At 41.3% G+C, this 53,712-nt stretch overlaps 1 long non-coding RNA gene across 1 annotated transcript; it reads right to left on the bottom strand.

Moving 5' to 3' along the window:
- Positions 1–2,205: 2,205 nt before the first annotated feature.
- Positions 2,206–51,302, bottom strand: LOC124230397 (uncharacterized). The gene is made up of 3 exons (XR_006886162.1): positions 51,158–51,302; positions 7,452–7,768; positions 2,206–4,893 (listed from the first exon to the last, which is right to left on the bottom strand). It is a non-coding gene; the product is annotated as an uncharacterized LOC124230397 (long non-coding RNA).
- Between the last annotated feature and the right edge of the window lie 2,410 nt (positions 51,303–53,712).

Below are 53,712 nucleotides of genomic sequence, written 5' to 3'. Positions count from 1 at the left end.
ATTCTGAGAGATCACCAGTCCATTGCTTCTCAACAAACCATCCAGGGGAGCTTTTAAAAAACATTGATTAGGAGCAAGGGGAATTAGAGGACGGTGATCAAAAGGCACAAACTTCCAGTTATAAGATAAATAAGTACGAGAGATGCAACGTACGTGTTGACTATAGCGAACTCTGCTGTGTGGTATGTAGGAAAGCTGTTAAGAGAGTAAATCCTGAGTTATCACAAGGAGAAAATTTGTTTCCTTTTTTCTTTTCTTCTTACTTTCCTTTGTATCTATACGAGAGGATGGATGTTAGCTGAACCTATTGTGGTAATCGTTTCACGATATATGTAAATCCAACCATCATGCTGTACACCTTAAACTTATACAGTGATGTATGTCAATTATTTCTCAAAAAAAACTGAAAAAAAATTGATATCCCAAATAATGAGACAGAAGAATGCTTATTGTATGAATCCTTTAGATGAAATTCTAGAAAAGGCAAACCTCATCTATAGTGAGAGAAAGCAGGTCAGTGATTGCCCTGGGGTGAAGTCGAAAGGACCAAGAGCTCAAGGGCTGAAGGAAACTTTTTGGGGAGACAGCAATGTTTCCTGTCTTGATTGGGGAGGTGGTTGCGTGAGAATATACATGTCTCAAAAGTCACCGGAACTGTACATTTACAGCAAGTGCATTGTATTGAATATAAAATACGTCATAACGAAGTTGACGTAAAGAGAATACTGATGCTGAGTCTCACCCAGAGAAATTCTGATTTAGTTGTTCTGGGGTGGGGCCCAGAAATCATTGTGTCTTGCATCTACGGCATCAGCGGACCTAGTCCAGTCCTCTCCGCTTCCAGATGAGATGAACCCGCACAGAGACAGCTGTGTCTCGCGGAAGGTGCAGGACTGAAAACCAGGTCTCCAGGCCCCTGTGCCCTAAGTCTCTACCTTCACTAATACTGCTCCTTCTCCCTGGAGCTTCTTTCTCCTTCTTCTTCCTACCTCTTTGTATAAAAGATCCCACCCACCTTTAGGCTCACATATCGCTTCTCAGGAAGCCTCAGACTGCAGCTCTCCCTACCGGACTAGGAGCTCCTTGGTGGGAGGGACTGTGGCTTTTTCTTTTTTTTTTTTATCCTTAGCACCCAATACTATGCTTCGCATAGAGCAGGCATTCAATACGCATGAACTGAACTGAAAAATCAGTGGAAGGGAATTAACATTTATTAAGTGCCCACAATGTGCCAGGAATTGAAATAAGCACTTTATGTACATTATCTCGCTACATTTTTACAATTTTATGAGTTGGCCTTCATTTTCCCCTTTTGTAAGGAAGGAAACGGGCTCAGAGAGCCTTGGTAATTTGCCAAAGGTCACACAGCAAGTAGTTGAATCAAGGTTTGGACTCAGGTCTGTCTGTTTTCAAAGTTCACGCTTTCTCTACCCTCCTAAGCTGTCTCACTTACGAAAGTTGTTCTGTCTGCTCTTAAATTATGGGTATTATGTGTCTTATCTCCTCAATTAGGTTATAAGCTTCTTAAATGTGAGAGTTAAATTTTAGTATTTATCATCCCATATCAACTCATGAGGTGGATGATTTGGCCACTTCAGTGTTAACAGAGCATCCAATTCTTAAGTTCACTAGAGTGACCGTGAGAATAATCCCACAGTTATAAGATCTGCAGTTATAACCTGCAGTTCTAAGGAGACCTGCAGTCAAGGAGGTACCACAGAAGTTTGTGACTGGAGCTGATCCGTTTCCGTACTCCCTCTATCCTTCCCTGCGCTCTAGGAGTGATCTCTAAGCCATGCAAGCATCAGACACAACAGTTGGTTAAGAGTCATGTATCTCAAGGCATGTGACAAAAAATTCCTGGAATGGCATTGTGCCTTTGCACCAGATGTGGACAGTTGCCACCCGCAAATTTAGATGCAGAGGTGACATTGTATTTGAGCAATCAAAAGTAATCTGGGGGCCGGCCCGGTGGTGCAGCGGTTAAGTGCGCGTGTTCTGCTTCTCTGCAGCCCAGGGTTTGCCGATTCGGATCCTGGGTGTGGACATGGCACCGCGCATCAAGCCATGCTGTGGCAGGCGTCCCACATATAAAGTAGAGGAAGATGGGCACGGATGTTAGCTCAGGGCCAGGCTTTCTCAGCAAAAAGAGGAGGATTGGCAGCAGTTAGCTCAGGGCTAATCTTCCTCAAAAAACAGAAAAACAAAAAGTCAAACAAAAAAAGTAATCTAAACGATGCTAAAAAGAAGAAAAAGTTGTAAAGACATTAAATCCCAGGTAACAAATCTTTTCCTCCATTCAGCAGTATTTCTATCTTTGAACGAAAAATTCTAGGCTCTGTCTTCACCACTCCCTTAGAAACGCCTTCGTAAGCTCGCCAAAGCTCTGTATTGTCAAGGCCAGTGGATGTTCTCCTGTTTGTAAGAAGGTTTCTTGACCTCTTTGTGGCATGTGAGATTATTGAACAGCTCCTCCTTCTCACACTCTCTCCTGAGCTTCTGTGGCCCCACTCTTGTCTGTTTCCTTCCTATTTCTTTATGTCTTCATCCTAGTCTTTGTCACGCACAACTTTTTCTCTACTTGACCACTAAATGTCTAAAATCTCCAATCTTGCCTCCTGCCAGTCACTCTCTTCACATACCCCAGGGGAACCCGTAATTTTAAGTACTATTTCCATCTACCAAATGTCTTCCAAAGCTAGTGCTCTCCTCTGAGCCCTAGACATGGAGGTTGAATTGCCTCCTTCTTGATGTCTCCGTTTAATGTCACTCAGGTACCTCCAACTTGACGTGCCCAATCTGAATTTTTCATCTTTTTCTTCGGACACTTTAATGTTGGATTAAAGATGTCTGTAAATTCTTTGCCACTCCACCCATCAAGAGATGGGAGTCTATTTCCACTCCCCTTGATCTGGGCTGGCCCTGTGACAGGCTTTGACCAACGGCTTACTGCATAACTTCTGCGGCCAGGCCTTAAGGGATCTCCAGCTTCCATCTTCACCTCTCGGAACATTCCTTCTCAAAACACAGATACCATGTTGTGAGGAAACCTGAACAGCTGTGTGGAAAGGCCCTCAGGAGGAGAACAGAGACCCCCTGGACAACAGCCAAAACTGACTTCCCAAATGGCAGCAGTGCCACCTGCCAGTCGTGGGAATGAGGTTATTCTGGAAGCCTGCAGCTGTACGCAAACTGCCCCAGCCAGTGTTACGTGAAGCATAGTCAAGCCATAGCTTCTAAGTCCTGAGCAGGGTCATGAGCAAATATGTGATTTTTGTTTCAAGATTTTAAGTTTTGGAGTGGTTTGTTGTGTAGAAATAGATAAGAGACATTTCCTATCCTCCTCCTTCTGATTTCCCGATCTCAAAAAATGGTACTGCTGTTCTTCTCATTGTCCAAATGAGAAGTTGGGAGGCTTAAACCCTTCCTTCACTCAACATATCAAATCTTATAGAGTCTTACTTCTAACTCTCGCTCATACTCAGCATCCTTTTCCATTCCCACTGTCACTGCCTGATCTTTTCTCACCTAGTTAAATGCAATAACAGGGCTCTCTGTTACTCTGACCTCTTCTGGGTCATTCTGTCAAAATGATCCTTCTAAATTACAAAATCTCTTCATGTCACTCCTCTCCTTCAAATCTTTTAATGAATCCTCTTACTTTTCATGGAGAGTTTGAATTCCTTACCAAACCTCATGATCAGGCTTCCATGAAAACTTCTCTAGCTGCTAGCTCCCTCAACATGCACCCCCCCAATACTGATTTACTGCCCACCTCCCAGATTCATCCCACCATTCCCTATCCTGTTGGCGTCCAAAATGCCTTCCACATTGCAGTTCGCAGGAAATATTCACCCGGTTAATTCTTACTGGTCCTATAAGATGCTTCTTGCCCAAAGGCTCTCTTCTTCCTTCTGACCTAGGACTCATTTCACCACGTCTTGACTGTGTGTTCTCTGGATTGTCTTTTGCTGTGAGAACAAGAGCAGAGTCTAATGCATTTTTCTCTCTGAAGTTCCCATCACACTCCCCAGCGTGTTGTAGGAGCTCAGTAAATGTTTGTTATCAAATTTGTGAATACATAGAGCTGTGCCATCAAAAACGCTTCTTGGACTGAGCATCCTCAAAGAGATATTACTAGTATTTTGGGCTTCTTTCCTCATTGTTAAAAGGTTCAGCCAAGCATGGCTCCTTTTATCAGCTGCGCTGGCCTCCACAACTCCTACTGAGCATACGTACGAAGCCCCTTCCATGCCTCCTGCCTCCATGTGCCCAAGCGCACCTTCCTGAAGTGCTGGATATGAGCCATCCCTCCCAATCCATTCACCTCATTCGATTCCAGTCTTGTGCCTCTTAGCCCTTGATTTCCCTCCTCCACATTGCTACATGGCAGAGAGTGGTGGTTAAGAGCGTAGATCCTGGAATAAGACTTCCTGGTCTGAACCTCAGCCCCACCACTTCCTAACTGAGTAACCTTGGACGAGTGGCCTGACTACCCTGTGTCTCAGTTATTGACCTGCTCAATGGACTCATATACAGAGAGCCGGCCATTTAGGGTTCTTTTGAGAATTAAATGATATTCCAGGTAAACAGTGTTTGCAACACAGTAAGCACTCAATAAATATTTCCTCTCTTGATCTTCTTCTGACTCTGCCATTTCTGATCCGTTCAGCAAACTTTTACTGCGTGTCTGTTAGATGCCAGGCATGGGGCGGGGGGCCGGGAGTGTCTGCATGCAGCATATCAGAGCTCCTGGGACTTGATGCACATTCTTCTCGTTCCCCTGAGGAGTTGAATTCTTCCTGACTGCGGTCCCACTCTCTCATCCACTCAGCTGGTCTGTCTCTTCAGGGGAGACGTAGCTCAGTTCACAAGCCTGTGGTCCCAGAGCACCTGCCATGAGACCAACAAAGAATTATCAGTGACCATACACTCCCATATCTGGCCCTCAGGCCAAAGTATCATTCACTCATTCATTGGTTCATTTATTCATTTGACAAATATGTTTTCAATGTTAACCACATACTAGGCCCAATGATAGGCAGTGGGGCTCTAGTGGTGAACAAGACATGGTCCTGCCATCAAGAAGCTTCCAGTCTGTGGGCAGAGGAATCCAGCTTCAGGGCAGGGTGGGAGGGTGGGCGGGTGGGGCTGCCACCTCCAGAACCTGAGTTCCCTGTGCTCCCAGAACCACCACACACCCGCTGTGACTCAGGCCATGCTTTCAGGAGCTTCGTCTACATCCTTGATGCTTCCACCAGAGTACCCTGTCCATTCCCACTGCTGTCCAGCTTCCAAGTACAGCTATACACTTTCAGCATCACACAGGCCTCACGGTTTCCCGGCTCGATGGAATGAAAGAGTGTGGCCAGGCAACCCTTTGGAAGGAGACTGGAGTTTTGGGGTAGTTTTCTGTGTTTTATAACCTTCCCCATTCTTACTTGTATTCCCTTTAGGGTCTCTGGTATGGGATCATTCTCTTCCTTTTTATGATCTAAAAAAGAATCTACTTTCTGGAAGCCTAAGGTATCTAGCTAATTATGCCCAGATTTCTCTTTCTTCACCATTCAGATTTACAAAAGGACATGTCACTTCCTTGAAAGGTCGCTATCAACTCTGCTGGATAAAATAATATTTCTTTAGTCAAAATTTACATTTTAAATTTGTTTGGTTGTTTATACTCTGCCTTTTTTATCAAAGGACATGAGGTGGTTTATAGGAAGTAAGTATAATGTAAGAGAAAATTATAAATTAAAAAAATTATGATGAGAAAATTTAAAAAAAAAAGAAGCTCTAGATTTTAAAGAAGAAATGGATTTCGGATAAGTGGTCCATAAGTTCTTAGCCTATTTATAATTCAGTCTTAAACTTTGCTCTGTACTTTCAGGCAAAGTGAAAAGAGATACCCAGTTGGGCACCAAAAATCTCATTGCCAGGAAAGAGGAAACATATCAGGTCCTCAAGGGAAGTCAAACTTTTCTAGTTCTCATTCAGAAGGACAATTTTCACATTGGGCTTTGTATAGAGGACACCAGGCCTGTAGCAAATAATGTAACATCCCTCAAAAGAAGCTCAGGGCGTATTTAGAGGAACATTCTAAAAGGCAACTCACTGAAGGTGGATCTGCCCTCAGCTTTCACAAGTGTCAACCTGATGCAGAACAAGACCTGGGCTCTGCAAGCATTCTTTGAATTATCCCCTGAGGCCATCACTGGGGTTGGCGCAGGGAACTGAACCGGCAGCGTGGGAAGAGCCCCAGAGAAGTGGGCCCTCAATGTCGTGCTAAGGAACTTGGACTTGGCCCCAAAGGAAGTCCTTAGAGAGTTTTAAGCAAAAAAGTGATGCAGTCATGTCCACATATTAAAAAGAACACCCTGCAATATGTAGGAAATAGCAGAGGGACCAAGACTAGAGGCGGGAAAACTAGTCAGAGAGAGCATTGGAGAACATCAGGTGGGAGGCGATGAAGGCCTGCAATAAGCAGAAGCAGTGGGATTGAACAGAAGGGACAAATAGGAAAAAATGTTACTCTGATAGAACTGATAACACTTGGAGACATTAAATGTGTTGAGGGTAAAGGCTATCAGGTAGACGAGGTTTCATGAGTGCCTACTCAGATCAACTGGTAGTGGCTGCTTAGAGTACAACCAGAAAAGAGTTTAGGGCCCAGTCTAGGCTCAGCTGAAAAGAACAATGGATTAGTAACATCTGTCATGGATGCAGAATGGGAGGAGGGGGCATGACTGGTATTCACTGTTCCTATTCTCTGGCAGAAGAAGCATAACAGTGTACTGTGTGTTTTGGGGCTGGCCTGGTGATGTAGTGGTTAAGTTTGCACACTCTGTTTTGGTGAACTGTGGTTCGTGGGTTCAGATCCCGGGCACAGACCTAGCATCACTTGTCAAGCCACGCTGTGGCGGCATCCCACATAAAATAGAGGAAGATTGGCACAGATGTTAGCTCTGTGACAATCTTCCTCAAGCAAAAAGAAGAAGATTAGTAACAGATGTTAGCTCAGGGCCAATCTTCTTCACACACACAAAAAAGGACTGTGTGTTTTGAAATGTGCACACTGTGTGAGTCCGTGTATATGAAGATCTAGAACAGACAAAACTAGTTTATGGTGGTAGAAGTCAGAATAGTGGTTACCTGGGTGTGAGTAGGTAGGTAGATTATTGACTGAGAAGGGGCGAGAAGGAACTTTTTCAGGCCTGGAAATATTTTATGTCTTGATGTGGGTACTGTTTATGCAGACTTATACATGTGTAAAATTTCATTAAGCTATATATCCTTAAGATCTGAGACCTTTGTTATATGAAAGTCTTACCTCAATAAAAGAAGTGGGGGAAAAATTCCTTCCACGAGCCTTTGCGTGGTCGAGGAAATGTGTTAAGATGTAACATGCAAGTAAACATTATTTCACAATTTGTCTTTATACACATGACACTCACCTGAATGGAAGGCATGCTTCTAGATCTTTCAGTTCCCTATACACTTTGGCCTCTTCTTTTATAGTCTCGTCCCTTTCCTTAGTTGAGAACACGTAGACTATAATGGTCTGATCCCTGGAGGACAGCTGCTTGCTTGTAAGGTGGTCATCCTCCAGGTCTGACACGTCAGGGTTGCTATGAGCCCTTCATAAGCATGTGCCCCTTCCTTCCCACACAATGTCTTCCTTAGGACCACACGACAAGCCAGCTGGGAAGCAAATCATGCACCCTTGCTCTCAACAGAAGAGGAAGCCTAGACACGTAATGGTAGAAATCACCTTTAAAGAATTAAAAGCACAGAAAAACATCACTTTAAAAAGTACCAAAGTGGCTACTTTGGTAAAGCATTGAAATTTAATTCTACACAGAATTTTATTTGCCAACACGCTGAAACATGTGAAATACGCTAATAGAGTCAAATGTAAGCCTTTCACCTATGTAGGCACCCGTGGATCTGAGACAAACATAAGCTATGTGTTCAGAAGACTAAGTAATCCAACGGATTGCAAATAATTGACTGGTAAGAATGATACTAGAGTGTTAATTGCAGTTTAACAAAGGCAAGAAGAATAAATCAAGGCTGATCTGTAAGATACTTACTTTATTCTTTCTTACAGATGGAAAAAATACTGAGGCTCGAGAAGTTCAATAGTTTGACCAAAAACACACAGGTAGTAAATGACAGAGCTGGAATTTGAACCCACGTGTGTTTTTTCCTGTTGTGGCACTGCTGTCTCACTGACTCCTGAAGATGAAATGCCTATAGCGCACTTCTGAGTTGGTTTATGTCTATTAATAGAAGGGATAAGAGAGTAATGCAAGAGCCAGAATGGAAATCAGGACGCTAAATTCAGATCCGTCATCAGTCACTTACTCTCAGCCTGACTGTAAATCTTCTGACTTCTTCGTGCCTCAGTATTAACATCTGTAATGTAGGGATAACATCAAATTTCCGCGAAAATTCTAGGGAGGTTATGAGGCTTATAAAACTAAATTTCATGAGTTTTAATTATGCTTAAAGAATTTTTGAGATGTTAAATTTGTTAAAAAATAAAACCTTTTAATTAAGTTACTTAAAACTGGCATTCCTGGGTAGCTAGAACACAATATTTTGTTATCTTTAAATGATTCAATGTTGGCTTCATTTTCTTTGCCCTGAACCTGAGGAACCTGTGATAAATACCCTATTATGTTTGTTAAAGTCATACTTTTCGAAATGTCTTAATGCCTCCCCTCAGTAGAAACACATTTCTACAAAATAATGGTTATATATTTACTAGTCGTGAGAAACCCCATGTGCAAATATGGTACATTATATCAGTACCTGCCTTAATGCCCCATCAGACCTATTTTCAATGCTTTTGTTCTTCCCTTTCTCGGGATATTGTTTAGTAGTGAATTTAGATACTACAGACCAAATGATCTTCTCTGGCCAGCCCCGGTGGCCCAGTGGTTAAGTTTAGCATGCTCTGCTTCAGTGGCCTGGGTTTAGTTCCTGGGTGCAGACCTACACCACTCATCTGTTAGCAGCCATACTGTGGTGGTGTCTCACATAAAAAAAAGAAGAAGGAAAAAAAGAGGAAGATTGGCAATTGATGTTAGCTCAGGGTGAATCTTCTTCAGCAAAAAGAAAGAAAATGGATCTTCTTTTATGGAAAGAGAGGCAAATAATTCCAATAGAATATTGGTGCTCTAAAGTGTTCAGAATCTGATTAGTTATGTATTCATTATAGCAAAAGTTTATATATTTGTGTGTTAGTATGTGCATGTAGTGGAAAATTTCATATATTCATAAAAATATGAAACATAAAACAAACACCCTTGTACACACCACCCAGCTTTATCAAATTTTAATATGTTACTACATTTGCTATATAAATAGTTTTTTTCATCATTATAAATTCAGATGCAACTGAAAGCCCCAAGGACGACTCCTTATTTGTTTACTCTGATTTTGATGTATTCCATTCTCATGTATGTTATATAAATGAATTATAATCCATAATCTATCAGGGTTAGGTTTTTTGTTGAAAGCCACAGACACAAATTCTGCTAATTTAAGGAAACAAACACAAACAAAGAAATTTACTAAGGAACTCAGAAAACCTTTGGGAAAATGGAAGAATCAGGCTTGCAGGCTTCACTGGCGGGGAAAATGTCCACTGGGGACACCACAGCCACGGCTGCCACGCAGACTCTGCAGCTTGTGCTACTGGCCCTGCAGCCCCAGGACATTGCTGCGAGAACCGCTGCAGCTGCTGCCTCCGGAAGCCACGAGGAGCTGGTGCGCCCCCCTGCCCAGGGCTCTGGGCAGCCCCACAGCTGCATGAAAGTCTGGGGCAGGCTCGTGGGATTGGTGGAGCCTGGGTCACATGCCTGGGCCCTAGCTGCAGAGGAGCCTGGGAACGCAAGAATCGGCATTTTTGTCATCTTTAGTGGAAGTGCATTCTGTCTCCGCAGGTAGGGGAGTCCCCAGACATAGAATGTAGGTTCAGATGCTGGATGGTCACACAAATAGCAGTTGTCCGCAACAATTTATATTCCCTGGTTAGTGGTCATTTAGGTTGTTTCCAATTGTTCACTATTGCAAACTGCTGCAATGAAATTTTTGTACATAAGACTTTTATTTCACTGCAGTTGAACTTTTCAACCCTCTCCTTTATGTTTGTGGGGGTTTTAGGTTATGTTTGGTTTAAGAATTTATTTTCTACCTTTAGCTGATAAAAAATTCTCCTTCTGTTTTCTTCTAAATGTTTCATTATGTGTCTTTTCACATTTAGATCTTTAATCTACCTGGAGTTTATGATGGAAAGTAGGAATCTAATATAGATAGTTGATAGATAGATCGATGATAGATAGATCAATGATAGATAGATAGACAGATAGATAGATATGGGGATGATAGATGACCAGCTGTCCCACCACCACTGACTGCATCACCCATTCTTTCCCCAGCAGTCTGTAATGCTATCTCCATTGTACATCAAGTTTCCACACGTATGTGAGTCTTGTTCTGGCTCTCTATTCTGTTCCATTAGTCTAACTAGCCTGGTGCCAATTCCACAATATCTTAGTTACTATCACTGCATAAAAGTTCTTGAAGTCTGGTCAGGCAAGTCCTCCCACTTTGTTTTTTTCTATTAATGCCATTTCCAGAGTCAGCTATCTTACACCCCAAAGAGCACAATGATCAAAAACAGAACTTTTGGCATGTGTGGTTTGGTATACACTATGAGCCACAGAGAGTGGCAAGAGAGTTAACAACACTGCCTTTGCCTTGGGCTGCATGGTAGCAGAGAGCCCTGAGAGCACGAGGCAGGGGGTTAGCATCAAAGAAATTGGGGGTGTTTGGAATTAGGGCACTGATTGCCACACTGTAAAGAGGAGGAGCTCCCGCCTCAGGTGGCACCCTCTTGTTTTCCCATGACCACTTACTCCTCTGTCCCCACCTTTGGCTTCCCAGGAGCCTATCACAAGTGAGCACAGAGTGTGCCAACATCAGGCCACCTGGAGAGGCATTCGAAGCATCCCTGAGTAATTCCAGTGTGTCAGGTAGTGCGCTGTGAACTCACCAAAAGTCAGGTTTCAGGCTACAACCCTCTATATACATTTCCGCTCAAGAAGGCAATTTAAGTTCCTGCCTTGAGCATCCCCTCCAACCTCCTGCCTCAGATAAACTGCGATGAGGTAAAATAGAAAGTGAAGCAATTAAAGGACAAAACTGCACTCCAAACTGGGGTGAACACCTCTGAGGATAGAAACTCAATATCTTAGTGGAGCTAAAGCCATCGGCTTGCTTGCCTCCAGGGCTAGATGCCGCAAAAGTAGATAAGAATTTGGCTCTTGTGGGAAAACAGAATAAAATAAAGTGCTCCTCTCAAGGCAGGGTGGTGTGGTGTTGGGGAGTGTTGCCTGGCTCACTTCTTGAAACCAAGGACCACCACTCTTTCCATCAGGCTAGAACAGCTGCTGTCTGCTCCTGCTTGGCACCACGGCTCATAGGATGCTTCATGCTCAGACAGGTGGGAAAACACAGACACAGCCTCCCAACCAGGTCTAAGCCAAACTGCTTGCTGACCTGGAGACCAGATCTACAACATTCCTAATAGTCACCGGGCAGGACATCCACCTCACCATTGTTGGACCTCGTTCTGAATGTGAAGCCTCAGGGTTCTGGGTGGTGGCAACTGAAAAACCACTTAGGGAGGGACAAGCAGACACAGACAGACAGACACACACACACACACATACACACACCACACAGGAAGAGGGAAAACATTCCACTCGAGATGAGCCTAGAATCCAAAATTCCAGAACACATCAAGAAAGCTAATTCTTAGACAATCCATAAAATCAATAGTCAGAAGATGAATTCAATCTAGACAAAATAAAAATAATAGAGAAAATCTTAAAAGTACCTAAAAACAAGTATGTTTAGAATCCTCAAGGTTAACAATGATGAAATAAATAACTTTGAAAGAAAGGAGAATTAAAAGACTTTTAGTTAAACTATGGTGAATTGAGCACTTCAATTCTGCTAAAACTTTACTAAAATGGCTATAAAAGGATAATAAAGGTAAAAACCTACAAGGCCTATTTTAGCACATGTTATATAAACTAGAATGCTTTCCTTTCACCATATGTAACAGAAAATGTAATTCAAACTGGCTTAATAAGGACACTCATTGGCTCCCGCAGTTGGAAGTCTGGAGGTAGGGGTTCAGGAGCGGCATCATCCAGTGGCCCCATCTCTGTCTCTCTCACTCTTTATGTGTCAGCTTCATCTGTGGGCAGATAACAGATGCTGGATTAGCTCCAGGCCTCACAACTACTCAGAACAGCCACCAAGGAACAGAGGGAGCTTTTGTCCCCAGCATTCCAAATAAAAAGCCCGGGATGAACTATGTCTGGTGTCATCTCCCTCCCCGAACCCGACACAATACAAGTGGCTACGACCGGATGGATTAAAAACTCCAATTGTCTTGCACCACCTGCGGCTCATCCCTGGAGTCTGGAGTGGGGTCAGCTGCCCTTGAGGCACCTGGGCTGTGGAAGGGACAGGTGGATACTAACTAAACTTGAGGTCCTGTTGGGAAGAGTGAAGATAGAAATGACTCCTGGTATTCAGCTAAAAAAATGTTCACAATGTCCGCCGTCAATGTTATTATTTAAAATGCACATTGTGCAAAAATTAGAAACAAAGCATAAAAAGTTAGGGAAAGGACATACTAAAACCAGCATGCCTGTGAATTGTCATTCATATAGACCACTACAGTAGGTAAAACTCTGTAGGACACTGCTTATGTGTTGCCTAGCACACTAGTTGATTTCACTTCTTTTGTCAAACAGCACTTTTGTAGACAGTGCTCAAAGTAAGTTCTGGAACTGAATACCCATTTTAATTTATAGCCTTAGCAGTGTTCTGTACAAAATACTGCACTGTGTTGCACAAACACTATTTGTTTTTCTCTATTCACGTTGTACGAGCCAAATGTGGGCTTTTAGAATTCTGTTCTCACTCTTTGAAGCATTTCCGTACTTCTCTGATAAAATGCACGGTTCTGTCGGGGCCGGCCGGGTGGTGCAGCGGTTAAGTTTGCACGTTCCGCTTCTGGGTGGCCCGGTTCCGCCGGTTCGGATCTTGGGTGTGGACATGGCACCGCTTGGCAAAAGCCATGCTGTGGTAGGCATCCCAGGGATAAAATAGAGGAAGATGGGCATGGATGTTAGCTCAGGGCCAGTCTTCCTCAGCAAAAAGAGGAAAATTGGCAGCAGCTAGCTCAGGGCTGATCTTCCTCAAAAAAGAAAAAGCACGGTTCTGTAGAAGAGGGGATGTTTAAACTTGCTCCTGTAGTTCAACTCCATCAATGGTGACTGTGAACCATTACAAATGATGTGGCAACTTGCTTATGCCTAAAAGAAAAAACTGGACCTAGAATGTGTACTATGTGGGGACTTCATAGGTTTGCTAATTGACTTATAGCTAAACCTCAGTGTGTTTGTGCCTCTGTTCATTTCTTTCAGCATTTCAAGACACCCAAACACTACTATATTACCAAAATTTTCCTGTGCATTAACCTCTGCATGGGAAAACTTAACAGTTACTGAATTTTCTAAATATATGATCTTTACAAATTTAGGTGGCTACATTGTTTTTGTCTGTTTACTTACTCTTCTCAGCTTTATTCAATAAACTTGCATTTCGAGGCTTGCAATGGCAATTTTAACTTCAAATGGGCATCATGATAGAAGGTGCTGATTATTGGAGGGGATTTGAAAGACGAAGTTACCATGAGGAGGGTCCATAGACTGTGTGCTAGAAAGAAATCAATTCAGCTCTCCAAGAATTGGATCTGTGGGCTAGTTAAAACAGAAATAACTTTTTAAAAAGTTAGGGAAATTACCAAGTCTCTCAATATACCCACGGTATAGAGAGCCAATCCGAATTTCTTAAGCACACGATAAAACAGCATGCATCTTTCGTGAACAGGCTGACTGTAACATTAACTGCCTTGCCTTGGGGAGTCATAGGGCGGTAGACACGGTGCTAAAAACTTGACTTGCCTTGTCCCGTTTAATTCTTTCACGGTCTCGTGAAGTAGGTATTATCATACCCATTCTCCAGGTAAAGAAACAGAAGCTGAGAGAGGAACGTGATTGCTGAAGTTCTCGTAGCCACCATGATCTGCAGTGTGTTATCAGGACGTTGTACCATTGCCCCTCTACCAGGTGTCAGCCTGTCCTCCACGCACAGGGTTTGGCTGGAAATTGAACTAGGGCGTGAACCATATGGAGGAACGATTGCACGTAAGATGGGTTTTCTCATGTATGGTGCTTATTTTTAATTCATGGGCTAGATGAATACTGGATTAGGTGAATGCTGGGTTAGGTGAAGCCTTTATGCTTTTTTATTTCAAGATTTGGAGTGCAATTGTGGATTTAAAAGTTTCAGTTAGGTTTTTGCAGAAATAAAGGAAGCCCTTATTGACTTGATATTAATCTCTCCAAATGTCACTGGAACTTGTGTAGGTGAGCCATAAAAATAATTCAACATTTCAAAGTGAAATGATTGGGTTTTGACTTCTTAGAGAAAATAAGAAACTCGAAATAAACGTTTCAGAGCTGCCTTGCACAGCGCCTGCTTGCTTCATCATCACAGATTTTAAAGGATTTGGTTAATTTTGTTATTTGTACCCGGTTCTGGCCTGGGGTCAAGGCCCTCCAGGATGTGACCCCAACCCTGCCTATCCTATCTTCCACACGTTAAGCATCAGCAAAACCAAACTGCTCAGCATTCCTCTGATTGGCCTGCACCTCCTCCAGGCCTTTGCTCAAATCCCTGCTCTATTGCTCACTAGCCGTGTCTTTTCCAGTGGGGAGGGCCGCATGGGATTAATTATAGTTGCCCCTTAGGGTGTCGTGAACATGAAATGAAATCCTGCAAGTATAGTGGTTAGCACGGGGACTAATGTTTGGTAAGTGCCCAGTAAATGTTAACTGTCCCTGACATTATTACTATTATCACTGTTCTTACTACACATCTCTCCACCCTCAGTGCCCATCTTTTCCAACCTGCATATCCAAATTCTCCCCATCACTCAAGATCCTACTCAAAGGCTCCTGAAAAGAAAATCCTTTCTAAAAAAATCTTTCCCTCCATCTGTACTGCTCCGATAGCACTTTCTTCCTTATTGTCGTTGATTAATGGCAGGCATTCTTATCTCTCTTTGCAGACTCGAAGCCCTTGGAGGACAGAGACAGTCTTTGTACTGTTGCTGTGCCTGCGTGCCTGTAGGTGGCAGATGACAGTTATTGGTTGAATGAATTCACTCCATGGCCAGGGGTCTGGTAGCATTACTTGTTTAGTGGCATTAGTGAAGTCTGCTGATAATGCTTCAGATAGAGGAAATGTTTCCCTCATGGCATTTACTACTTTTCTTTAAATTTATTGTCTTCACCAAACGTTATTGAAGCAATATTAGGATTGGGAGCTCTAGGGATCCTTAGCTTCTGGGGGTCTTGGCAGATGTCTGCCCAGTTGGTTTGCAGTATGTGTGGTGAGAGGGGGCAAGGCTTCTCCTGTGGCTTCTGAACCTGCCACCCAGTGTGGATTCCAGGGTAGAGACCAACCCACTCCTCCAATGACCACTCCCCTTCCCCAGGCCTCATAGACCTGGACGAAGATAACACCAAAGGCTTTTCTGCCTGAGGTAGAAAGTATCCTTGTTTGGCAGCTAGTCCCAGAGATACAAATGCAAAAAGAGCTTGGCTTTTCATGCTGTTGAAGAAAACAAGGTCACAATTCTTTCAGGAGAATTGCATGAGAAGGCAGGGGGATCAGTAACTGCTGGCCCTCTTTTACCATCACCAAACACAGAGTCAGGAATTTTAGGCGTAGGGTCAGGTTATAAATATATGTTCACTGAGGAGGTGATAAAAACTGAGTCTTGATTCCTGATTGATTTGAATTTCTCTGCTAAATGGGGCGGTGTCTTAGGAAGCAGAGTGGAGAGAGCACAAATGCTTGAATCTAGGCATGTAGATTTGCCCCAGTTTTAGGAACGTTTTTTCACTAATAGCATGTAAGTGGCCACACATTAACCCAGCCTGTTTACAAGGAATTCTGGTGTGAAGAAACTCAACAGCAGGCCTTGCTTAGCATTTGTAGGTGGACTGAATGAGACATCCATCCAAAGCTCCTTCAAACATAAGCTGGTTTATTAAGATAAACCAGGCTGGTTAACTGAAGGACTGATTGCTGGCTGGGGTCTTCTGGATGTGACAAGAGGCAAAGGCTTGAAGACACCCTTCAATTTTAGGAAGGCATTTTGGTACTAAAGATACTCTGTACTCTCATCTTTTCCCTTTGCACTTTGTTTCAGAGGGAATTTTGCTGATGAGACTTTTTATTTCCTGGCCACTTTTTTGTGGAAATCTGGGTATTTTGCAAATGTACAGGGATTCTATTCCTGAAATGTAAACAGGATATACTTCACTGCAAACCCTTAGTGGACCAAAATCTCTGCAGGCTGAGCTGTATGGGTTAAGTTGGCTGCAGTAATCTGGACCCACCTTCACCCATTTACAGAAGTGACTTTCTGTTGGTTCTTTTATCTTAAATGCACTTCTTGGCCTGCTCAGAGAACACATAGCATCTATGTAATGAACAAGGAAAACTTCCAGGCTATCAACAAATATAATCCATAGGAGTTTGACTGTGTGTGCCTACCTTGTACCAGGTAATGCATCAGGTACTTTGAATACATTATCCCTTTGAATTAAGTACCTTCATGAGGTGAGTACTCTTATTGTTATGATATCACAGATAAGTTTACCCAGCTAGAAAGAGGCAGAATCAGGCTTTCAAAATATCTATTTGATTCTGAAGATTGTGCTTTTACAGCATATTATGGATCAGTGCTTCCAGTTTTTTTTCATCAAATAGAAAACTGTAGACTGTAAAAATCAATAAATACAGGTTTTCTATATATGATGCAAGAAAACAAAATATACAGTGACATCAGCAACATGGCAGAGTGAACGTTCCCTTTTTCTTGCCCCCTTTGAACTGCAACTAAACGGACATTCATTGACCAAGAGAGGATATCCACACAGTGCAACAGGACACCTGAGAGACCCATGCAGCTATACATCTGAAGGTGGATGGACTGGCTCCCAAGGAAGTGGTGAAGGTAGGTGAGCACTCCCCTGGCAGCCCTGTGCACATGCCCAAACACTTTCCCGGCCAGTGTGAGGGCCCATAGTACTGCTGTGGACCTGAAAGTGGGAACGTGCCTTGACGCAACCAAGGGAAGGGGAGGCAGCAGCCCTGAGGCAGTGCATAAATGCTTTCCTGGCCAGTGGAAGAGCCCACCCTGCTGCTGCAGTCCCAACGAGTGGCCCAGGCTCAGACCCCACAAAGAAGCACTGCCCACCAAGCCCAGCAGCTGGCATGACCATGAGAAGAGGTGTTGGAAGATATGCGTGCATACATGAATGCTTTTCCAGTTGGCAAGAGTGCCCATATACTGCTGCAGCCTCACAACTGGGAACACACATGGGGAAAGTGGCAGACCCAAGCCCACGTGTGAATGCTTTCCCAGCTGGTGGGAGCACCCACTGTACCCACAAACTTCCAGCAGACGGAGTGAGGTCGGAATCACAGCTCCTGCTCCTCTCAGCAGTAGCAGGTGGAATCTGCAACCTGAGAGTACCACAAATGTACCAGCAAAAGATTAGTTCTTCACACACCATGAAAAATTACAGCAACATTTTGGAGCAGAAGGAAAATGACAAATCTCTGGAAACCAACCCTGAAGTCACAGAAATTTATAATGTAAATGACAGAGAATTCAAAATAGCTGTCATAAAGAAACTTAACAAGTTATAAGAAAACTCAGAAAGATAGTTCAATGAGCTCAGGAATAAAATTATTGAGAAGAAGGAATACTCCACTAAAGAGATTAAGATTATTAAAAAAACTCAAGCAGAAATTCTGGAGGTGAAGAACACAATTCATGAGACAAAAAATAGTCTAGAATTGGGGCTGGCCCCGTGGCCAAGTAGTTGAGTTCGCGCGCTCCGCTGCAGGCGGCCCAGTGTTTTGTTGGTTCGAATCCTGGGCGCGGACGTGGCACTGCTCATCAAACCACGCTGAGGCAGCATCCCACATACCACAACTAGAAGGACCCACAACGAAGAATATACAGCTATGTACCGGGGGGCTTTGGGGAGAAAAAGGAAAAAATAAAAAAATCTTTAAAAAAAAAAATAGTCTAGAATCCTTAAAAAATAGAACTGATGATATGGAGAAAAGAATCAGTGATTTAGAGGATAGAAATTTAGAAATGTTTCAGGTGGAGGAGGAGAGAGAACTAAGATTTTTAAAACATGAAGGAATTCTTCAAGAAATATCTGACTCAATTAGGAAAAGCAACATAAGGATTATAGGCATTCCAGAGGGAGAAAAGAAGGAGAAAGGAGCAGAGAGATTGTTCAAAGAAATAATAGCTGAGAACCTCCTAAACCCAGGGAGGAAAACTGGACTTACAGATACATGAAGCCAATAGAACTTCTAATTACATCAATGCTAAAAGACCTTCTTCAAGGCATATAATAGTAAAACTGACAAAGAAAAAATATTAAGAAGGGCTTCAAGGCAGAAGAAAATAACCTACATAGGAACACCTATCAGGCTTTCAGCGGATTTCTTTGCAGAAACTTTACAGGCTAGGAGAAAGTGGAGTGATATATTCAAAATACTGAAAGACAAAAACTGTCAGCCAAGAATACTCTATCCAGTGAAACTATCCTTCAAATACAACAGAGAAATAAAAGCTTTCCCAGATAAACAAAAGCTGATGGAGTTCATCACCACTAGACCTCCTCTACAAGAAATGATTAAGGATGCCACCGTATTTGAAATAAAAAGGCAAAGGTCTACAAAAATTTGAACAAGGAGGCAAGTAAACAGACAAAATCAGAAAAATGCAGCTCTCTTTCAGAACAGGGTAACAAATATTATAACTTAAAAGATAAAGAGAAGAAAAGCATCAAAAGTTACTATAACCACTTCAACTTAATCACAAACTCACAAAACAAAACAGAATAATTTGTGACAACAACAACTCAGAAGGGGAAGTGGAAAAGGGATGGAACCTGTTTAGGCCAATGGAGATAAGAGAACTATCTCACCTATGCGATCTTTTATACAAACCTCACGGTAACCACTAAACAAAAAAATCAGAGCAGAGCCACATTTCATAAAAAAGAGAAAACTGAGAAACACTCCACAGAAAACCACCAAAATGAAATGGCAGTCAGACATACAAAGGAAGAGAAACAATAGAAATACAGAACAACTGGAAAACAAGAGATGAAATGGCAGTATTAAGCCCTCATATATCAATAATCACTCTAAATGTAAATGGACTGAATTCTCTAGTCAAAAGACACAGAGTACAAATGGATGGATTAGAAAACAAGACCTGGGGCCTGCCTGGTGGTTAAGTTTGCACATTCCGCTTCGGTGGCCTGGGGTTCACCAGTTCAGATCCCAGGTGCAGACATGGCACCGCTTGGCATGCCATGCTGTGGTAGGCATCCCACATGTAAAGTGGAAGAAGATGGGCATGGATGTTAGCTCAGGGCCAGTCTTCCTCAGCATAAAGAGGAGGATTGGCAGCAGTTAGCCCAGGGCTAATCTTCCTCAAAAAAAAAAAAAAAGAAAACAAGACCCAATAATAAGCTGCCTCCAGGAAATACATCTTATCTCTAAAGACAAACACAGGCTCAGAGTGAAGGGATGGAAGACAATACTCCAAGAAAATGGCAAACAAAAGAAAGCAGGTATTGCCATACTTATATCAGACAAAGTAGACTTCAAGATAAAAACACAATGAGAGACAAAGAGGTGCAGTATATAATGATAAAAGGGACTTTCCAAGAGAACATAACACTTATGAATATGTATGCACCTAACACAGGAGCACCAAAGTATATAACACAACTATTAACAGACATAAAGGGAGAAATGAACAGCAACACAATAATAGTAGGGGACCTCAATACCCCACTTACATCAATGGATAGATCATCTAGACAGAAAGTCAACAAGAAATGGTGGATTTAAATGAAACACTTGATCAGATGGACTTAATAGATGTATATACAGTACTCCATCAAAAACAGCAGAACACACATTCTCCTCAAGTGCACATGGAACATTCTCAAAGATAGACCATGTGTTTGGAAACAAGGCAAGCCTCAATAAATTTAAGAAGATTGAAATCATATCCAGGGGCCGACCCAGTGGCACAGTGGTTAAGTTTGCACGTTCTGCTTCGGCAGCCTGGGGTTCACCAGTTCAGATCCCGGGTGCTGACATGGCACTGCTTGGCAAGCCATGCTGTGGTAGGCGTCCCACATATAAAGTAGAGGAAGATGGGCATGGATGTTAGCTCAGGGCCAGTCTTCCTCAGCAAAAAGAGGAGGATTGGCATCAGATATTAGCTCAGGGCTAATCTTCCTCAAAAAGCAAACAAACAAAAAGTCATATCCAGCATCTTTTCTGACCACAATGCTATGAAACTAGAAATCAACTACAGGAAAAAAGCTGAGAAAGTCACAAATGTGTGAAGATCAAACAACATGCTACTGAACAACCATTGGATCAATGAAGAAATAAAGTGAGAAATTAAAAAATACCTGGAGACATATGAAAATGAAAATACAACATACCAACTTTTGAGGGATGCAGCAAATGTGGTTTGAAGAGGGAAATTCATAGCAATACAGGCCCACCTCAACAAACAGGAAAAATGTCAAATTAGTCATCTTAAATTACACCAATAGAACTAGAAAAAGAAGAACCAATGAAGCCTAAAGTCAGCAGAAGGAGGGAAATAATAAAAATTAGAGCAAAAATAAATGAAATAGAGACTGAAAAAACAGTAGAAAGGATCAATAAAACCAAGAGCTGGTTCTTTAAGAAGACAAACAAAAATTGACAAATAGCCAGACTCACTAAGAAAAAAAGAAAGAAGCCTCAAACAAACAAAATTAGAAATGAAAGAGGAGAAATTACAATGGATACTACGGAAATACAAAGGATTATAAGAGAATACTATGAAAAACTATGCCCACAAATTGGATAACCTACAAGAAATGGATAAATTCTTAGACTCATACAACCTCCCAAAACTGAATTAAGGAGAAATAGAGAATCTGAATAGAACAATCACAAGTAAAGAGGTTGAAGCAGTAATCAAAACCTCCCAAAAGCAAAAATCCAGGACCAGATGTCTTCTCTGGAGAATTCTACCAAACATTCAAAGAAGATTTAATGCCCATCCTTCTCGAACTGTTAAAAAAAATTAAAGATGACAGAATGCTTCCTAACTCATTCTATGAGCTCAAAATTACCCTGATACCAAAACCAGACAAGGACAGCACAAAGAAGGAAAATTACAGGCCAATATTGCTGATGAACATAGATGCAAGAATCCTCAACAAAATATTGGCAAGCTGAATACAGCAATATATTAAAAGGATCATACACTGTGATCAAGTGGGATTTACACCAGGGACACAGGGTGGTTCAACACCTGCAAATCAATCAATGTGATACACCATATTAACAAATTGAGGAATAAAAATCACATGATCATCTCAATAGATGCAGAGAAAGCATTTGACAAGATCCAACATCCACTTATGATAAAAGCTCTCAATAAAATGTGTATGGAAGGAAAGTACCTCAACATAATAAAGGCCATATATGACAAATCCACAGCCAAAATCATACTTCATGGCAAAAAGCTAAAAGCCATCACTCTGAGAACAGCAACAAGACAAGGGTGCCCACTCTCCTCACTTCTGTTCAACATGGTACTGGAGGTTTTGGCCAGTGCAATTAGGCAAGAAAAAGAAATAAAAGGAATCCAAATTGGAAAGGAAGACATGAAACTCTTGCTGTTTGCAGATGACATGACTGTAAATATAAAAAACCCTAAAGAATCCATCAGAAAACTATTAGAAATAATAACTACAGCAAAGTTGCGGCGTACAAAATCAACTACAAAAATCAATTGCATTTCTACATACTAAAAATTAACTAGCAGAAAGAGAAATTAAGAATATAACTCCATTTACAGTCACAAGAAAAAGAAAAAAGTTTCTAGGAATAAATTTAACCAAGGAGGTGAAATACCTAATCACCGAAAACTATAAGACATTAATCACAGAAATTGAAGATGACGTAAAGAAATGGAAAGATATTCCATGCTCATGGAATGAAAGAATAAATGTAGTTAAAATGTCCATATTACTGAAAGCAATCTGCAGATTCAATGCAATCCCAATCAGAATCCCAATGATATTCTTCATGAAAAAAGAACAAATAATCCTAAAATTTATATGTAACAACAGAAGACCCCAAATAGCTAAAGCAATCCTGAGAAAAAAGAATAAAGCTGGAGGCATCACAATTCCTGACTTCAAAATATACTACAAAGTGATAGTAATCAAAACAGCATGGTACAGGCACAAAAACAGACACACAGATCAATGGAACAGAGTTGAAAGGCCAAAAATAAAACCATGCATCTATGGACAGCTAATCTTCAACAAAGGAGCCAAGAACATACCACAAAGAAAGGAAAGTCTCTTCAATAAATGGTGTTGGGAAAACTGGATATATGTAATTGTATATATATAGAGAGAGAGGAACTGTTTACCATATTATTATCAAACATCAATTCAGGGGTTGGCCCCCTGGCTGAGTAGTTAAGTTCATAAGCTCCACATTGGAGGCCCAGAGTTTTCCTGGTTTGGATCCTGGGCACAGACGTGGCACCACTCATGAGGCCATGCTGAGGCGGCGTCCCTCATAGCACAACTAGAAGGATCTACAATTAGAATATACAACTGTGTACTAGGGTACTTCGGGGAGAAGAAGAAGAAAAAAAAACCTTTTAAAAAACCCATCAATTCATTCATTTACTCATTCAGTCTTTCAGTAGATCATCCAATAAATGTTTATCGAGTGTCATTTATGGGCCAGGCACTGTGCTAGAAACTAAGCCTAAAGATAGGTATAAAAGTCATGTTCCCTTGTGAATGTACTTAATACCACTGAATTATCCATTTAAAAATGGTTAAAATGGTAAATTTTATGTTATGAATATTCTACCACAACAAAAAATGGGGGAAGAAAAAGCTATGTTCCCTATGCTCAAGGAGCTCACAGTCGGTGGAGGAACCAGATGGGTAAACATTAGGATACAGCACAAGGCCTATGTTATTTATAAGCACAGAGTGTTACAAGAGCATAGATAGAAAATTCCACATTTGTGATACTGAGTTTCTATTTAACAGAAGAAAGTTTCAAAGAAGTATATTATAAGGACATTAGACTTTTAAAAAGATAGTCATATGAGCAGTACGTGTGATCTTTTCACTGTACATTGGGTATAGAGAGCAGTTATTTAGGGTAGGTTGAGCTTATGTGAATAATAAAATTGTTGCTAATTCAGTTTTACATATATTCATTAAGTATACATAATTATATGGACATTTCCATATAAAACATATGCACAGGGCTGGCCTGGTGGCGTAATGGTTAAGTTCGCACACTCTGTTTTGGAGGCCCAGGGTTCATGGGTTAGGATCCTGGGCATGGACCCACACACCACTCATCAAGCTGTGCTGAGACGACGTCCCACAAACAAAATAGAGGAAGATTGGTGTAGATATTAGCTCACCAACAGTCTTCCTCAAGCAAAAAGAGGAAGATTGGCAACAGATGTTAGCTCAGGGCCAATCTTCCTCACCAAAAAAAAAGCATAAATGTATACTTAACTCATTATGCAAGTGTTATTTGCATAATTTGTGTCTTATGAGAGAGCCTGATGAAGATATGAGAGATGTGCAGAAGCCAGGAAGAATGTGAAGAAAGCACAGAATTCAATGACCCGTGAAGAGATTAATGAACTAGATGACAAGAGGTTTTGAGGAATTTGGTCTATAGAAATCAGGCAATAAAAGTTGTTATTTTAACTTGAACCTCGGAAAAGTCAACTCTATCCGAAGGGCATGAACACCCTTGTCATAATGACTCTAAAAAGAACTCAACCCATCTGAGACGTTGATAAAAATCATCTGAAAACGTATGTCTTAGGTCTTGAGTCTTGGTCTCAAAAATCTGGTGGATAAATAACCCCTAAAAAATTTAGAATTTAAATAGCGAGATGAAGTAAATTAATCCAAGTTTAATTAAATTACAGTTTAAAGTATTAAAACTTCAATGTTTATGAATAAATTTTGAATCATTGGAATAATCCCATGTATTTCTTATATTTGAAATATTTAAGAGATTTTGGTAAATTAGAGAATCTGAGAGATTATCCTTGGACTTTCGATTTAAATTGAGTCAACATTTTATTTTATTTTACAGATTGGCAGCTGAGCTAACATCAGTTGCCAGTCTTTTCTTCTTCTTCTTCTCCCCCCAAGCCCCCAGTACATAGTTGTGTATTTTTAGTTGTGGGTCCTTCTGGTTGTGGCACGTGGGATGCTCCCTCAGAATGGCTTGATGAGTGGTGCCATGTCTGCGCCCAAGATCCGAACCGGTGAAACCCTGGACCGAAGTGGAGCACGCGAACTTAACCACTCTGCCATGGGGCTGGCCCCTGAGTCAACTTATTTTAGAATTGTGATTACTAAGTTTAAAAGTTCAAGATAATTTGACTAAGTTCAAAAATATAATTGGAATATTTAAGAGAACTTCAGATTCCCCCATTTGTTTATCCATCCATTTATTTGCTTTTCAAAAGCTAAGAATTTGAGAATAACATTTTGCTTGTCAGGGTTATAAATATGCATTTGAGGTAATTTAAGGGGAGTAAAATATATTAAAATATATTTTTAAAATGCACTTAAAAATAAATAAGGAATTGTTATTTATGAAGTTATACGTGAGCCTAATTGTTAAACGAAGTTTAGTCAGCTCAGTTTGAGTTAATCAAACATTAATCAAGGAAGAAGTAAAATTATTATCTTAGTAGTTTATAGATATAATAAGTAGATTTTTTTTTTCCTTTTTCTCCCCAAAGCCCCCCAGTACATAGTTGTATATTCTTCATTGTGGGTCCTTCTAGTTGTGGCATGTGGGACACTGCCTCAGCGTGGTTTGATGAGCAGTGCCACGTCCGCGCCCAGGATTCGAACCAACGAAACACTGGGCCGCCTGCAGCGGAGCGCGTGAACTTAACCACTCAGCCACGGGGCCAACCCCCAAGAATAATTAGATTTTTAATGACCTTAAAACTCAATGAAAACTAAGTTTTTAAACGGGTCACTCCAATAAAATGAATTTTAATTTTAAAACTAAAATAATTGTATTTTTCTATTCACAAAAATCTCTTGGACATCAAGCCCCCCAACACTGGGTCCTCAATTTTTAAAGCCTCTTCTCATCACACATTTACTGAATTGGTTAATCCCAACCAAAGTGAAGTTCTTTAGAGGTGTTCTTTTAATAGAATGAAATTGACAAAAAATTCTGAATTGTTAAAAAACACAATTTGCTCGCAAAGAGAGACAACAAATAGAGTTGATGAGAGAGTTCACAGGCGTGACCAACATCTGTGAGAAATAAATTTTTGAAAATATAAAAACAGAAGGAGAAAGAAGAATCTTTTTCAAATGACTTGCAAATGCATGTATAAGCTGATGTGTGCTTGTTGGTCATTCATATCTTATTTTGTGAAATGTCTGTTCAAATCTATTGCACATTTTTTATTGGGTTGCTTATCTTATTATTGAGTTCTGTGAGTTCTTTATATACTCTGGATACAAGTCCTGTGTCAGGTATGTATATCATGAATGTTTTTTTCTGCCTTTCTGTGGCTTGCCTTTTTATTTTCTTACGGGTATCTTTCAAAGTTTGTACTTTTGACAAAGTCAGATTTCTCAGTTCCCTGAAGTTTTTTTGGAAATAAAGTGTAGCTGCTGCTTTGGGTCAAGTACCGATGTGCTCCATAGTTCTACAGAGCAATTTAAATGGACTGAAACCCACACATGGGTGTTTCACCGACTTTTTGTTAAAGTCACTCTACATTTTTACCTCTGATTGTCTCGTGCATGGGAACATCATGTTTTCCAAGGCATATGTGTATCTTTAAAACGAAATTTAGAGAATAAAGTATAAAGAATAGTGAAAGGAACAGTCAGGTACTCACTACTCAGCTAAATAAATAGAACGTTGTCAACGCCATTAAAGTTTAGCTTTCTGTGCCTTCCTCCCCGCGTGGGTCCCCTCTTCCCCACAAGTGAAAGTATTTGTACTATTTTGATTTTAATGCTTTTTATTCTGTTGCCTTTCACTGTAATTTTATTTCATATGTGTAAATTATTAAATAAAGACAATATCCCTTATTTTCTTGCGAACTCAATAATACATTTAATATTTTATTAGGTATAATATATTCAGTTTTGGGTGTTTTGCAATAGAAAAGGTTCTCAGAATATCTCCTCTGCTATACAAATGGAAGCAAAGGTGTCCAGCCAGATTTTTTAAAAATAGTTTTATTGAGCTATAACTCACCAGACCATTCATCCATGTAGAGCATAGAATTCAATGGTTTTTATTCTTTTATTTTAAGCACAGAATTGTGCAATCACCACCAGAATCTTAATTTTAGAACATTTTTGTCACCCTCCCCCAAAAATACCCTGTATCAATTAGCATTCACCTCCATTTCTCCCCAACCCTCCCACCCCAGGCACCTACTAGCCTACTTTCTGCCTCTAGAAATTTGTCTATTCTGGACATTTCATATAAATAAAATCATATAATCCATCAGCTTTTGTGACTGGCTTCTTTCATTTAGTATAATGTTTGCAAAGCTCATCCGTGTTGTAGCAGGTGTCAGTACTTCATTCCTTTTTATGACTGAATAATATTCCATTGTATGCATATGCCACATTTTGTTTATTCATTCATTGGTTGATGGATCTTTTCATGTTTCCACTTTTTGGTTATTATGAATAATGCTATTATAAACATTCATGTACAAGTTTTATGTGGACATAGGTTTTCATTTCCTTTGGGTATATACATAGCAGTGTAAACGGTCAGTCATATAGTAACTCCATGTTTAACTTTTTGAGTAACTGCCGGATTGTTTTCTAAAGTGGCTGCACCATTTTACATTCCCATCAGCAGTAAGGAATGAGAGTTCCAATTTCGCCACATCCTCACTAACACTTGTTATTATCTGTGTTTTTAATTATAGCCATCCTAGTGGATGTGAAGTGGTATTTCATTGTGGTTTCGATATGCACTTCCCTGATGGTTAATGATGTTGAGTATCTTTTCATGGGCTGGTTGACCATTGATATATCTGCTGTGGAGAAATGTCTATTCAGGTCTCCTCCCCATTGAAAAACATTGGGTTATTTATCTTTTTATTCTTTATTTATTCTGGATATAAGTCCCTTATCAGATATGACAAATAAAAATGGCAAGCAATAGGATATATTGGAGTATATGAGGAAGCCATTTGGTATAAACCTAATTTGGCCTGACTTCTTTTTTTCCTCCAAAAGGGCCTGACTGGCTATTGAGCACGCATTGCATATCTGCTTAGACATTTCCTATGGCCAGAACAAAGGCCCTTGAGATAAAGATGCAACTTCCCCCCGACATTAGCATTTTTCCTTAGGCTAGGAACTGATTGCTGCACTCACCTCCCAGCTCACCTGTGACCACCCAGCTGGAGACAACAGACTGCCACCCTGCTGTGTTCACCGAGACAGAAGACCTACCTGCTGTTTCCATCAATCGCTGTGCCAACAGAGTAGTCTCGCGACTATTGTAAAAGGGACATTCCAATCATATGTGAAACATCCTCTTTGAGGGTATATAACGACCCTGTACACCCCCCAACCTCTTTGGAGTGCTCTGTTCCTTTGTGGAAAGACTCTCCTGGGTTGTAATCCTCACATTTAAGCTCAGAATAAACTCACCCAAATTTTCATTTATAGATTGGATATGGATTATTTTCATCGACAGATACATGATTTATAAATATTTTCTCCCATTGTTTGAGTTGTCGTTTCACTTTCTTGATGGTACTGTTGGCAGCACAAATGTTTTTAATTTTGATCAAATTCAATCGATCTATCTTTTCTTTTTTCACTTGGATTTTTGGTGCTCTATCTAAGAAATCATTGCCTAATTCAAGATCATAAAGAGTTACCCCTATTTTTCTTCTAAGAGTTTTATAGTTTGGGGGCTCTAACATTTGGGTCTATGGTGTCAGGATGAGTTCCAACTCCATTCTTTTGCGTATGGATACCCAATTTTCCCAGCACCATTTGTTGAAAAGACTATTCTTTAGTTGTCTTGGAAGCTCAGCCAGTTGTTTATTAAGAGAAAACCTCACCTCCATCTCCTCACATTTCCATAGAAGGAAGATCCTTCACCCCTTTTCTTTAAGAAGTCTTATGAGGGCGGACATATTTGGTTTCTTCTTCCATCCCCTCATTTCTCCTCACATGGGAAGATAGAGTTCGGTTAATGGAAGAGCAGACAGGGTTACTTAAGCTGACCACATTCTCCAAAGCAGCACCTTTTCAACAGTTTCTAAGGTAATATGTTGTTCAGGCAATCGTTATGACTAAAATGAAAAAGATTTTGTCAAAGCAGTGGGAGAGAAAGACCCTGAAACACATAGGGAAGTCGTCTGAAGGTGGTGCCTTTTTTTCTGTGTGCCTCTCCCACAGCCAAGGAGGGGCAGGTGAAACCCTGACACACTGGGCCAGCTTTCCTGACACACAATGGTCACATTGGGCCACGCTGCTTGCTCTCGCTGACCACTTGCTATCATATAGCATGAGTTTGCCTCGCATATCCAATCCCCGTCTGATAAAATCACCAGCAGGTGTGTCTACCTTCCTTGTTCTGGTTTCCCAGCATTCCCTTTGATGGGCAAGGTAGCTGATTTTCTTCAATTTAGGGGAAGAGTTTAGGAAGCGTCATTTTGCCCTCAGGTCCAAATTACCTTTTCCAATCCAGTTCTACCAGGAAGGCCTGTCTTTCTGTAAAAAAGCCCTGATTTCTATGTGGCTCCTTATCTCTGCCATAAGACTGTAAAGGGAGGAAGAAGGAGCAATAAGTACTCCCAGATTACCAATATTTTTGTTTCATTAGTTACACATTCTCTGGATAGGTTGTGTGTCACATAAGGTTGCATTTCTATTTCACTTTTCAACGGACTTTTCTGATTGAGTTGGATTCATATCACTCATTTTACCTTAAATTTTCCTGACTTCTTTCTTGTCTTCACAATTAGCTTAATTTGCAAATGTATTGGTTGGGGGCGGGGACAGAGGAAGGGTAAGGATCTCGGAAAGCAGGTTGCCTTTCCTGTCAGGCCACAAAGAAAGCAGGTTGTGAAAAGTGCTCGATAGGAAAAATAATTTCCCAAAGTGTCAGTCCCCTGTCCATGAATTACATATACAGCTTCAAAAGTAGAAATCGCAGCAGTACACTAACAGTTGCTGATGTTTGGTATGCTAGTGTTAGCTCGTCAACTATTCATGTGAAAACTCAGATTATTGGGAAGAAATTAAACAACAACAACAAAAATCTTCTTTGAAATGACATGCCTTAACATCCTCATTTGGAAATATTGTACAAAGAAAATATGAAATATCCACAAAACAAAAGAACTCATCTTTTAAAAAGATTTGAAAAGGGATAAATTGTCACAGTTGAGAAGATGATTCATTATTCTTGCTGGCACAACCTTGAACATTTATTTTTGAGGGGAGAGGATGTCTGGGAAAGTTGCTGATTATAGGAGTTATTTACAGAAGTTACAAAAAGGGACTCTGATGATTATTTTGTGCTATTTGTGAACGCAAGAGATAAATATATCAATCTCTACTAAGCAAATAGTGCAAGAAGGCTTTTCATGCCCTGTGGAGAAAGTGTCCTCATTCTGAGTCTTTGGAAAGTGCTAGGTTCTATGACAGAAATGAGCATAAATTATGGCACTCAAGCCTTCAGAACAGCAGCCCTTTAAAAATAACAATGTCTTCCTGATTTGGTCCTCCATGATGTCTCCACCTTTGTGAGTACTTTACACATTTCAAAAATATACTTTTTTCTTATTTCAAAAGTAGTGTATTCAACACACAAAAAATTAGGCATACATCCTTCCAGTCTTTTAAAACACATGTATAAGAAAATATTTTTCTTTGATCAAAAGTGGAATCAAACAGTACATGCTGCTTTGTCATCTACTTTTTTCCCCACGCTTAACGACATTCTATAAACATCAAAGGGCTTTTGTGATATTACTTTCCTTAGAAACTAAACACTGTGCATAAAATAAGCAAACTCTTCATGTCGGAAAACTATGACTGTAAACATATTTCAGTCAATTCATAAACGTTACAAAGCGTGTCATTTCTACATATTGTTTTATATAAAATAATTTAAAAATGATCACCAGTTTAACAGTGCCGTGTTCCCTTGACAACTTAAGAGTTGAAGATTATCTGAGGTGAGAGGGGCTGTAGAGGCCTGGTCCAGAGAGCATGGATTTGCCTTCTTCCACCTGAGACAGAAATCAGCAGGGGACTTCTCATGTGGGAATTATAGGGAGGGAAAGGCACTCCAGAAAGATCTAGCAAAGCAAATAAGGGGAAATAAGACTTGGGGTCCACATACAAGAAATCATGTCATCTCAGTGCAAGCTTGCCAGATTATTTTCTCCCAGAGCAGCCGCAGAACCAAACCACGGGCGTGCTGCTAAGTCAGCCTCGGGGGGAAGAAGGGGAATCCGGGGACCATTGGCAATGCAATCTCGGGGTCAGGAAGCTGCCCCAGTGCAGACGGAGGAGCTAGGTGGTCTAGGAAGCCTTGAGAGCTGGGGTCTAAAACACAGGTTTGGGACACCCACCCCTCTTCTCTCACACTATACAAATCCGAAACATGGACAAACGCCAACAGTAGCACAAAAATGTCTACATTTTCAGATATCTGTTCCTGAATTCATTGTAATCAGGCTTCCACTTCAACTTGTCCCCTGATACGGCTCTTGCTGAAGTCACTGTTGATCCCCATAGACGCAAACCCAATGGATGCTTTTTATTTCTCATTTGCTTGGTTTCTCTGACAGGCTCACCTTGTTACCACTCTCTCATTTTGAGGCTCTTTCCCTTTATTTTGTATGTTGTTATCAATTGTAGGAAACAGAAACCTCTCTAGCTATTTTGTAAGTATCTAATTATAGAGTCACTGAAAAAGCAGGAGTGGCAGTCTCCAGCTGCTCCCAGAACACCAAACTGGCCGACCGGGGAGCCACTGCCTCTGCCACATCAGGAAGGTGTGGTTAAGGAACTGCCACTGGAGCTGTTGGGCTCGGAAATAGTCCACTGAAGCTGCGACCTTGAAACCAGGAAGCTGCCATAGTTGCGTCTTGGTATCCTCCATGCGGGTGACTGGAGAACGCAGTGCTGCTGCCGGAAAACCCAGCCTCTCCAGGACCTTGCTTGCCAAAGCAAGAAGAAGATGGTTTCCTCTCATTCCCATCTTCCAAATAAATCTCACATTAATGCATTTAATTGATGGGGCTTGATATGCATCCAGAAATCCATCCTCAAGGGAGTCTGGAAATACAGTTTTTGGCTTTTCAACCCCCGCAGCACAGAAAGACATACTAGAGGGAAGGGGTTTGAAAGGACATGGGACTCACCATGTCCACCATGGTGACGTGGTTCTCTTCCTATCCCTTTAGTGTTGGTTTACTTGGCCTTCTTCTTTTCTCTTTCTATCTACTCTTATTTAATGATTGATTCTCTATCTCAACACAAAAGCCAGAAAACTATCCTATGGATCCTGCCTCCCAATTAACTTGTAGCTCTCATCCATTTTCCATTCTCACTACCTTAGTCCAGTCCACAATATCGTGGCTAGATTAGTGCAATAATCTTATGATTGATCTTGCCACACTATAAACCCAAACATTTCCCCAGGAATAATCAGTATGCAACAGTTCTCAACCCAAGTGAGTACATCCTTCTTTGGGGGTGTTTAGAAATGCACATGGGCCTTTTGATTGATGTCACAGCAAGCATTTAGTTTGTGGGGACCAGGGATACATTCTGAAACATGTTAGATGGTCCTGCATATCTAAGAATTATCCAGCTCCAAATGCCATTAGTGCCCCCTTTAGAAACAAGGATTCCTAGATTCAGGATTTCATGGACACTAAATTTCAAAAAATGTTGGGAATCAAAACAAATAGTCAACTTTTAATTTCACTAAGTAAGTACATCAAACAAAATTACTACCATCTTCCCCCACCATTGTTTCATAAAAGAAGATATTTAATTCTAAAAAAATCTTATACACAAATGTTTATAGTAGCTTTATTCCTAATAGCTGCAGATCGAAAACAATCCAAACGTCCATCAACTTGTGAATAGATAAACAAAGTGTGCTATGTCCGTACAAGGGACTATCACTCACCCATACAGAGGAACAAACTACGGATACATACAATAACACGGATGAATCTCAAACACATTATGCTGAGCAAAAGCAGCCAGATAGATAAGAGTGCATATTGGTTCTTCTTATGTGAATGATTCGACCTATGTGAAACACTAGAAATACAAATCTAATTAAGAGTGACAGAAAGCAGTGGTTGTCTGGGACCAAGAGCAGGGAGGACTGACTGGGAAGGGGCACATGGGAACCTTCTGGTGTGATGGAAATTATTTATATCTTGATTGTGTGATAGTTATACAGGTGCATACATTTGTCAAAACTCATCAAATATACACTTAAAATGGATTTATTTTATTGTAAATTGATCAAACTTCAATAAAATTAATCTTCAAAAAGTTAAATACACCACTTCACGCCCACTAGGATGGCTACTATTAAAAAAATAGAAACTAATAAGTGTTGGTGAGCATAGAGAGAAATTGGCACCCTTGTGTACTGCTGGTGGGAATGTAACATGGTGCAGCCACTATGGAAAAGAGTATGGGGGGTCCTCAAAAATTAAAAATAGAGGCACAGTGGTGAAGTTTATGCATTCCGCTTCAGTGGTCCAGGGTTCGCCAGTTCAGATCCCAGGTGCGGACATGGCACCACTTGTCAAGCCATGTTGTGGCAGGCGTCCCACGTATAAAGTAGAGGAAGATGGGCACAGACATTAGCTCAGGGCCAGTCTTCCTCTGCAAAAAGAGGAGAGTTGGTGGCAGATGTTAGCTCAGGGCTCACCTTCCTCAAAAAAAAAAAATTAAAAATAAAGTTACCATATGATTCAGAAATTCCACTTCTGGGACTATATCCAAAAGAACTGAAAGTGGGGTCTCAATGAGATATTTGTAGATCCATGTTCATAGCAGCATTGTTCACAATAGCTAAAATATGGAAGCAATTCAAGTGTCCATCAACAGTCAACAGATGAATAGAGAAACAAAATGTGGCACGCGCACACACACACACACACACACACACTGGAATATTACTCAGCCTTAAAAAGGAAGAAAATTCCATGACACAATAGGGATGGACTTTGAGCACATTATGCTGTGTGAAATTAGCCAGTTACAAAAGGACAAATAGCGTATGATTCTACTTGTGTAAGGTACCTAGAAGAGACAAATTCATAGAGCTAGAAAGTACAATAGTGGTTGCCAGAGTCTGGGAGAGGGAAGAATGGGGAGCTGTTGTTCAGTAGAAACAGAGTTTCAGTGTGGCAAAATGAAGAAGTTCTGGAGATGCATGGTGGTGATGGTTGCACCACAGTGTGAATGTACTTATGCCACTGAACTGTACACTTAAAAATGGTTGAGATGTTAAAAAAAAGTTAAGTACAAACAAACGAAAGTTGGCATAGGCTCCTTCCAGTAATTATATAGATGGGCCTGTGTTCAATACCTTGACTCTTTGTCTCTTTTTCTTAAACAAATCCAGCCTATGTTGGAAGGGAAAAATAACCTTAGAATAACATGAAAACTAAAATCCACTTTTGCCTGTAATATCAGAATACTGGCTGTTTCACACTTACATCTAGTCCTGGGTTGTAGGTTTCACTTGCTTGTACTTCCTTTTGTAGGCCTTGAAGAACTCCTGCCTTCTTTGGAGATGGGACTGACACGAGGGACTAACCGAGAAAGACTGTAAACTCTGTTCGGATGACATGGTTCATAAAAACCCAGGGAGGCAAGATAGCTTGACATAAAGCCACTATTTATGGCAAAAGTGATATAACTTCAGCATATGTGAAATCACTGTGGTAATTCTAAAGAGTAATACAGTTTCACAGCCTGGCCCTAAAAAGAGATCGTTTATATGTGTTTGTACATGTCCTGTAATATGTGCACCACTCACATAAATGCACTCAAATTTTAAAATCTTCAAGAACAAAATCAGTCAAGCTAGCTCATGACTTAACTCTGTGAAATGAGAGAGATTAATGTTTTAGTGTATCACTTCTTGACAAACAAAGGCTTTAGCCTAAAATTCCTCAACAAGTGTGAAATGATTATTAAGAGAAGTTGTTCTGAGCCACAGTTGTAACAATGCTCTAACATCTCCAAGTTTCTTTGGAATGCTACTTACGCTTAAAAAAAGTAACCTTAAATTGATTTAATTTCACTTTAGTTAAAAAACAAAATCTGAGGGGCCATCCCAGTGGCATAGTGGTTAAGTTCGTGTGCTCTGCTTTGGTGGCCTGGGGTTTGCGAGTTTAGAACACTGGTGAACACCTACACACTGCCCATCAAGCCATGCTGTGGCAGGATCCCACACACAAAATAGAGGAAGATTGGCAACAGATGATAGCTCAGGGCCAACCTTCCTCACACACAAAATAAACAATATATGAACCCCACACCACTTTTAAGAAACCATAGATTATATAAAGGCAAAAAATTCAACCAATTAGCACACAAGAAATTCATTCTCCAAAGCTTAGGAATCACGGCCTTAGCAGAAACTAGGCGTTCATTTTTTCTCCCAATGCTACCTTTATCTTCTAACCTCTACTCATCCCAAACTTTTACTTATTTCTCAGGTAAGGTCCCTGGACAGCCATGGTAGGATTTTTAACTAGCCAAGATTCCAGCATCCTTATTGTAAAAATGACTGGGAAATACTAAAAGGTAATCCAAAATCTTTCAGCATTTTTCCTTCTCTGGTCTGCGCTGAGGTGGTGTTGGGAAGATGATTAAAGAAACCTCTGGACCCGCCTCTTCGGGGAAGCGGGGAGGAAAAGGCTTGCATTTTACAGGTGCCAGAGATAGCTTCAGACTTTGGGGATGCCATCTGTAGACCAAGGTGATGATGGCAAAGCACCAAGAAATCATCATGGTAATGAATTTATTCACCTGGGGGCAGTAGAAAGGATTGTCACTTCCTGCATAGAATTCTCATGCTCATAATTCAAGTGAAAGTCATAGCCATTTGCATAATGCATGGAAGAAAATCTGGGATCAACATTCACAGAGGGCTTCAGTCTGATTGCATTAAGTAAGGAGCGGGTTTGAGGTTTTGTGCTGCAAATTCGTGCGTTGCTATGACTTACTGACGGAAGGAAGAGCAGTGGGAAGAAACTATTTAATTAACAGACTAATTAATGTAGTCATGCCTTATAAAGAGAGATTCATTTAGACTGAGAAAATCCTGGGTCGATTTACAGGTACTTCTGAGTCGTAATTCCAGCCCTGAGACACAGACAGTGTCTCCTGTAAAATATGGTTGCTAACACCTGATTCCCTTGATGTTGAGAAAAGTCATTAATGGCTGCCAAGTGCTTACAAGTTTTACAAGTTTTACTATTACTGTGAAACTTATTAAAGCTGGAGAGATTTTACAAATGACAAGGATGGAAAAGTAGGGATAAACAAAACTTTTTAAAGCTCAAGTGAACATCTGCAGATTTGGAAAGCATATTTAAAGACTTCCTGTAGATAAGGCATCCTAATTATGCCAGCTGCCCTAATGATGCAAGGACTTTTGTTTGGTTACAAGTTACACTCCCTTGCTTCCTGAAGGCAGCCAGCTGAGGTAATCTGAACCGAATAATTTACCCCATTAGGGACCCTGATCTTTTTAGATAAAGGGTGACACCCTGACTCCTGAGTGTCAGGAAACTTGCACATATAGGCTCTCTGGTATGGTTTCTTTACCCCTCTCTACTTCGCTAACCCTCCAGAGCTCAGCAGTACCTCCTTGAAAATGGTGCTCTAAATGACAGTACATGTAGGACACATGGCCACCATGGATGATTTCGTAAATTGTATAGAACAGAGACCTGGAGGAACTCTCCACTCAATAGCACGTCCAGTACAAATATAATGTGAACCATAAATACAAGTCACATCAGTAATTTTGAATTGTCTGGTAGCCACATTAAAAAGTCAAAAGCAGGTGAAATTAATTTTAATAATATTTTCTAACTAAATATATCCAAATATTAACATTTCAACATGTAATCAATAAAAAAATTATGAATAAGATATTTTACATTCTCTTTTGTACTAAGTTTTTGAAATTTGGTGTGTATTTTACACTTACAGTGTATTTCAAGGGTTCCATAGCCACAGGCAACTAGTGGCTGCCATACTGGACAGCACAGCTCTATATAAATGGTGTCCCTAAGGTTGGTTGTGCAGTGCACCGCCTGCACGGCCATATGCAGTGGCCTTGGATATGAAATTCAGCATACACACACACACACAGTAACTATATATGAATTGAGAAAATCTGGCACAGATGTTACAGACTGGTAGCTCAGAAGTGTTTGGTTTAGTCCTCTCAGAGTGTGAATTAATTGCCAACTTTTAACTATCAGAGTATTTCACCAACAACTCTGAATTCATGGCTTTTTTTTGAAATAATAAAGTATAGCAAGTCCGAGCCTATATTCCCCTGTAGCAACAGCCTTCTGGCCCTGAGTAGAGGCTGCTCCCTTCAGGGAGGACACACTTTCTGGTTGACCACAGAGCCCGCCTGGCAGGCCTACCCTCACATTACCTGAATTTCTGGTCCTGCATCTTCCAGAGACACACTAAGCTGTGAACAGAGGCCCTTTCACAGAGTGAGATGGAGCAGGAGGAGACTTGCACGTTGAACGCTGTATACTTTCCGGTTTTTAAAATGTTTTATAGTAGGTGTAAAATGCTTTTCTAATAAAAATCTTTTAAAACTACTGTTTAAAGTAACTGCTGCTTAGCAAAGACAAAGCCATTGAAAAAGGACAAAGGGAAGTGCCAAATGAAATAAAGAACTGAAATAAAGGTTTATCAGATCAATGGGCTAGTGGAGACAGCCAAACTGAACAATTCAGTCCTCTCAATCCCCTTATTCCCAATAGAATATTTTAGAAACCCGAAGTAAATTATTATTGTGGCATAAGAAATGATCAGAAGAAGGACAAATTGTGAAATAATACTCAAATTTCAACTAGATCATCAAGTTTTCCCTTTGAAGGGCACATCCAGGCCCTTATGGTGTTTCTTTTTCTGCTGATCACCATGCCTCTCTCTTGATTAAACAGTATTGACATTATTTGACAACAAAAAAGACAGAAATGTGACTCATTTAGAATAAGAAAAATTCATGGACTCATTTGATTTGGCTGAGGTGATGGAAGTCACGAGGTCACAGCCATTAAAAGTGCAAGACTCCCTCCCATTGCGTTCCTGGAAGATGGTCACCTTGCCTCTGCCTGAATATCTTCCTCGAAGGGAAGGTTGTTAGACATCTCTCAGCGGATCAGGATTTCCCTTCCCTGGACACACTCCCTCCCGTTTCATTCCACCCTCCCCTTCTGGAGAACTGTAGGAATGGGCCCTGCCAGCCTTGATTATCATACCATGTGGCCATGCTGACTTAGCTGTGGCTGATTAAATCATAGGTGGACATTTGACCCAGGAATGTGTTCCAAATGGATGCAAAAACATATACAAGAGGCCATGAGGAAGGAGGTGAGCATAGTGCATTCAAGGGACTGAAAGAAAGCCACTGTGGCTAAAGTGCAGAGTGGTGCCAACGAGACTGGAGTGACTGGCAGATAAAGGGCAGGTGTGCAGGGCTTCCTACGCCGTATCATGAATTTTGTCTTAAGAGTGAAAAGTCATAGAAGGATACAATAACAAGGCAAAGAGGTGACATGATCAGATGGGTTAGTAAAGAACCAAAGGAACTTCGGGACGCCAGTGAAGAAGTCACGGTAGTGGTCCAGGAGAGAGGACGGCAGCTTGGACCAGGGCAGGGGTGAGAGAGAGGGAGACACAAGCATGGATTCAAGAACCATCTAGATTTGGATAGCTGGGATCTGGGTGGTGAAGAACAGGAAGCTGTCAATTTTATCTTCCCTCTATGTCTATTGATGGAGCCTAGCATTTTGTCAGCTTTTCTGCATCAGAGCGTCACACTCTGTGTTCACGACTAAAATCATCTTTGGCTTCTCTCTTCTCAGCACAGTGCCTGGCACAGAGAAGGGGCTTAATAAAAGTCTGAATCGCATTGACAAATGGATTCAATTAAACAAATCCATATTGGGTAACTATTAGACGCAATACACATCAGTTTAGGCACTATTAGCCACCTAGGGATGCCCAGAGTGAGGTCTTCTCTGTGCACGCAGGACATTTTCAGTTTTCTGATAATAACTATTCTGATAATATTTTGGGGGACCCTACTATGTCCCAAGCCTTCAATGCATGCTTGTAATAGGCAGTGCTGCTTAATGGTTACAAACAGTAAAGCCGCACTGTTAACGGTATGGAACCTGGCTCTTCCATTTCCTAGTTGTGTGAACCTGGACACCTTTCTGTGGCTCAGTTTCCTTGTTTTGAAAAAGGCACTAACAACAGCCTCACAGAGCCCTTGTGAAAACTAAATGAGTTAACGTACGTAACGCCCTTCGAATGGAGCCAGGCACCTTGTAAGTTCTCCAGAAGTGTCGGCTTTTGTTATTAAGTGCTCACAATTTTATCTATAGGTATTCTGAGCCCCATTTCCCAGATGAGAAAACAGAGGCTGAGGAAGGTTAGTTCGTAGAGTGCCTGCAGTCTAATTTAAAGTTCAATGGCGGAGTTCACCACCTAACTGAAGGATAAGAGGAGTTCATAGTGTAAACGAGGTGCGTTTGGCTTAATCGAGGAGCCTGCAGTCTAACAGATGGGCCAGAGGAGCAAATGGACCAAATGAGCAAAAAAGCAGAAGTAGAAGTCCCAAGCCTTGAACACCTAGAGTGCATTCCTTTCCTGAACAGCCTGCCCTTTCACTTACTCTGGGCGGTCCAGCCTTCAGCTGTTCTCTTTCCTGCGAGTAGCCTCGGGGAAGACCCTAATATCCACCTGGCGCTGCAGTAGGAGCTGCGGCTGAGGCTGCTGCCTCTCTGCCCACATGGTGTTTCCTTATACACTGGCTCCTGGCCACATGGGTCCCAGTCCACGCCCCTCCTTTATCCATCTTCCTGCTAGTGTGAGTTGCTGGGCCTTCTCCCCGAGACTCTCCTTTGGTGGGATGACAGATGCGCTAAAGGAAGATTGGTTTAAAAGATCACCGACAGTAAAATAACGAACTCCCTTGGGAGGCAGCTTTTTTTTTTGTTTTTGTCTTCTCTCTCTCAGAGCTTTCAGTTCTGCTGCAAGTGGACAGTACCCTTTGCCAAGGAACGGTCTGTGGGGCCCAGGATGAAATTACACAGGGCAGGACTTAGCCATGAGGCTTAGTGTTTGGGTTTCTGTGAAGTTCCCAAAATATCATCAGCAGATGGTGTTGTATTCATCTGCTCAGTTACTATTATCAAAGAAGACAGGGAGAGGATGAGGAAGGCAACCACTCCAGAGGGGCAGGTGGGACGAATAGCCTCCTGTTTGTTTCATAAATATAGTTCTCACCTTGGGCATTTAATTTCATGTAACAGATAATCAAGGGGACAATTTGTCAGTATAAACTTAATTCGTGGGCAGTATTAAAGTCCGGCCAGGGCACTGAGCATTCTGGCTTCTACCCAGAAAGTGAAGATTTGGGATGTACTTTTATTTCAGTTTTAACCTTGTCAACTTGTAATTCTGTAAGTCTGCCTGTAAGTTAGTCCTAAAGGAGGTCTCAGAAATCATGTGACCCAACTTTGTATCAACTGCTATTTTTTTAATTTATAGCTTTTATTTTTAATTTAATATTATTTAAATGACAAGGGGAATTTTAAAAATATTTTGTAAAATTGTTGTGAACAAAGAATGCCAGGTTCGGGTCCAATTTTCTTGTGGGCAAAAGGGAAATAATGACATCTACTTTAACCATGCAATACAGGACAGAAAATTATAGTTAATATTTTGAGCTCTGTCTCCTTTTTTATAGAACAGCTTTATTGAGATATAATTCATGTCATACTATTTACTGTTTAAAGTGTACAACTCAGTGATTTCTAGTATATTTACAGAAATTGTGCAACTGTCACCTTTATCAATTTTAGAACATTTTTACCACCCCAAAAAGAAACCACATGCCCATAAGCAATGACACCCCCCATTCTTCTGTCCCCTCAGCCACCTGGCAACCACTTATCTACTTTCTGTTTCAATAGATTTGCCTGTTTTGGACATTTCATATAAATGGAATCATACAATATGTGGTGTTTTGTGACTGGTTTCTTCCACTGAGCATAGTGCATTCAAGGTTAATCCACGTTGTAACATATATCAGTATTTCATTTTGTTTTTATTGCTGACTAATATTCCATTGTATGGATAGATCACATTTTATTTATTGGTTATCAGTCTTGTTCACTCACTATTCAATCATTCAACAAATCTTTATTAATCACTCATTATATACTAGCCACACATTGAGCACTGGCCAGAGCAGTGAACAAGGCAGACATGGTCCCTCCTGTGACGGAGCTCACATTCTAGTTGCACAGACCAGTAAATGAAAATTTAATTTCAGATTATAATTAGTGCTAAGGAGAAACAAATAAAGTCATCACCAGAGTAATGGAAAGGGAAAGACAGGGCTTCTTAAAATAGGTGGTCAGAAAAGGTCTCTTTTGGAAAACAGTCTGGAAATTCCTCAAAAAATTAAAAATAGAGTCACTACATGACCCAGCAATTCCACTTTTAGGTATCTATGCAAGAGAAATGAAAACATATGTCCACACAAAATTGGTACATGAATGTTCACAGCAGCATTATTCATAGTAGCCAAAAAGTGGAAACAACAAAAATGTCCATCGAATGATGAATGGAGAAACAAAAGGTGGTATATCCATGCTGTGGAATATTATTTGGCAATAAAAAGGAATGAAGTGCTAATACATGCTGTAACATGGATGAACCTCAAAAGCTTTATGCTAAGTGAAAAAAGCCACAAAAGACCACATATTGCATGACTTCACTTATATGAAATGTCTGGAATAGACAAATCTATAGAGACAGAAGGTAGATTAGTGGGTGCCTAGGTTTGGAGGTGAGAGTGGAGAATGGTGAGTGACTGCTAATTGGTGTGGGTTTCTTTTTAAGGTGATGAAAATGTTGCAACATTAGATTTTGGAGATGGTTCCACAATTCGGTCAATATACTAAAAACCATTGAATTGTAGGCTTTACATGGGTAAATTTTATGAAACATAATTTTTTTTATCAATAAAGCTATCTAAAACAAAAATAAAAAAGAAAAGATCTCTCCTAGGAAGTGGCGTTTAAACTGAAACCTGAAAGATAAGAGGAAACCAGTCATGTAAAGAGTTGGGACAAAAGCTTTTAGTCACAGGGAACGACACGTGCAAAAGCCATGAAGAGTGACCGAGGGCCAATAAACAAAAGGGTGAGTCATAGGAGATGAGATTGGAAAGGGGCCCGAGTAGGCAGGGCCTTCTGAAACTCTCAAAGTCGCCAAGTTCCATTTTGACACACAGTTTCATTGGAGAGTATAATCTATATGGAAGTCGGCGTGAAATATTTCACAGCGAAACCCATGGATAAAGAAGCAAGAGGAGAACTGTTAGTTACAAATGCTACAGCTGGAAAATACCTTATTGTAAGGAAAAGAAGCATCAACAAGTTTTAAAAGGGAAAAGTCTTTAAATCAACATTTAGCCTGTAACCAAGGAAGTCCATTAAATTACTCCCACCGTTATTATGAGGATCAAATTCTAGGATATATTTACAGACATTTTAGCGAGCACATGAAGAATTCACATCTCTAGAAGGTTCAGAAAGTGTGGGATCCTATAGAACACCAAACAGGAACAGAAATCACTAAAGCAATGTAAATACAGACTTCACAGTGTCTGAACTTTGTAAGCAGCTGTAGGTGACATACCAAAAGCTAAGATAAAAGGGAGCGACCAATCCAGGTTGGACTAACACAGGATATAGAAAAGAAGCAGAGAATGACACAAAATTCCAAGTGAGAATATAAGACTGCCTGGACTAAAACCAGGAGAAAGAAGATTGCCAAGCCTGGTAAGTTTTCATCAACACCCTTGAGAAGAGGGATTGGTGGTTAACAGACTAATACTGGCTAATCACTCACCTTACCACATACTTGGACTCCTCAAATTCTACTATACATGACTGACCAAAATAGAATTGGAGGTGGAGAGAGGCAAAGAAGTAGAGAGAGAGAGAGTGACATAGTGGATAAGATTCAGATGTTGCCTTCAGGTGTTGATCGATTGCAAAAAATGGCTGCAATATTTTGCAGCTCCTCCCAAGAAAAGAAGAAGTCTATTTCTCCACCCCCTGAATCTAGGTTTGGCCATGTGACTTGCTTTGATCAGTGAGTCATTAGCCACCAAGATGCTGGAGGAGTCTTGAAAAATGCATATGCACCGGGATTCGTCTTCACTCTTGCTGCTTTTGGAAACCAGCCACAATGTGAAGAAGTTTGAGCTGGCCTGCTGGATACTGGAGACATATGACCCAGTTGCTCTGTTGCTCCAGCCAGCTGCCAGATATGTCTAACCCCAAAGCCTATGCTCATAACCACATATGCTTACTATTGTTATTATAAATACCCGTTATTACTCATGTAGCTTGTACTCAGATCTAGACCTCTCTTTCTCTCAATGTGTTCAGGATTGGAAAAGGCAAAAAAAGCTTTAGAATTAGAGCCTGAAAACTGACTTCAATGTTTTTCTCTATCATTTAGCCTTGGAAAAGGTCTACATCTTCTTTGAGGCTCTGTTTCCTCAGCTGAGAACTACAGCTAACCACAGAGCTTCTGGGGAAATTAAATAATATGAAAAAGTGCTCTCTCAATGTAAAGTGATACGTTTTAGCAACTAATAAAGGTGAGACGTTTTACTCAAGCTCACCAGAAACAGTTTCCAAAGAATCTAACTTTAACAATCCCTGGAAAATCAAGCAAAAATACATTTGTTCTTCATGAAAGCAATTGTTAATTTTCCACCTTGTCTGTAGTGTCACAGAATAAGATGTTCGATTAAAATGCCATAAAATTACAGTGTTTCTTAATCTTTCCAAACTGTTGGGAGATGAAAAGCCTTTTTGAAAGTATGCGCTTTCTCCACCTTTGAAATGCTTCCAGATTCTGTCATCTTCTTTTCATCTCAACATCAAAGTTGGGAAACGCTCTTCCACACAAGGGCAGGTGTTTACATGCCGCTCACCACGGCGCTTTTGCTGCCCCATTAATCCTTCTCTTTCTCTGTTTACATCTTGAGAATTAAGCATTAGTCTTTTAGCTTTTTGCTGACCTGTACTCTTTGCTGGCAAGCGGCTGACACATTCTGACAGGTGATTTGGCTCATAAAAACACCCAAGGAAGGGAAACATTGAAAAGGGGCTACACCGGGAGCATGGTCAGCACATATGAAATGCTGAACACAGCAGAAACATACAAGAACATATTTATGAACTGGTTAAAAATGGGGAGCAGGAGTCCTTGGTCTCTGGATGACCTAACTCTCAACTCCCAAAGTCTTAAAACCAAGAGAAGTCAAAATACAGGGAATGGGAAAATATGTGATTGGGGCTCACTCAAAAAATTCAAATTCAGCAAATCTGGAGGGTGAGTTTACCCATATGGTGCCTTAGTTCACTGAGAGGCTGCCTTATGAATAAGACACAACGTCAGCCTCTTCCTAAAGTTCCAAGGGCTCCTTCATTTGCTGCATTTGTCTATTCAATGTGCCTTTGGTCCAAATTTTCCATCTAGGGTGTTTAAAGATGATCTTCCAACTAAACTGAGATTGAGCACATGGAAGAGGAGCAGGAAGAGGTATAGGGGTTAATAATATGCCAAAGAAGGGTAAATACAGAGCAATAGTAATTATAGTGGGTTGCACAGTGTTCCCCCAACATTCGCGTCCACCCCAAACCTCAGAACGTGATCTTATTTGGAAATAGGGCCTTTGCAGATGTACTTAGTTGAGGATGTTGAGCTGAAATTGTCCTAGATTTAGGGTGGTTCCTAAATCCAATGACTGGTGTCCTTATAAGAAGAGGAGAGGTCGCAGAGAGACACACAGAGAAGGTGACTTGAAGATGGAGGCAGAGATTGGAGTGATGCATCTACAAACTAAGGAGCAGTATGGATCGCCAGCCACCACCAGAAGCTGGGAGAGTGGCATCCAACGGGTTCTCCCTCAGCGCCCCCAGAAAGAATCAATCCTGCCAACACCTTGATTTCTGATTTCTGGCTTCCTGAACTGTGAGAGAATAAACTTCTATTGTTTTAAGGCACCTAGTTTATGGTAATTCATAATGGCAGCCTTAGGAAATCAACAGGTGGTCTTGAAAAGACATGCAGCCTCTGCTACCTGCACTTGGGCGGCATTTTGACATTCTCACTTGACTTCTTCAGCCCACCTTTAACCTTATCCTGACCATCACTGACATTTAATGCCATCCCTTACCATGCTTTTCCTGAGCTTCTGAAGTGTGAGAAGGAAGGTATTGGAGTTGGGCGAGGCTGCTAGATATAGTGGAAATCAGAAGGAGCTTTGGATGAAGCATGGGTTAGGTTCAGAATGGCCGTGGGTTAAGGGCACGAGGTCAAGATCCTCATGAGCAATTCCCAAAGGCAAAGAGAAACCACTAGTGCTACAGAGAACGGGACAGGTTTTCCTTGTAGTCCCCATTCTTGGGCAGTATTATATCTCTACACTTAACCATCTTTGGCTTTACAAAGCAGTACAGAGCCGCAGCCCTTTAAATCAAACTTCATGCTCTCTATGACAGCGTCTCTCAATCTTCTTCGTGTCCATACACTGTCACATGTGCACATACTCTCAGCCTTGGCATTTCCCATTGTACCCGGAGATTCTCAAGACTCCTCAGCCCACATACCCTCTGCCCGCTCTTCCTGCCACTCAGAATCTCTGCTTCGTGAACTTTTCAGATCTTAACCTATCTATCCATCCTTCTATCACTTATCTTTATTTTTTTAAAAAAAACATTTTATTATGACTGACACAAAAAGATGTACAGATTTAATGTATACAGCTTGATGAGTTTGGAGATAAATATACATCTGTGAAACCATCCTCACATTCTATGCCAAAAACATATCCATCATCTCCTAAAGTTATCTTTCTCTATCTTACCTTGTCTATCTGTCTGTCTATACCCTAAAAATTTCTTATTTGTCTTATTTATTTCATTTAGGTCTTGCAACTGTACTATGGAGTAGGTACAATGTATATATATGAATTTTAAGAATAATGTCTAGTTTTTTTGATTATAAAAGCAACGATATATCCCTTGGCAAATGACTATAAACACTGTGTATAGACTTCTATGTGCTCTTTACTGTATATATATATATATATGTATATATATGTATATATGTGTATATGTGTGTGTATATATATATATATATATAATTTCCAAGTATTTACACTGTTCGTGTACTTATCCTTAATGGGAATGATACATAATGTAGCAGCAGAAATTTGGACTCTGCTCTGTTCCTAGTATTTTTTTTTACCTATGGCCTTCTCCCACTTAACCTACATCTTGGACATCACTTACGATTCAGGAAAGGGTTGTGAGAATGAAAGTGTCAAATTCCTGGCTTTTGAGATTGAAAAGCTGAGATCTAGACACTTGGTAAAAGGGATATGGAAGAATATGCAATCCGTCAGGAGCAAGTTTTCCATCTCAAAGGAGTAGGGAGTGTCAAAGAGAGAGTAAGAGAGTTCGGCATCAGAGACTCCTGGAGAAAAAGATCTGCGCCCTCCTCCTTAGGCCAACCTGCAGGGCAGGGGGAACTCGATAAAGGCCCCGGATGGACATGAGGGGTCTGAAGGCCTGGGCAGGTGGTGAGCCTAGGAGCTGACCTCAGCCTAATGTGACTCATGAGTAAGGGAATAGATGGCTGGGTGGGGTTTCTACACAGATGGCAGTGGGACATGTTTCCCCATGTTCAGTGTGCGACAGGAGCCAGAAAAGTGTTTCCTGTGTGCCGAGAAGGATGTGGAAGCAGCTGAGAGAGAGCCTGGCCGTGAGAGGCCTTGTGGCTGGGGCCAGGGGATGCAGCTTTGAACGTCAGAGACCAATCACTGCGACCTTTGGAATGAAGGTGCTTGAGAACCAGATGACACTTTCCTAGTCTATAACGCCTTCTCATCTCATCAGCCCTCTGGAACTGAGATGAACTCTCAGAGAAAGGACACCAGGGCTGTAAGTTTCTGCCACTCATTGGCAGAATGTACTTAGAAACTAAACTGAGTGATTAAAAAAGTTAAGAGAGTTGAATTTCCTGTTCATCTGAATGTGTGGACTGAGATTTGTAACCATGACAACAGTATCTTGTAGCTTACTCAATCATTCTTTAACCAGTGGAGTTTTGGGCTGCCCTATCCACTCACAGGAAGCTATGAAGACTCTACTGACATAGTGCTCTCCCTTCCCTTGGTCAGAATAAACTCAGCTTTCTTTCATCAACGGATTTGGATTTTGGTGATATTTTCTGAGAGCCAGCATTCCAGAGATCATGCTTCAGTTTGGATTTGTCAAGCACGCTCGCACCTGAGGGCCTTTGCTCTGGCTTTTCCCTCTGCCTGGAACGCTTTCCCCTAGAGCAGCATGCTTTGTCTCTCACTACCATAACTGTCTGCTCACATGTCCTCTGATTAACGAGGCCTTCTGTGGCCATCCAATATGAAATAGCAACTTCCCATTGCCTCCCCCCCACCCCCACCCCTGTCCCCCTTACTCTGCTTTATTTTGTTTTTCAGCCCTTTTCATCACCTGATATAGTGTGCATTTGCCTATTGTTTACTCTGTCTCCCTCCACTAAAATATAAGCTATGCAAGGACAGAGACTTTGTCTTGCTCTCTGCCTGTACCCTGTGTTTAAACACTGCTCACACTAGTAGGTCCTCCACAAATATTTGTTGAATGAATGAATATACTATTTTCTACAGATACTTTTTGGTTTCAACTTTTTGCATTTATTTCCCTTTTTAAATATGGCCTTTCAGTTTCTCTGAAACATATCTCCTGGCAAACATGAACCATAGCTTATATTACTCTCCATTCTGAGTGTCTGGCATATAATAGATGCTCAATAAATATTTACTAAAAGAAGGAAAGAGAAGAAATATGTAAGTGAATGAAGAAGACGTAGCATAGCAATGGTGTGGCTGAGGGCAGTGGGAGGCAGCGAAGTAACCCCACCCCCGCTCCTTTGATCCCTCCTCCTATGCCCCCCAAACTTCCCCTTGCTCCCAGAATGGCCCATCCAAATTCTTAGCCAAATACTTGGATATACAAGTTAGCTGATTGGGGTACACAGCTATAAAGAGTTGAATTTCTCTTCCATTAAAAAAAGGGAAAAATTTAGAGGGTGGAGAATGAATGGGGAAAGGGGACCCTAAAATAGAAAAGACGAGAAAAAAAGAGGATCCTAGGGAGGAAAATGTGAAATATTGGGCAACATGTAGGACATATGAAGCTGTTTTAAGAACACGTTAGTGCATTTTACACTTCATTTAAGTTGTTTGTATTACTGTGCTATAAACGCCCTGTGACCTGAACCACCAAGAAATTCAGCTACCCTCAGAGAGACCTTGAGCAAGTGGTTTTCATGTGTGAAAACTAAGAAAAGGAGCAAATTCCCCAATTGGTTCAAATCACAACAGAGCCAAAATAAACCCACATATACAGGACGCAGAGGGGAGAGCAAGAATTAGAGGAGGCAGGGGTCAAAGCCAGAGGAGACCACGAGGTCATAACCCCTGAGAACTTGGCGGGAGTCTTCAGGAGGATGCGAAAATTTCTACAGGGCAGGGAACGGTGGTGCTGCCCGTGTTGTCTAGTTCTTAAGGTGAAGGGAGGCCCAGCTGACACCTGGCTCACCTAACAACTGTCTCCCTGCTTCAGTTCCCACCCTGTGCATTCACGGGGTCTTGCCTTCACAGAGGGCCGTCTGCTCTCGAGCCGCATCAGCACATCACCACAGCCTCACCATGTGGATGGCACGATCGGACTTTTTGAGACCTATGGTCTTTTGAGCTGTTCTAACTTGCAAGGCTGTACATGGAACAGCCATGAACACATGTATACATTTCATTTTCCTTATCTTGTTTTCCAGCTAGATTGACCATTTAAAAGATTGCTTTCCTGGTCTTCCCTTTGTCGGGATTTAGCTCTTATCCCACCTCTTAGCTTACCCACAGGTTCTAGTTTGTCTGGAATCTCACATACCTATTAGGAAAAGAAATGCTAACACATCCAAAAGGTGTAAAGATTCCAAGGATAACTTGATTTGTCAAGTCACTGAATATGCTGTGTCCACGCCACCCCAAGGGAGGGCAGAATAGCTTTGTCAGACAGCTAGATGGCCAGCGGTATAGATAAAATCCAGATTAAGGAATTAATATTGATAAAAACAACAATAATGCTAAAAATAATTCTTATATAGAATGATGTTAGCTCTCATCCTATTTGATTTTTAACATCAGCTGTTTACGGATAAGGCACCAGAAGTCCAGAAAGGGTGACTTCTTTCCCACAGTCACTGAATACAATAATGATAGTGCCAGCCCAGCACACAGGTTTCCTGACTTCCACTTGCATGTTCTCCCCACATGTTCACGTTACCTGCACCCCCATTTTAGCCCCAAATCCTTTGAGGCCATTCCTATAAGTAAGAACAGGGAAGTGTGATCAGACTGGGCCTATTAATGGCAGAGTCACTGGAAACCAAAGTTGACCATTGCTACCCAGTATGGCCTGACAAGGTCATTCCAGCACACAGGAGGAGCACTGGGTCTCCCCACCAATGTCTATGGACACATACGAGCAAAGGAGGGCTGAGGAATAATTACAGATATGTGAACAATTTCACAAAGCCTAGCTGTACCAGACTCTACAAAACCATGATGTACTCTTGAGATCATTTTCATTTTGGATTTGTAGGAATTTATTACAAAACCCCTCTTCCCTCTAAGTTAGACCCTCTAGATGCTAAATCCCCATGTGGGTGATAAACAAAAATATCAGCTACAGAGCCAGCCCTGATGGCTCTGCAGTTAAAGTTTAGCGCTCTCCACTTTGATGGCCTGGGCCTGGTTCCTGGCACAGAACCACACCATAGGACCACATCACTCCTCTGTCAGCAGCCATGCTGTGGCAGTGGCTCACGTAGAAGAAATAGGACTCACAACTAAGATATACAAATTATGTACTGGGACTTTGGGGAGAAAAAAAAAAGAAGAAGATTGGTAACAGATGTTAGCTCTGAGCAAATCTTTCCTAGCAAAAAAAAAAAAAAAAAAAAAAATTTGGAATATAATCAGAGGTCCCTTGAATAGAAGTAATGTTTGTAAACTGGAGAACTTGCCCCAACCTCTTTCTTGGGTTGACTTCTCCTGGCCCTAGAATGAGGGAAGGTGGACTCTTGGGAGAAAGGGATTGAATAAATACAAGGCATCAGACCTCTTTTTCCAATGCTTCTGGGATTTTCTGCTGAAATAGAAATGCCCCACCTGTCAGCCCCTTCCATCATGTCCGGCCCCCTCCATCCTTTTTCCCTTTAGAATCTCACAGGACATTAGGTTAGAGAGGAACCTTCTACCAGGTCAGCCTCTTTGACCACTGGCATCTGAGGCTTCCTCTTCAGCAGCTCCAGCCAGAAACATCACAACCTTGGGGGCCATTGCTCTCTTTTGTCTCAACTTTAGGATCATTATAGTGGCACGGGATGAGTGGTTTGTTGAATCCCTCTTTCTTTTAGCTTAGCTTCTTTTTTTCTGTTCCAAAGAAAAGAATTCAAGACCTGGCTAATTTCTTAGTCTTATCAAGGGCTGGAGGATGGTCAAGGGCTGTTCAGGCCTCTGTGACCTCACCTTTACCACCCATCTAATGGACTTTCTTTAAGTCGGGAGAGCTGGATTTTGAAATCCTTAGCCAAGTGAGAACTGAACTCCCTTGAGACTCTGTTTCTTCATCTGTAAAATGGAGATAACAATACCTTACAGGAATGTGGGAAACCTCTGGTTAATTAATGCACACAGACCTCTGGGCACAGACCCCAGGATTTAGCATGCACCCTAAATGCTAGTTGTTTCTGTTACAGTTTAGTGGAGAACATACACACACATTCATTAATAGTAACGTTGTAAAGGGAAAGGGTAGGTGAACACGAAATAGTCTAGCTTCTAGGTTTCCGAGGGAGACCCTGAAATTAATACAGCCCCTTCAAACATTCACGCAACCATACACACATATTCTTTAGGTACCTTTCACAGGCAAAACTCCAACATTCTTATGAGGAAGGTGCCATCTACTCCCACAGCTACATGGTGAGGCCAGGATGCAATGCCATGTATATCAACTCCAAACTCTCTACCCTACCCTGTCCACTTGATGATACTGCTCCCCACATTCCTAGCGTCGGGCGCTAGAGGAGCTGTGCGCATAGAACATAATGCAGAGCCACCAGGGCTCAGTAGCTGAAGATCAGCCAATGAAGCAGACCTTCCTAGTTTTTGCCCAGCTTCCTGCCCCCAAAACACACACACACAGGTATACACACATATATACAAACACATGCACATAGGTACCCACACGTGGACACAACATGTGCATACACCCACACACACTTGTGTACCCAAGCATGCCAAGCAAGAGCTGTTGGCAACATACCATTAGAAGAAGCCTCTAGGGTCAGCCTGGCAAAGCAGGAGTCATATACTAAAGAGACATTCTTGGCTCTCCTGGAGACTAACACCACCTGTGTGATATCCACATGGATTTGCTGGCCTGCCTCTGCTCCAGGGTCCCAGTGCAGTGGGCTGTTGGGCTTCTTGGTTATGAAGACCGAATGTGAGGATCGAATTAAGCAGATCCACGCCCAACACTTGAGAATAATCAGAAGTGCCAGGACTCTAATTAGGGGAAGTGGAAGCCTCTTTCTCAGAGAAGAGTCAGCAGTTTGGGCATTTCCAACATGGGTGTAGAGTGGAACTCAAAACAAACAATCTCAGCAACAGCAAGAAAGAATATTTAAGGTTGCCCTCTGCAAGTCCCTCCGGATTCAAAGCAGATTCAAACAGGAATCCTGAATGATTTTCATTTTAAGGGGCAGTTGAAAATTCCTAAAATCAAGCTGGCATTCCTCAAGGAGGGTCTTGGGGCCTGGAGTGTTTGGAAGAATTAGTCTGTGTGTGCATGTGTGTGTGCACATGTGTGCATTTATTTGTTGGACGTGGGATTTGGGGTGTGGGAAGAGCTGTGCTAGAAGTGAAATTTTTAAAGGATGAAAAATAAGTAACTGGAAATAATATAGGTGATTAACGAAAAGAGGAAGAGGTATAGGAGCCATACCATTGTTGGCTTGGGGGGCGCTGAGGGTGGCAATCGCCAAGGGTCACCGGGTCCTCTCAGAGAAACAGGAGGGGCGCATCTCGGTGTGTCCTATGGGGAAGGAACCAAAGCCAGAAGGGCGGGCAAGGGCCAATCTGCCCCTCAGCAGCTGGACAATGGAAATGCCTGATTAAAGCAACTGCTTTCTCTCTCTTGTCCTTTGTCCCTCCTCTTGCTTCCCGCCTCCTGCTGCTCCTTCCTTTCTTTCTCATATTCTCATGAAAATGTATCCCACTGTCAAAAATGAGGTGAGTAGGCAGAATTTTTTAACAATGTGACAAAAGCAAAGCACTTATCGATGGCCACCCTTCCCCACACCAGAATACACGCACACCACTGCGTTTATAAGCATCAAAGGCTGGCAGGATGTCAGCTTAACAACACACATCTATAAACCAACTGGAAACTCAAGTCTAATTATCATTCTCCGAGCCCACACCTCACCCTTTCATTCAATGCCTAGACATGATTCTATTTTTCTGTGACTTTCCACAAATGGACCTTTTGGATTATTCTTAAAAGAAAGGTAAGTATGCCTCTAAATTTAGCGTAAATACCTATAATCATTGGGAGAAAAAAGGCATGCTCCCTCTCTTTACCAACCAGGCCAAAAATTAAGATACAAAAGTTCTGGTGCAAAAAACTACCATGTAAAATCTCTTATATTGTATAAATGGTGCATTATTCAAATATGCAAAATAGGCAGCTACAATTTGGGAAAGTTCCCCATTACTCCTTTAAAAGCAGTGCTTCCTTTTCTAACCCCTTTAACAGGCCCCTAGGCAAACAGCCTTTTAGTCATTGTGTTAAGACTAACCAGCCTCCCATGCCAACAAAGACAGCCTCTTCTGTGCCTTTTCTCAAGGTGTTGGAAGTGGCAGTGGTCTTGCTCTCCTCTTGCTTGAGAACAGGAAGTTGACCACCGGATTCATAGCAGGTGATGATTATCACCAAGTTGATTAGTTCAACAAAAGAGCCCTGATACTTGCACAAAATGGTTTCTTGGAAGTTTCAGGTGGCTGGTCATTCTCAGGAAAAGTCATCGCCAGGACATAAGGAACAGTCCTTCTTTTAGTCGGAAGTCACCCAATTATCCCAGCCCTCTACTGTCCGGACCTCTCTCAGAGGCTGGAATAGAAAAGGAACTACATCTCAAATCATCTCCAATCAAATTGGCCTAAGAATCTAAATTCAATATGGTGGAGGCTTTCATTGAATGTAAGAAGTGAAGGATGCTTGGCGAATATCCAATCCCATTTTATAGATGAAGGAGACAAAGTACAGAAAAGGGAACAATAATTGCTAAATAACCGTTACTTTTGCTGAGTATTTATTCTACAGATTGTACGAAGTTATTTAGCTGCATTATTTCATTTAATGCTTTCAACAACCTATGAGGTAGACTCTAACAGGATGCCCATTTTACATAAGGAAAGTAAGGCTTTGAGAATCTCAGTGCCCCAAATCCCACGGTTGGCAAATGGGAACATGAGAGTCATGTGGACTCCAAAGCTTGGGCTCTAACACTTTACATGACATAGACCCTTGTACCCCAGGTCACACAGCTAAGGAAAGGCAGGGTCAGGGTTAGAAGGGAGCCTGGGATTCCCAGACCAGTGATTTTGAACCACCATGCTCTAAGAGTGAATATGAGTAAAATCAGAGGACTAGAACTTCCCCAGCTACAGCCCAGAGATCTGATTTAGGCCCGGACGAAAGGGCTAGGTAGACTTGGTCTGGAGAATGTGCTCTGCTTTAAGGAGTGCCTTGAGCTCTGGTCTAGGATGGGACGGTTCACTGTGTTTGTCAGACCAGACTTCCTGTCTGGTTAGATC

This window comes from Equus quagga, chromosome 19 (genome assembly GCF_021613505.1).
Source record: "Equus quagga isolate Etosha38 chromosome 19, UCLA_HA_Equagga_1.0, whole genome shotgun sequence".
Classification (NCBI taxonomy): domain Eukaryota; kingdom Metazoa; phylum Chordata; class Mammalia; order Perissodactyla; family Equidae; genus Equus; species Equus quagga.
This window is presented reverse-complemented; position numbering and strand designations above follow the sequence as displayed.